Here is a 72,089-nt window from a genome sequence, read left to right as displayed (position 1 = left end):
GATAGAAATGTAGGGAATCGATCTATACCTATTGGAAGCCTAATCATTGTCGTTGTTGGCCAAGAATTTGGTCTGAAAGTGGTTGGATGGCCACAGTTTTACTTTTTCAAAAAACTGGGGAAAGCCTCCCTTTCGTCCCTATAGTCTCCAAACCCTACCAAAATGAGTGCAAAACCCTAAGATCGTCCATAAACATCGAAAAGGAAGGGAAATAGAGTGTTCCTGAGGCATACCTTGGTCGAAGTCGACGAGAACTCGTCGAAAAAGATGATGAACAATGGCAATGGCCACTGTGCAGTGTAAGCTCCATGTCTGGGTTTGATGTTCACGGTCTGAGCTTAACAAAGATGAGGAATAACAAGGTGTGGTAGGGGTTTGATGGTTTGGCTCGCCGAAGCCGATGAGTGATAGTGGTGTAATGCACAGTGATTGGAGCATATTTATGCGACTTAGCTAACTTGTTTTCTTGCATTTTAATAGTTAGTTTGTGTTTATCATAGTGATTTAAGCTATTTTCGTGTGTTTGTAGATCTAATTGGCAAAGTTGGCAAGAAAGTGCATTTTGAAACATTTTAGAGCAATTTTGGGCTGGATTGGATTGCATGCATGTGGAGCACAAGGAATGGACGTTTTTGAAGATCAAGTGAAGCTAGGAACGTGCTAAAGAGATGGAGAAATCAATTCAAGTCTTGGAAGATTAGTAATCAGCTGCAAGGGGACCTAAATCCTTTATAGAATGCCTATCCCTTCTCTTATACATGTGTCATACCAACCTTTCTAGAAGCCCTAGAAAAGTGGCACCCCAAATCCTTCTAGAAGTCCCAATTTCTGCCACAAAACATTTTCTTTTTAGAAGCCTAAAAGAGTGCTGCACCCCTTCCCTTCTAGAAACCCTAAAATCTTCCAGAAACCCTAGTTATTTTCTCCCTTGGATTGGGCTAAGCCTTGTGCCGCAAACCCTAAGCCTTTTCCTCCATAAATTCTGCCAAACCCTAGTCTATAAATATATGTTTTTAGTCATAATTTTGATGACCACCCCCCATATAATTCTAAAACACATTCAGCCACACCATTGGAGAAAAAGAAGCTTTGTCGTGGCAGGAGGACCTTGCATCGCAAGTCACCTGCAACCATTGGAGTTTTAAGAGTTCATTCTTCCCTCATTTCGTTTCCATGTTTATTTTACTTTGCTTTTCAATTATTATGAACATGAGGAACTAATTCCTTTTTAGTTGGAGGTGAATTCGAAGCCATGGACATATGTTTAATATGAATTGATTACTTTCAATTATTGTTTCGTAAAAAATGAATGTGATTTACTTATTTGCGTTATTGAGAACTTATTCTTGTGTGTTGATTGAGGATGCATACTTAGTTAGCATGTAGGGATTTGATACTAAATTATAAGGGAATTTCACCTAATCGTTATGAACTTATAATTAAAAGTAGTAGAGATTGCTAGTCATAATCGTGTTAAGTAAATTCTTGCCAAGAATATCATGTAGTTCATAGTTACAATAGCCTTGTCAATGCTTATGATTTTCATGGAACTTAATAATCTTTGAATGTATCTCTATCATGTTGTTCATATAGGGAACTTGAGAAGAATAATTTGGTTGCGATGCGTTGTCCATTCAATTCAATGAATTTAGGGAAATCTGAAAGTTAATTAGTGCATTCACAATTAATTTGGGGCATTGTCATTCATGGTTTAAAGAAACAATACTGGAAATCGATTTATGTTGCATATGTTTCATGTGTGGAGAATGATCTTTTGGCTAAGTTTTTACCATTCAAGTCACCCAGTTTCATGCCTAGTTTACTTTGTTTTGCAATCTGTTTAGTTTTGTTGATGCACAAAATCAGTGAAGACTTTGGTTGGAGTATAAGGTAAGCAATCAGACTTCTAAGCAATCAGACTGCCAAGCAAGCAACCTGGATCGGAGGTTCGACTTCGACTTCCGGTTGATTGTTCTCTTTCTCCTTGTGTCGTAAACAGCAACAAGGATAATGAGAAGCAAATGGAGAAGAGATGATATGAGATACTTTTGCTTTTGAAAAAGTAACTTTCCACAGGCTTATTCTTGAACTGGGCTGGAGGGTTTTCTAGTTTCCTCAAGAGTATAAGGCCGACTCAAGAATTTGAGGGTCCAAACAAGTCCATCAAATCTAGAGTACGTTCGACCCTGATGATATGAGATACTTTTGCTGTTGACAAAGTAGTGGATGTATCGGCACGTGTTCTGTTACGCTTGTCTCCACATGCTTCCTTGTATCATTCTCACTTGCCATACATGTTCCTCAGGCAGATGTGGTATCTTCTCTAGAAGCATAAGATGTTGAAGATGAGTACTCGAGAGCAATGCCAGGTAAGTAATTAGGCAAGGGGTTCCAAGCAGTCAGTTCCTGACTGGAAGCTTGATTCCAAGTGCTGACTGATTGCTCTCTTTCTTCTTGTCTTGCAGGTAAAAACAAGGTCAAAGGAAAAGACAGGGAAAAAGCATGATATGGGATACTCTTGCTTTTAACCCTGATGATATAAAATACTCTTTCTCTGGTGTGGCTTGTTTGCAGAGGTATTATCAGGAGGAAAAGAAGCTGAGTATTTCGAGAGACTCTGCTGAGAGTGCCCTTTCGGATGTGAAGAAAAGTTGAGCATTTTTTTTTATTTGCAGGTCTGCCTGGCTGTGGAGGATGGAGGTCGACATATATAGGAGTTTCCCTAACAACAAGTAGTAGTGTTATTCCTTTACCCTTCTTGGTCATAACAATATAGTGGGAGCTGCAAGCTTCACGTGTTTTAACTTTGTTAGAGCACTTTGAAAAAGTTGTCTGTGGTATTTGGAAAGCTGATGTTGCGTGTGAAGATTGCAGACAAGCTTTATCCAAGGAAATTTGGCTCTCGAAGTTTGGAAAGCGATGCCTCTTCAGTTTTCGAACAAGCAATCTTGTCGATGATCTGACTTTCGAGATTCAGAGAACGGTACCTCTTCGATTTTTGAGAAAACAATCATGTTGGGAGTCTAACTCTTGAGATTCGAAGAGCAGTGTCTCTTCGATTTTTGAGAAAGTAATCTTGTTGGGAGTCTGGCTCTCGAGATTCAGAGGGCGGTGCCTCTTCGATTTTTGAGCATATAATCCTGTTGGAAGTCTGGCTCTCGAGATTCGGAGAGCGGTGCCTCTTCGATTTTTAAGAAAGCAATCATGTTGGGAGTCTGACTCTTGAAATTCAGAGAGCTGTGTCTCTTCAATTTTTGAGAAAGTAATCATGTTGGGAGTCTGGCTCTCGAGATTCGAAGGGCAGTGCCTCTTCCATTTTTGAGCATGTAATCCTGTTAGGAGTTTGGCTCTCAAGATTCGGTGAGCGGTGCCTCTTCGATTTTTGAGCAAGCAATCTTGTTGGGAGTGTTTTCTCGAATGTGAGTAAAGGTTGGGCATTTTTGCCAGTTTGCCTTGCCACGGAGCACGGAGGTTGACATACATTAAGACTTTCTAGTTATCAAGCAGTGGTGCTGTTCCTTTACCCTTGTGGGTAATAGTAGGGTAGCTGGACCTTCAACATTTATGTGTCTAAACTTTGTCAAAGATCTTTGGTAAAGTTATTTTTGGTACCCAAGGAGCTAATGTTGGGTGTGGAAAGTGGTGCCTCTTCGCTTTTTGAACCAACGGCCCTGTTGCCATTTCTTTTATAAAGGCACTAATTGTGTGCAAGAAGTACATTCAAAGAGTTATTGCTTGTAGGAATTTTCCCCTTACTTCAGAGATTTATTGCACCTCATTTCTCCTTTATCATTTCTGAGAATGTCTGGCTCATCCGACCGTTGTTTTAACTTAAACTTTGGTGAAGAGGCAGCCATGCCTTCTCAAGACAACATATGACACCCATCCTTCTTATCCCCTACTGGTCATCTTACCGTTAGGGACTTTGTGATGAAGAATGATATGACCGCTACGGTGGTGGCCAGGAACCTTCTCACTCCCAAAGATAACAGACTACTTTCCAAACGGTCTGATGAGTTGGATGTTAAGGATTCTCTGGCTCTCAGTGTTCAGTGTGCAGGTTCTGTGTCTAATATGACCCAACTCCTATTTGATCGAACCCGCCAAGTTGAATCATTGGCGGCTGAAGTGATAAGTCTCAACCAAGATATCAGATGGCTCAAATATGAGAATAAACAGTTGCACATGCTCGCACATAACTATGCTACAAACATGAAGAGGAAGCTCGACTAGTTGCAGGAATCTGATGGTCAGATTTTACTTGATCATCAAAGGTTTGTGGGTTTGTTCCAAAGACATTTATTACCTTCATCTTCTGAGGCTGTACCGCATAATGAAACTCTAAATGATCAACCTTCGGTGTCTCCTCTTTCTGGGGCTCTGCCTAGTACTGAGGCTCCGAATAATCACCCTCTGGTGCCTCCTCTTTCTGAGGCTCTGCAGACTGCTGAGACTTCTCTTGAGCAACCTTTGTGAAGGCTCCCTCTTGTTTGTTTATTTTGATTCATGTATATGTACAAATTTGTAACTTATCGGAGATATCAATAAATAAGTTTTGCTTCATTTCAACGTATTGTGTTATATACACCAAGGCTTTCTTCACTAAGTTCTTTGAGTTTTTCCTTTTGTTGAAGCTTGTATGTTGAAACTTTGTGAGCAAGGTATTAAATATCGATGATATCGGAAATATCGGTAGTTCAAAAACACGGAAATATCGGGATATTATCGATATCGATAAAAATAATATGGAAACCACGGAAATTGTAAGAAAAACTTGGAAATTTTTATTGAAACTTTGCAGGATGTTTATTTAATCAATTATCTATTAGTTTATCACAAAAAATTGGAAGGAAATGCATTTCATGATGGATTTAACTGATTTAAGTTGATTATATAACGACCTGGCAAACATTGTGAGTGTAGAAAATATGTAGTAATTAATGAAAGAAGTTTAAACACTACTGATAAATTTAAACACTACTGACAATTTGCATATTGATATTTTCACGGAGACATAATTTAAACACTACTGACAATTTACAGTTTAACGTCAATTTTTATATTAATATTATAAAATATTATGTCAAAAACACGAAATGACATACTTCGTCGTTTCGTAAAATCTCAAATAATAATCACCTCATTCTCTCTTATAGTGGTCTCTTCCAAGTCCCCACTTCTTCACTCCAAAGTCCTTCCTCATTCCCACAACTTTTAATTATTTTTCGCTGTTTCTCTCTCTCTCCTCCCTGCTCGTCACTCTCTTCAGATCCCACTCTCTCTGCAAATCCCAAATTCCCGATCGCCCCTCTCTCTCTCTCTCTAAAATCCATTCCGTCAGGGAATCAAAATCCCATCTTTTTCATTCACATACAAAACCCACACACATATTTATAGATCTGCTGCTCCTCCTCCCATGGCTTCCACCGGGAATCAAAATCCGCCGCCACAGCAGCAACCGCTGCCCTCGGCCGCTGCTGTGTCGTTTCCCGCCGCTTCCACTCCCTCGTCCCCCAAGTCGAAAACGTTGTCGTCCGTGTCGACTGCTCCACCTCCTCGTCTTCGTCGTCCGACAAGTCTCGGACCCCCTAGATCGGAGTCTAGGGTCCTGTTTTACAGTCGGCCGGAGCTGTAGAAGCTCCGGCGTTCTTCTCAGAGTAGCAGTTCAAAAAATATTGCGATATTTTGACGAAAACCATTTGGATACCTATTTAAATATCCATTGCGCCAAAAGCCGATAATATCGGCGATATTATCGGCATTTTCTTCCTTGTTTGTGAGTGAAGCATGTAGGTTGAGGTAATGCTCCCTTAATTTCCCGAGTGAGGAAAACTTCTTGTTTGGAGACTTGAAAAATCCAAGTCACTGAGTGTTCGTGAGACTTCCGAGTATCAAGGTGCAATAGCATATGGTAGAAGTCCCCTAAATTTATGGTCGAGGGAGTTGACGAATAAGGCATTTCCTTTCTAAGTGGTAGCCCAAAACTCCTTCTTCATATATATTTGTGATGAAAATTGTTAGGCCCAAAGAAGAGAAGGAGTAGGCAATTTTTTTTTTCGATTTTTCGATTTTTCGAATTTTCGAAAAAAAAAATAATATATATATATATATATATATATATATATATATTTTTTTTTTTAAAAGCTTTGTAGGTGAAGCTTTGGTGTTGAAGCTTTGTAGGTTAAGCTTTGAGGTTGAAGCTTTGTTGGGTACCATGAATTGATTTTGCTTCACACTATCTTGATCAAGATAGTATGAAGCTTTTGAGAATTTGTAGTTGTCCTCCATTGATGAAGCTTTGTTGAATTTCCCTTTTTTTTGGGCAAATTAGAAATTTGAAAATGTGGGAGAGACAACATATACAAATTTTGCTTCCATACTGTTGAGCAAGAGATTGTGATGCAAGCCATACCTTGTAGTAGTCGAAGGTTTGGATGAACCATATAAATTGAATTTACTTCGAAGGTTTGGGAATTGTAGTTGCCCTCCATTGATAAAGCTTTTGTTGGCACCATAAATTAGTTTTGCTTCACACTATCTTGATCAAGAGTGTGTGAAGCTTTTGAGAATTGTGGTTGAACTCTTTTGATGAAGCTTTTGTTGGCACCATAAATTGGTGGCATGAAGGAGAGTATGGGTTATACATTTCATCACCTGGTTGGTGGCACAAAGATGAGTTCTTTCTTCACCTGGTTGGTGGCATGAATGGCAAGTTGCCAAATGATATTAGAGTACGGGTTATATATTTCATCACTTGGTTGGTGGCATGAAGATGAGTTCCTTCTTCACCTGGTTAGTGGCATAAGTGGCAAGTTGCCAAATGATATTAGAGTACTGGTTGAACATTTTATCACCTGGTTGGTGGCATGAATGAGAGTACGGGTTGTACATTTCATCACCTGGTTGGTGGCATGAAGATGAGTTACTTTTTCACATTTCATCACCTGGTTGGTGAGAATAAGGGCAAGGTGTCGAGACACATTGCAGCAAGTGTCAAAGACATAAAGTATGTTGAACCCTTTCTAAGCACAGTTGGCTTATGTATGGATGTGTTGGAATGTATGATGTTTATGTATGAATGTGTTGGAATGTATAATGTTTATGTTGATTGATATGAGTGATGCTTATGAATGTTTTGCTATGCATGAAGGGATCCATGCTTTTGATATGTGAATCATGTTGGTTGTAACACTTAGTATCACATACTTTGTGTCAACGTACGCATGTTGAAGCTCTGAGTTGGAGTATAAGGGTAGGTCAGCGTAGACCAAGTGTTCCAGTGCTAGGAATGCAAAAGACTCAGAAGAAGTTGTCTAAATTCCCTATTCTTTAAATATTTGTCGAATGGCTTGTGTGATAAAAGATCTCAAGCGGTTGAGAGTCAAAACATTTGTAATGTGTATACCTTCTTATAATAGCATTTCCTTCAGTACCTAGTCCTCCACTTTGAAAGAGTGAGGCTTGGCCCCATAGTTATAATAGTCGACGGTATGTTCACCCATGGTTGTCTTGATACGAACTCTTATCACTCTTGTTGTAATAGGCTTGCTGAGAGTAAAAATCATTCCTCTTACCAGGAGACAGATACGTTTGGTGACTTAGCGAGTAGCTAAATAAGGTAGGAGATTATACAATGGGTGTCTGAATGGCCAATATCTCCTCACTTGGTAGAACTTGACTTCCACTTCCCATTTATTGATAGGGGTTAACCATATGGGGGTTCCCTTGGTATGTCCTTGCTTCGGCGGAGGCGTGGTTGTAAGCATGTGCCATCACCTCAGAGTAAGTCTTCCAAGTGTTGGCATTAATCATGTACTTGAAAAAACAATCACGTAGACCTGTCATGAAGGCCTTGAGGGTGGTCTTGTCATATACCTCAGCGCAGCGAGAATACTCATGGCTGAAGCGACCGACATACTCTCATAGTGACTCGTCCGTCTTCTGGCGAATAGTGTACAAGTCATCTGCAGAATTCAAGTGATCGGTCTGAAAGATGTGTTAAGAGACAAATAGTTTCCTTAATTCCTCAAATTAGTCTACTGTCTCAGGTGGAAGACGGCAATACCAGTTTAGAGCTCCGCCAAAGAGGGTGGAGGGGTAGAGAAGACATCGCTCTTCGTCGATGTGCATTTGATATACCATGGTGGACTCAAAGAGGTTAAGGTGTTCAATTGGGCCCTCCCTTCCAGTATAGAGTTGTAAACTAAGCTTTTGTTTTATCTTCGCTTGAAGGGGGTGTCGAGGATCTTTCTTGTGAAAGGGCCAGGCCTGGGTTGGTTCCAGTCAGGTATCTCGGTTTGACGTTCGGCCTTCAACTTGTTTACTTCATCAAAGAGCTGTAGAACAAGGGGGTCCTGAGTGGAGTCATGTACCACTGGAATTTTCTTTCGTAAGTCTCTATCGCCTTTTGGAAGTAGGAAAGTTTGAGCAAATGCGGGTGGTTTTTTCTTGGACTCGCCGTACTGACTTCTAGGGCGAGTCTGTCGGAATACCTCAAAGTCCCATGTACCTTCATGTTCCTCTAGGACCTGTCGTTCCTTCCCTAGATTGGCAGCTGGCCTAGGTCGTGGGAGGGGACCGAGTCTTTTAGAAACCCTTGGGTCTTTGATCTTTGAGCATATGTGGAGGGGATTATCTCGACATTGCTTTAAGAAGTCTCGGGAGTCACGATAAACGGTTTTCGATCATTCCAACCCTTCTGCAAGGAGGTGTCTTCCTCCACTTCTTCTACTTCGGGTCGAAGCATTTGAGTTGAGAGAAGTCTCATGTTGATCAATGTTTTGATGATTAGCTCGCTCCTCATCAGGGATACCCATGTCGAAGGGAGGTGACCCTCCGTGTTGGGGGGCACCCAGATGATGGTTAATGTCCACAGGGGCAACGAGCTCGCGTGTTTGAGTACGCCTAGTTTCGTGGAGCGTCTCAAAGGGCTTCTCATACTGCTCCTGGAGGACCTCATTCTTCATTGCTATCTTGTTGTTCTGAGCTTCTAACTCATCGAATTTAGCTTGAAGAGCAACCCTATTTCTTCCTTCTTTTGTTGCTTCGCACTAGGTACAAGAGGGGTGTCATTCTGTGTGTTGTGGTTTCATTCGCTCCCCATGTTGGAGAGGGATGCCTGGTCAAAAGAAAGTGTATGAATGGTGGAAACCAGCTTGGCAAAGCTGAAGAGAGTGGGAATAAGTGTCGTTCCAACAGACGGCGCCAAATATTGATGCACAAAATCAGCGAATACTTTGGTACAACAGAAAGTGTTAAGTTTGTGACCTTCGCTAGATTGCTCTGGTCACTAGTGTCGATAAGTAAGTAAATGGATAGGGACAGGGAAACAAACACAAGATGTACGTGGTTCACCCAGATTGGCTACGTCGACGGAGTAGAGGAGTTCTCATTAATTGTGAAGGGTTTACATAAGTACATAGGTTCAAGCTCTCCTTTAGTGAGTACTAGTGAATGATTTAGTACAAATGACATTAGGAAATATTGTGAGAGAATGATCTCTATTTATAGAAGAGAGTTTCTAGTTTCATTCTGACATTGACACGTGTCGTGTTGTGATTGGCTTCTAATGTTGACACGTGTTGCCCTATGATTGGCTTCTGATGTTGACACATGTCGTGCTGTGATTGGCCTCCTGGTTGGAGGGAAACTTTTCTGGGTCCTTGACGGTATAACGTTGACCTGTGCTCAGTAGTTTCAGGATTGGTCAAGTATGGTACAAACAAGTTTAATTAATTTCGTCCAAATCAATCCCTCTTCTAATTAAGTGTCTTAGATTAGTTAGAAAAGTGTTTAAATCTATCAAATTTAGTGTTTTGAGTCTTACTAGTCTTAAATTCGTCCAAATAACTCCCTAGAGTCTGTTTTGAGTCTTTTTAACTTAGTTTTGCAGTTTTGAGTGTTTTACGTCAATTTTCAGTCTATAGTGTCTAGTTTTGTGTTTTTGAGTCTAGTTGAGTGTTTCTAAGTCTAGTTTGGTATTTTTGAGTCATATTTGTGTAGATTAACAGCCCTAGTCAATCCCTGGTCTAGAATGATCCCTACTTGCTTAATACTACAATTACATGTTTAATAAGGTTTAATTTGAGGGTTAGAAATTTTCACATCACATAGCTACGCTGGTTTTTACAGAGGGTGAGAAAGTTTGAGATGGGGAAGCGTGGAGCAATGGTAGAGAAGGAAAACATGGTGAAGGTGTCGGCTCGCCGTCCTGGTGAATGGTGGCTCGCCCCACGGGTGATCAATGTTGCAGGCAGATGAAAGAGCTAAGGGAGAAAAAGGAGTCAAGATAGGAGAGAGAGATGAGAGGGTTAGAGAGAAAAAGGTGAGTTCGCAACCAGAGAGTGGAGGAAATGAGGTAAGGGAGATTTGAAAAAAAATGAGATAGTCCCGAGAGATAAGGAGACATGAGATAGAGATGGAGGAGTGGGGCGTGGGCCCTACATGGTATATAGCCCATGGCCAAAAAGACAAAATCAAATTATCTCCCGTAAACGTGAAATTACTAAAACACCATTTACGATCGTAGTTTCGTAAAATTGTAACCGTAGCTCCGATTTCGATTCCGCTTGCGCCTACGTGTTCTTAGTGACGAGCACTACAAGGATACGCTAAAGAATTTTTCATACATCTCACAATATGTTGGTCAACGAAAGTCAACATCTTCGCCTCTAAGGGCATTTTCATCAATTCACTATTTTAAAATTAATAAAATTGTAAACTTAGGGACGGGTTGTCCCATTTTGAATGTACCAAGAAACAAAATGTATAGAAATCCAAATGTAGCATAAAATCAAATGTACCAATATTATAGATAAACAAACGTACCAATATAATCAAATGTACCTCTAATAAAATTGTAAAAAAAAATGCTTAATCAAATTCTTAAAAGGAACAAATGTTTAATCAACGAAATTGAAAAACGAGACGCCTATATCAAAACATCCATATATGAAAAGGGTAGTGCTTTTCACACATTCATTTTTACTTTTCACACGACCCTCTCAATTTCCGACCGTCGATCAAATGAATTGAATAATATAAATGGACAAAAATGAACAAAGGTGTGTAGGGGTAAAAAGAAGTGTGTGAACCTCACTACCCTATGAACATCACTACACTTTGACCACATAACTTTTACCTTTTTTTTTCTGTTAATCTCAATTTACAGTTTTCAACCGTCGATAGAATGAATTAAAGAATATACATGGATAAAAATTAACAAGGGTGTGTATGGGTAAAAAATGTGTGTGAATAGTATTACTATGAAAGTTGCAAATTACTTCTAGTTACCTATAAAAAAATTACAATTTGACCACATAATTTTTAGGGAAGTGTTATTGGCACTCCAAAATCTCATTCAACACTTTTTACAAGTGTATTTTTCTTTCCTAATATAGAAAGTTTGAAGTGTAGAATGAGATTTTTGGAGTGCTAATAACAGTTCCCAAATTTTATCCTTTTTTTTTTGTTAATCTCAGTTACTACCTTAAAGTTTCTTAATTTTCATTTCATACATAAAGTTTTTTTTTGTCCCAGTCTAACACCTAAAAAGAGTCATTATCCTGTGACACTTGCATACATCCGCTAAACTGTATGTTAAAACAGTCGTTAACCCGTAACGTGGAGCCCAGTGGACAATAACTGGACGCCACGTGTCAATCTAAGTCCATGTGGATATTAAACAAATTAACAAAAACAAAAATTGTTCCTCCTTAAAGCATCCAGTGAGGGTTCTATACGAAGCTGAAAAAGTGGTGGATATAACCTATTTTAGAGTTCCGGGTTCTATATGAAGCTAGAAAAGTAGTGGATTAGAGCTCCGAATCTTTGGGGCTTTATAAAAAAAACTAATGAAAGTGGCTTGAAAACTTTGAGTTTTAGCTATAAGGACAAAATAAAGAGTAAAGTTAATAGTACCCGAATTGACTCTTTGGAGCTTTTCGTTAAAGTTTCCTAAAAAAAATCTCTCTCAATGATGAGCCATTTCTTTCGAGCTCTATATAGGGCTATATTAACTTTTTTTGTGCTATAAATTTTTTTATGTGGTAATCTGATTTTATGCGATAAATTTATTTATGTGGTAATCTGATTTTATGCGATAAACTTTTTTGTGTTAACTTTTTTTAAGTTGATTTTTGGACGTGCTATCTTAAATATTTTTTAATGAACCTTCCAACCTAAAAAGTTAAAATTGTGATAAAGTTAGATTTCATCACTTATAAACTGTTCGTTTGTTTATATTCTCTTATCTCAATCTCATCTGTTGAAAGATAAAAACTCCAACTTCATCCCCTGAAATAATTTGATTTCACATACAACACAACAATTTACCTAGCATCAATTGATAAATTAGCGTTATACAATTTTGAAAAAAAAAAATTATTTGAAAATTTCACTTACTAATGCCCATGAATGTTAAATCAATTTGAAATTTTAATTCTTATGATATATAAAACAATCATTAATTAGCCAAATTGCAAGAAAAAATTGTGAAAAAAAAAGAATTAAAAAAAAAAGAATAAAGGAGAGTATACGAGTATTCGAAAGTGGAGGAAGATTGATAAAATTTTACTTACATGAGTTGCTATTTTTTTGTGAGACCCACTATTTTCTGGGGCTAGATGTATCCCAATTTTATGCTACCCAAGAAAGGAAGTTGCTAGCCCCAATGGTGGATCTATCTCTATTTTCTAACTTATTGAAGATGAAATTTCTCATTAAGGCTTCAAATGTAGTAGATTTATAGAGGCTTCAAATGTAGTAGCTTTAGGGATGCTCTTGGGAACCTTCATCACTGCCGCATCTCCCCATCCTCCTTTTTCAATTCAAAACCATTACTAGTGGTATACCGTACCGTACCACTACTATTAATATTATATCATTTATTTATTTATTTATAATTAGGTATTATTATCATTATATATGCACCTTATATTTTTTCCTAATCATTAATCCAATCATCTCACCCTCTTACCTCTACTTTCCGAATAAAAAAAAACCTAAGCCTTCTTGCGCTGCGACTCTTCATCTTTTCACTCATCTAACCACCGAGTTCATCTCTGTTGCTTCAGTTCTGACGACTCTCTCTCCGGAGTCTATCTCATCTTCTCCTTCATCAAATTGGGATGTCTTTCTCCCTGATTTCGTCTATCAAGTTAATTTTTGTACAATTTTAAAGAATGTAGAGATGGAATTTAGGAATCTTTGTTCTATTTTTTTTAAGGATATTGGGTTCTTTCAGCAATTCTTCAATCTATTTACTTCTTGTTTCTTAAATAAATCTCTATAAAATTTTCATAATTAAATATAGAAACCCAAAGGGAGTTGCCAAAACACGCTTGGGCCTTGAATTGGGTTGGAAAAACAAAATCAAATTTTGGCCCAAAAGAATGGCCCAAAACAAAGTGGTAATTACCATTACCATACCATGCCAACAGAACTATTTGGCATGCGAAATTTGGTATACTGAAAGTTTGACACGGTAATAATAATATATTTTGTCATACCATAAGTATGGTATGGTAATTGGTACATGGGTTTTGGTACGGTAATCGTACCAATACCACCCCTAGATGTATCCCAATTTTATGTTACCCAAAAAAGGAAGTTGCTAATCCCAATGGTGGATCTATCTCTATTTTCTGACTTATTAGAGATGAAATTTCTTATTAAGGCTTCAAATGTAGTAGCTTTATAGAGGCTTCAAATGTAGTAGCTTTAGGGAAGCTCTTGGGAACCTCCATCACTGCCGCATCTCCCCACCATTCTCTTTCAATTCAAACCACACGGGTAGGTCTCCACTGATTTAAAAAAAAAAACAACTCAAAAACAAAACAAATATTGTTGTAAAACAATGGGTATGTTTGCCCACATGTACATAGTAAAGGTTCACAAGTTAAATAGTGAAGTTTTTGTTTGTTTTCATAATGTTTGCTCTATAAATAGAGCATTACAGGTGATAAAAGGAAGAAGAGAGGAAGAAGAGAGGAAGAAGTGAGAAGCCACAAGGCTCACGACAGAGAAGGAGAAAAGAGAGAGGAGAATTATCTTTATAATCTTATTACTTCAGATTATAAATAAAAGCACTGTTGCTGCCCCGATGACGTACTCTAGTCACACTGACTGTAAAGGAACCTCGTAAATTTTGTGTTTGTTTATTTATTCCACTACAGACATCGTCGATTTTACAACACGTTATCAGCACGAGAAGCTCTCATGTCAGTGGAAAGCACAACGCCACAAATCATGTTCACTTCTGTTGCCTGGAATCTCACAGATAAGAAAATCTTTTTATTTCATCTTAAAATCTTTGTACTACTGATTTTCTTGAAGCAAATATATATTGTTGTATGACTGTATATCATCCTTTGCAGAAGAAAAAGAGTACAGACTCAAAATTCGTAGAGAATCTGACAGCCATGTAAACAGCTTCGGAACTCCAACTTGCGGACCTCGGATTGAAATATATTCTTCTTCAAAGTTGTTCGTCCACTCAGTATCTACAACATATCAAAATGTTAGAAAACTTTAACGGTGCGATTATCGCAGATGTCTAAAATACCAAACCAGTTTCTAATTTCCGCAGAAAACTGGACAGCCACCTTATGAGTACCACAACTTCATTTCTGTTGTTCAAATCGAAATTGTTTCTTCACAAAAGTTGTATGGTATCCTCTTATCCATATCATACTAAAATTTGAACTAAATCTAAGGGTTTGATCTTCTCATAAGTTGCAAACACTCTTGACTCCAAAACTTATGAGATCCGTTTCGACTTTTTCGAAACTCACCAGAGGAGGAACACCAATTGGAACTTATTGTTACTATTATTTATTGAGTAACCAAAATGACTTTAGAGTTGTGAAATGAAAATTAAAAAAAAAAAAAAGGAAGTGGCAGACTAAGAAAATGAAAAAGCAAAAGATGAGAACTTAATCATTGCATTTTCTGTTTTGATATATTTATGTGAATGATGTTGGATTAAAGCCCATGTCACAAGTTCTATTTATTTAAAGCAATTTATTTACAGTGGGTAGAATTATTATCCTTTGCTTTAAAGCTTTGATATTTATGATAATGATGCTGAATCAAAGCCCTTGTCACAAGTTTTATTTACTTTAAAGCAATTTATTTACTATGGACGGTTTTATCACCTACTGCTTTAAGTTTTGATTTATGTGAATGATGCTTAATTAAATCCCTTGTTACAAGCTTTATTTACTTAAATGAAATTTATTCATTATGGCTAGAATTACTGCCTATTGCTTTAATTTATTTATTGTACTTATCTTTTGTTACGATGAGTATATACAGGACCTGAAGTTCCTTAATCAGATCAGAATATGCAGTTTCTTGATCCTCAACATATAAAAATGATTGGACCTGAAGTTCCATCATGCATAAAGTTCGGGCATGGAGTCCCTTGATCCTCAAGATCGAGACATGAAGTTCCTTGATGAATATAGTAAGTTTGAAGTGCCGCAGTTGCTCAACTTAATTGTAATAAAGGACATAAGAGTCTCAGTCTACAGACTATTAAATAAGGACCAGAAGTTCCTCATGTCCATACTCAAAATGATTTAACAGAAGTATTTATTAAGAAAATGAAATTGATTACTCGCGTTTTGCTCATGAAAACGAAATTGCCAATTTTCTACATGGGGACATGTAAACTTTACATGATGCATTATTAATTCGGTTGAGACATGTTACCAACCATCAATACTTCTCAGTACAACTCGTGTTTGGGAACCAACCAAATATTATACATTTACGAGTTTTTTGTTGTGTTATGTTTGTGCCTATTACACTGCCACAACTTACTGAAATCAGGCATCATCGCCGATTGGGAATTGATGTTGAACATCATCTATTATTCAATATTTAGAACCTTTTACTGGGGATATGTTTACCGAATGGTTTGCATACTTTTTGATAAGACAATTTTCTCGCTGTTAGGGAGAGAAAATAACATTGTTCCAGAAGAACGATGAGAAAATATCATTCCAGAAGAATGATAAGAAAAGATTGTTCCAGAAGAACGAAGAATTTGCCTTATTTTAATTCACAAAGCAATCAACATGACAATGAAGTAAGATATTTGAATGATGCAACGATGTATCAATCAAATGCCAGATGCATTTAATGATGCAACGAAAATGATGAAATCACATATACTTGCTGCAAATATGCCTACAAGAATTGATGTCCTTGTTGGACAATATAGTGAGGTAGTAAATGATTATCGGTTACATGCCTGAAGCGTGGCAGACCTTTAGACTCAAAAGGTTTAGCCATTCAAAAGAAGAAGAATATGGCACTACTGAACTATTGCATTCCCGAAGCATAATTGTTGCATGCCAGAAGCATGACAGTCGCCGCATGGATACATGTCCTAGAAAGGACAATCTGCGGACATGGGAATGTTAATGTCTTATGCATGAAGCATGATAGACGTATAGGTTCCAATGACTTAACTCCGAGAAGTGGAGATTAAAATCCAAGCTCTATGACGCTCAAGAAGAGGTTATGGTCCGCATTTTCTAAATTACGACTATTTTGGAAGAGATAGTGTAATGCCTTTGAAGAGGCAATGGATATCCAAAAGAAATGAAAAGCTTTTATGCATGTGCATGCACATGAGAATATGGGATCACGGATTCATGATAACCAATGGTAATTTTGGTTTTTACAAGTAGCTATTAAATTCATCAATGAGCTATATTAATATTGAGTCACGTTCTTTTGTTCGTCGACAAAAGCAAAATTATTGGCCAAAAATGGAGAAAGGCAATTTCATTACAATTTTGTAAGAATGTGGAAAAATGAACCTATATACTTGAATACAATACAAATAGCCAAAAGATGTTGAATTAAGGAGGTTATATTGGGCATTTGTAATATAATGAAATATACTTACATGATATGACACAAGGTTACTAATTATACTATTGTAAACGAGTTCATATGAATGGATAATTATATACGAAGGGTTGTGAGTCACCCACATCATATCTCCATAAGTAAATCCCTCAAGTATACATGGGAGCAAATTGCTCTGTATAAATTCCAAAGGAAAATGTGTCATGAAGTGTAGAAAATCCCTGAAGAATTCAAATTGCTTGAAGTAAGCCCCCGAAGGGTAAGGCATGAAATATGTACTCAATACCAATAAATGGTATAAATTGCCTTAGTAAGTATTATCATTATGATATTGTTGCAACATACTAAAATCTCTTGCAAGAGTCAATGACATTAGATTAGAACTCCTGAAGAGTTGATGATATTAAATTGAGACTCTTGAAGAGTCAAGAAAGAATATAAAGTGTTCAGAGAAATATTGTCTCGAGCTGTATATCGAACAATCTACCAACACGAATCTTATCCATGATGTTTATGATATTAAAACAACCATATGGATTGAAGAGAAATATCATTTATCTTCGTGAGGGTAAAGATAAATTAATATTTGGTCCAGAAGTACCACATCTTAGTGAAATATATGCTTTATTGTATTTGACACTATACACTGAATGAAATAAAGCTTATCTATTAATATCTCCGAGAAAATACAGATATGTGCATACACATGAGTTAAAACAAACAAACAGGATGGAGCCTTCACAAAGGTTGCTCATGTGAAGCCTCAGTACTTGGAAATACCCGAGAAGGAAGAGGCACTGGAGATTGATCATGTGGTGCCCTAGTACTTGGCAAAACACTAGAAGGGGAAGACATCAATTGCATTCGGAATCTAGCAACGAACCTCTGGTGTTCACTTTAAATCCGACTTTCAGATTCCTGTAGCTGGTTGAGATTTCTTTTCATGCTCGTAGAGTAATTATTTGTAAGCACGTGTAACACTCTATTCTCGTGCTCTAGCCCTCTGATCTCTTATTTAAGACTTGCCACCTCAGCCATCAATGATTCAACTTGGCGAGTTTGAGCAAGTAGGCGTTAGCCCATATTGGAAATAGAGCCAGCACACTGAACATTGAGAGCTAATGAGTCTTGAACGACCGACTCATTAGACCGTTTTGAAATGATTCTGTTATCCTTTGGAGCGAGAAGATTCCAAACTACCATAGTAGCGGTTATATTATTCTTCATCATAGAGTCCCCAACCGTAAGAGGACCATTATAAGATAAGAAGGACGGCGCCATATGTTATCCTGACGCTGCTCGTCTGTATCACTCCTAAGACTCAAATCTAAGCAAATATTAGATGGACAAGTCATTTTCAAAAATGATGAAGGAAAAATGAGGTCAAATAAAATATCAAAAGTGCAAGAAGAGGAAAAATTCTACAGGCAGCAACTTTCTGAGCATACTCTTAAACACAATTGATGTCTATATAAAATAAGAGGCAACAGAGCCACTCATTTAGAGATCAAAGAGGCACCGCTCTCCGAATTTCAAAAGCCAGTTTTTCCTGAATAAAGTTCATTGACATTTTTCAGATGCAATCTCAGCTTTTTCGGATATCGTGTGCAACTTTGTCAAAGATCTCTGATAAAGTTGAAAACGCGTAAATCTTACTGTTCTAATTACACTACAGTTGCTGACAAGAGTAAAGGCATAACACCACTACGTGCTATTGAAAAATCTCTATATATGTCAACCTCTATTCTCTATAACAAGGCAGACTTGCAAGAATACCTAACTCTTCCTCATCTCCGAGACTGCATCTTCAACAAAGCATCTTGAAATACTCAGTTTTTTTCCTCTTCGAGAATACCTCTTCAAATCAAATCACACCAAAGCAAAAGTATCTCATATCATCAGAGTCGAAAGCAAGAGTATCTCATATCATACTTTATTCTTGTCCTTTCCTTTGTCCTTATTCTTACCTGCAAAGACAATGATAAAAAAAATAATATGTCGGAACCTCCACTCAAACTTCCGCTGCCACACATGGATAAGTCACCAAGAAGTGATGAACCATTCAAATGCAAGGGATGCATTCCACTCTTGCATCAGTGGACAAATCCTAGAAGAGAAGATGCCACACATGCATGGGGGAAATCCAGGGAAAATACCATTTATGCAATGAGAACAAGTAAGGCAAGTGAAAATAATACATTGAAGCATGTGGAGACAAGCGCAACAAACACGTGCTGATTCATCCTCGACAAAGACGAAGATCACTTTCCACGTGAAGCTCCTCATGGTCCAATTTCATTCAAGATCAAGCCTAGAAGGTCCTTGAAGAAATCACAAGTTTGATTCAAGATCAAGTGTCCACCACCCTTTAATTAAATTTAGCTCCAGATAAAAGGACTAAATTCAGACATTTAGCGGAAGTCTAGCATAAGGCCCTCCAGCCTAGTTCAAGAACAAGTCTGTGGAAAGTTAACAACAAGTAACATACCTCTTTCGACAACTCTCCTCGCTAAGGGACTGAAGCATAATGATCAATGATTAGCCTAAAGAATTTGAAATCAGGGGAGATACTCATCAGGGGGAGCATCAAAAAACAGATTAAGGTTTTAACAAGTTAATTGATGTTGATACGTGGGCATCCAAGTGGGAGTGTTGTAAAACAATGGGTATGTTTGCCCACATGTATATAGTAAAGGTTCACAAGTTAAATAGTGAAGTTTTTGTTTGCTTTCATAATGTTTGCTCTATAAATAGAGCATTATAGGTGATAAAAGGAAGAAGAGAAGAAGAAGTGAGAAGCCACAAGGCTCATGGTAGAGAGGGAGAAAAGAGAGAGGATAGTTATCTTTGTAATCTTATTACTTTAGATTATAAATAAAAGCACTGCTGCTGTCTCGATGATGTACTCCAGTCACACTGACTGTAGAGAAACCTCGTAAATTTTGTGTCTTGTTTATTTATGGGGCTTTTAGATCCAGGTCAAAAAACATAGAGTGTTTTTAGGAGTGACTCCAGTTATCTAATTATATGTTTTTATTTCTTTTATACTTCTTTTATATTTTCTAAAAATATTAAAAATCAATTAAAATATTTTAATATTATGCATTTTTCAACTCCAAAACATCTAATTAATATCTTATAAACAAAAAAAATTAATATCTAACATAAATCTATCTGCAAAACATTCTACCCTAACTCAAGTAGCAAATATATGAATGTATATTATACCTATAAGTGAGATATGAAACCTAACTAAAAGGTAGAAAAAAGCATAATATACCTACAAGCAAAACACTTTAATCTATGACAGGTTGACTATGAAAAAGAATATGTCATATAGGTAGATAAATACAATTAACCTGTGATATAGGTTGATTATAAAAATGGACACTTTGGATGCGGTCCCTAGTTATCAATATTCTTTGATTGAAACCTTGTTAGTTTTTAGTTTTTTATTGAGGTCTCTGACATTAATGTAATAATGTAAGTTACTATATTTTTTAATTAAAAATTAAAAATTGAAATTTGTAATTGTTTATATTAATGAGATTTTAAATAAAACCCATAATTTATGGGATTAAAAATAATAAAATATAAATTATACTCTCTATTATATTGTGTGTGTGTGTGTGTGTGTGTGTACATATATGTATGGGTACATTAACCAAAATTAACAAAAAAGTTATTGTACCAAAACATGGATACATTCTCAAATCAACAAAAAAGAATGCACCCATATAAGTTTAAACATGGATTAAAAAATTTGAATGGATTTTATATTAAAAAAAGGGTACATTTTACATATAATAAATTGATATATTTGAGAATGGGTACATTTAAGATTAAAAAAATTGAAAAATTATATGAATGGGTACATTTAAGATATAAAAATTGAGAATTCTTTTATATATAAAAAAAAACTAATAGGTACAAACTTAATTTAATTTAATTTTTTATTATTTTGGAAATGTTTGAATTGAAAATTAATTAGAAGTTTAATAGAGGTGTGAGTATTAAATCCTAAATTAATTACCAATTTTTATATTAAAAAATTATATAATAAACATGTAAATTCATTGTCACATTAATGTTAGGGACTTAAATCAAAATTTGAGAACTAATAAGGTCTTAGTCAATGAACAGTAAAAACTAAAGACCGGATACTAGTTTTTCCTTATAAAAATTAAAAAAAAATCTATAAATGGGTTTAAGCAGAAGGAAGAACAAGAAATAACAAAAAAAATAAATAAAAAGAAATAATTAAAAAGATAATTAGGAAGAATATGATTTTTACAATAAGTTTTTTCTTTTAAGAGATAATTATTTATAATAAAATAATTAAATTTAAAGAATTCGACTTATTTTAATAAATTGAACTATTCATATTATTGGCTTAAAAATTGAAGTTATATCAAGTTTTCCTTTTATTTATTCCATTGCACATCGTCGATTTTACAATAAATCCAAAACAAAAATTACAAAAAAAAAAATTGAAGGAATCGAACTTACAAGCATATGCTTTCTCGAGGGTTTCGAAATGAAATTGGGTCTTCAGGGTGGTTTAGGAGTGAGGTGCTTAAACAAAAAACACCCATGAAAAAAAGCTGTAAAGGTTTTAGGTGTTTGGTAAACTGAAAAAAAAAGGTTTATTTTGGAAGCTGCTCTGAGAATAAGCTGAAATCAAAAGAAAAAGCTGAAGCTGCTATTTGCAGCTTTGGAAAACTAACTTTTTTTCAAAGCACACAGAGCTACGGTGCTCATTTAATGAAAAAACCCACTATCAGACTACTTTTTTTTTTTCCAAAATCACTTTTACAAAAAGGTTTACCAAACACGCTACTGATTTATTTTACAGCCGCTTATTCTCACAGCAGTTTTTTTTCAAAGCCCATCAATTCCAAACCAGCCGTTCATCTGCCGCTTGGGCTTGCTCGGCCCCTCACTGGAATTGTCAAATTATATATTCCCTTCGATTCTCGCGGAGCAATCTTCCCGTTGAACCCTACATACACCAAGAACACAACAATGAGTGCGTAGTAAACCACCAATCCAAGTATCAAACACTGCAGTGAGCTCAATCCGGTGCCAATTCACCACAAGAATCCACACAAGGGCCCCAATTACCAAAAACACGAAAATCAGAAGCAAAATTTTGTAAGCCAAAGGAAGAACGTCGCTGCAGGTCGAGCTGAGAGTGTAGGCGACGAACCAGTACGCGTTGAAGAAAATTGGGAAAATGATGAAGGGGAGGAAGACATAGACGACTTGCTTGGGTCCATGTCAAATCTTTGATCAGAGAGGACGAGTAAGCAGAGAAAGTGTGTTCGACCCAGTTTGGGAGACGGGTCAAAGTTTCGTTTTTGACGCATGAGTAGGGATGGGCAAAATACCCATGGGTATGGGTAACTACGGTTACCCACCCATTTAAAGTTAATGGTTATGGTTATGGGTAACCGTTTAGACAAATAAACGGTTATGGGTATAACCGTTTATCCATGAAATTTAAATGGCCGGTTATGAGTATTATCCGTGGTTATAACGGGTATCCATCGGTTATGGGTAATATTCATGGTTATAACGGGTATCCATTTACCCATTTAATTTAATATATGTAAAATTAAAAAAAAAATTTAAAAACCCTCAGAAATTAAATTACAACTCTGTCACTCTCTCTCTCTCTCCGTCCCTCTCTCTCTCCGCCTCTCGACTTCGTAACTCTCTCTCTCCGTCGCTCTCTCTCTGCGCCTCTCTCTCTCTCCGCCTCTCGACTTTGTCACTCTCTCTTACTCCGTCGCTCTCTCTCTACATCGTTCTCGCTCTGAGGCAGTTGCTGAAGAGCCTCTGCAGCAATTCGCCTTGGAATTATTCAGTGTTTTGGAAGCTCAAGCACCAGAGTGATTTGTAAGCTTCTTTCCTTTTCCTCGGTTTTTGCTATGAATTATACTCTTGTTGAAAATTTTAATCTGTTTATCCGTCCTTAGAATTCGGAAAGTAATTAATTAGTTAGTAATTTAGGGTTTGAGATTTAGGGTTTGTGAAATTTAAATGACTAAGAACTTTTTGCTGTAATGTGAGATATAGGGTTTTTGGATTTGTGAGTTGTAATTCGAAATTAGGATCTGGGTCTTTGCAATTTCGGGATTTCTGATGTTGGTTTTCATATTTAAGTGAAAGGGAGATTGATAAATTTTAATGTGTTTGTGTACTATTTGAAGAAACTGGAGATTGATAAATTAGAAATTATTTTTTTTGTGTTTCCTTTGTGGTTTTTAGGTTTGGGTTTTATGTTTATCGAGTTAATGTAGCATTGTGGAGGGAACTTGGAAATTGGACTTCCATCCAGCTGGAATACGTTAGATATTTGATCTCTTATTCCTATTTGGTTGAATGAACCTTATGGGAACATTCTTATTGTCAGGTAAAAGTTTGCTGAACCGATGTGTGTTTCTGTAAAACCTGTGTTCACAGTAAACTTGTTCAGTTTGCTGTTTTCTTCCCTAGCTCATTATTGATGAAGGTCTTAACTCTTAACCTCTGGTTGGTTATTTTCTCAATACATAATGATATAACTAGTTTGATTGAAGCTTAGACATGTTGAAGCTTGAAGAACATTGAGAAAACATTATTTCTATTGGCATTCTAGGATTCAATGCCGACCTTACTAAGGCTTTGTTGTTGTTGTGGTATGAGCTTTTCTTTTGCAATTATCATACATATGAATAGTAAGAACGAGCTTTTTTTGTTGAAACTAGAATGCGTATGAAACAAAATAGGTCTATGAATGGTAGCAAATATTATACATTGATGAAAATAGAGGGAACAAACTTGTGAAAGAAATGAAGGTTGGGCAATCAATGTAAGTTCTTGTTGTGTGAAGTTTCTGTGTGCAGAGATATTACTGTTGAGTGAATACTTGCATATTATTATAAACTTAACACACTACGTAATCGTTGAGGCTGCTGCTTCTAAGAGAATGGATGTGTCTTTTGTGTTTGTGTGCATGTAGATGTGGCCCAATCGTAAAGAGTTTTTGCATTTATCATTGGTGCTAGTGAGCGGGTTCTTAGCTATGATATCACTGCAGATTACAGAGAAAAAGTTTATAGGTTATCCACTCCAGAAGTTCCATTCCTCAGTAGGTTCAAATTGCTTTGTCATTATTGTGGGTTCAGTTTAAATTTTTGCTATGTCATGATCCAGAACAAGAATAGAGAAGAGTGGGGGTGGATGGAGAAAAGGAAACATTCAGAGAGCAATTTCTGAGCAGTTTAAATTTTTGCTTGTAATGTTTAAGCTTTTCGTGGACACAGTCCCAATATTAGTTCCCATGTACTGTTGTAGAGATGTCCTTATTATGTTCAGACCGAGTGTGTTATGATTTTTTGCTCTTGGCATCCAAAATGTCGAATCAATTGATACCCTGTTTTTCTTTTATATTCTGAACTTGTATTTAACTGTTTCAACTAGTTCCAAGATGGAGACTCAAAGCGAGAACCAAGATATTGAACCAATTAATCTTGATCAAGAATTGGACCTAAGTGAATCAAGCTTTGATGACACTGGTAGGAAGAGAAAAAGAACCTCAGTTGTCTGGCAGCATTTTGAGGAAAAAAGTTTTTGTGGGGAGGTGAAGGCTGTCTGTAACCATTGTAAAGCTAGGCTAGCATCGGGCTCCACTGTTGGTACTTCATCTTTACTTTCACATGTTAGAACATGTCCTCTTTTGGTGACACTCATTCAATTTATGCATACTAATTCAATTATACATTTCTTTTGTAGGCCTCTTTTGGTGACAACGAGTCGATGATACTTTGTGATTGAACGTGTTCGAAACACAGATTTCAATTAGATGAAATTATATGAAATAATAGAGGGTTAACTCAGTTTTGTGATGAATTAGATGAAATTTGGTTGGTTTCGTATGGTTGTTTTTTGTTATCAGAAACACAGATTTATGAGCTGTTGCTATATGGTCTGTTGCTTTAAAAATCATTCGGGAATTCAGAAATAAAAAAGCTCTACTTTTACTCTTCCTTTAGGCTCAATTTTCTCAAGTTCCTGAACTTCCATAATTTACTGGTTGCTATTCAGAATAAAAAAAAACAGATTGGTTGCTATACAGAAAAATATCGTTCGTAAACTATTATTTCAATTATTGGAATTATATGCGGACTTAAATGATTAAAATAGGGAAATGTATGCTAAAATGTACTTATAACGGTGTTTAATTGTCAGAAAATAAAAATTATGACAAATTTTTCTTTTGTAATTTTCAAATTGTTAAAAAAAATAATGTAGACGGGTGAAAAAAATAGGTAAATGGGTAAAAAAGGATAAACGGGCGAAAAAATAGGTAAACGAGTAAATGGTTATGGTTATGGTTAAATGGGTAAATGGTTATGGGTAAATGGGTACACGGTTATGGGTATGGATAACCGTTTATAAACGGTTATGGTTATGGGTATAACCATTTATGTAATTACTCAACGGGTAAACGGTTATGCGGGTATGAACATAAACGGTTATGGATAAAATAACCGCGGTTACCCGCCCGCATAACCATTGCCCATCCCTACGCATGAGGATGAGTCGGAGTTGTAGGCGGAGGAGATGGCAGAGTAATTTTGGTTGCGGTGGACGACTACAAAGATTCTGATGGCGAAGGTAGCCAGGACGAAGAGGAGGAAGAGGATTAGAAAGAGGTCTTTGAAATGGCGGGGGGCCGTAGCTGTAGGAGATATGGAGGTACTGGTCAGGTCGGAATCGGATACCGGTGGGTCGGTGTAAGATGGACGAGGGGACGGCGGCGGTGCGTGTCTTCGATTGGGGGTTTGGATCATGATTTTTGTTCTGATTTTCTCCTTCCGACGCCTCTTCCATTGAAATCGAGACCAAGATCTGGGATTTGCGGGCAGTCGAAAACGGAGGGGAAGAGAATATTTTTTATTATTTATTAATTATTTTAAAATTTTAATATTAATACATGACGCAACGAGTTCCACGTCATAGACTGTTTTTACAGACAACTTATGAAATTGTTTCAGAATTATGAATTTTATGTAAAAAATTTAAAAATTATTATTAGTACTTCAAAATTTTCATTTTACGTTTCTCATAAGCAAGGAACAAAATGCCGACAATATCGGCGATATATAGCCGATATTATCGGTTTTTCGCCGGACCGATATTTTAATAGGTATCCAAGGGGTTTTCGTCAAAATATCGTGATATTATCTCGAAATTTTAGAACTGTGCAAGTCGGAGACGAACGTCGGAGCTTCTACAGCTCCGGCCGACTGTAAAACAGCCCCCTAGACTCCGATCTAGGTATGAAAATGAAATAGAAGACGAGAGGAACGTTTTTATAACGTCCGTTTGCCGTGAAATGGTCGGAGGTGTTCGAAAAGTTCGTTGACACGCACGGCCTCGCCGAAGATGGGTGTGCCTATTCCCGAGCCAATTTCATCCCAAAAACCTTGCAAAAACACGAGATAGAACTTCAATTTCACATCTAAGCTTCGATCTAGAACAGAAAAAGAAAAACCCGAAGCTTACCTAACCGGAGAAATTGAAGGAAGTCGACGGATCAGGTGCGATGGTGTGCGTGTGGGTCTCGGTGCAGAGAGAAAGGAGAAGTGTATGTGGGTCTCGGTGCAGAGAGAAAGGAGAATGAGGAGCAGAAGGCTGTGGTGTGTGTGTGGGTCTCAGTGCAGAGAGAAATGAAAGGTGTATGTGGTCTCGGTGCAGAGAGAAAAGAAAGGGAGGAGCAGAAGGCCGTGGTGTGTGTGTGGGAGAAGGGAGAAGAGAGATCGAGAGATCTCTGTGTGTGTGTGTGTGAGAAGGGAGAAAAGAGATCGAGAGATCTCTGTGTGTGTATGTGGGAGTGGAGAATGGAGAGAATAGAGAAGGATCGAGAGAGAGAGACAGAGGTCTCTGTGTGTCTGCGTGTGTGATGTTTGTGTGCGTGTGTTGTGTGCGTGTGTGGTTGCGTGCGTTGTGTGTGTGTGTGGGGTTCCTCCTGTCAGGAGGACACATGACTCACTCAGGATTCCTGACAACTTTTACAATTATTTTGACAATTTCAGACCACTTTTACAATTATAACTTGCACAATTTCAAACCATGGATGGTGGTTTCATTCAAAACCGTGTGCTACTATGATATTCTTTCAAGAGATGGAGTATCAGAGCCATTCAGAGCATTTTCGTTTCTTCTTCTTCCCTTACCCCTTTCAAAGCCATTTCAGATCCATTCCAGAGCTTGAACACAAAGGGTTCCATATTTAAAGTAAGTTTACAAACTTATATTTATATTATTGTAATTTATACAACAACAAAAAAATTTGTGTGGACTCGTATGTTAATTTTTTAAAGTAATTAATACTTGCATGTTAGTTTTTGTAAGTAATTAAGTAATGTTAACAATTACATGTTAATTTTTTTAAGTAATTAAGTAATGTTGTATAATTATTCCCTAGGATAATTTTAATATGTTTAATGTTATTTATTATTTTATTAATATTAGGTTTTATTATCAAATTGGATTATTATTCATTAATATTAGGTTTTTTTTATTATCAAATTGGATTATTATTCATTAAATTGGATTATTATCAAATTGGATTATTCATTAAATTGGATTATTATTAAATTGGATTATTATCAAATTGGATTATTATTCATCACTATGTTTTATATTAGGATTATTTTTTTATCAAATTGGATTATTATTCATTAATATTAGATTTTATTATTCCATATTATTTTTATAATTACTTAAATTTTTACAATCATTTCTTTAATTCGTATTTAATTCTTCTGTATAATAACTTTATTATTTAGGTTCTCTTATATAATCGTCATCACTACTATATTTTTTGGCTAAAAAATAATTGTCTAATTTTCTTGAAAAATAAATATAGGTACGTTTAAGATGTCGAGTGGAGTTACTAAACGTGATCCAGCTTGGGAACATGGAGACCTAATAGACGGAAACAAACATGGCACAATTTGCAAATATTGTGGTCGGGTAATGAAGAGTGGCGGAGTGACACGACTTAAGTACCATCTTAGTGGATTAGATCCAGCAAAAAATGTGCAACGATGCAATAATGTCCCCCCAGAAGTGAAGGCATTCATCAACACATTATTAAAAAATAAAAAACAGCAAAAGGAAAAGATAACACATGGAATGGAAAATATTCGAGCTGGGCTACGGGGAGAAGTCTATGGCCAAGCGGTTGACAGTGATGATGATGACGATGAGGACGAATGTGATGATGACATGGGACCTAAAGAACGATGCAGTTTGAAACAAGCATTACGTACCTCCAAATAGTCAGCATGGGAAAGAGAACACCTTTATAAAATTCTTAATAGAGCACAAGGTTCCGGGACAAGTGGTGGTGCACAAATGAGACGGGAAGGCAGTCTTAGAGAATCACAACCAATACCACCAATAGCCCCAAGTTTATATAAGTCATCCAAAGCATGTCAAAAGAGTGTTTGAAGTTATTTCACTGGAGGTAATGTGAATGAGGGAATGGGGCGTCTAATTAGCAAGTTTTTTATCTATGAAAATGTCCTTGCTGAGAAAGCATCATCACATCATTTCAAAAATATGGTAGTGGGATGTCAACAGGCCAGTGTTGGAGTACAACCTCCCACTCCCTATGAGATAAGAAACAAATATTTGGATATGGAGTATAAAGACATTGGCGAGTATGTTAACAAGTTGAGGTCAAAGTGGGAAATTAATGGTTGCACAATCATGTGTGACGGATGGACCGGCCTGACCAGATTGTCTATCATAAACTTGATGGTATACTCCAAGGGAAAGACAATTTTTTTGAAGTATGTTGATGCTTCAGACCATATAAAGAACTACAAGTATATTTACAAATTATTGAGGGATGTAATCATGGAGGTGGGAGAGCATAATATTGTCCAAGTCGTGACCGACAACGGTTCTGCATTTGTCAAAGCTGGAAAAAAGTTAATGAAGCATCATAATGTGTTTTGGACATCATGTGCAGCACATTGTATTGATCTCATGTTTGAGGCAATGAGGGAGAGAGAGAATGTTGCTACTGTGGTAAAAAGAGCTAGAACGATTACAAATTATATTTACAATCACGGTTGGTTGTTGGCAAAGATGCGTGAATTTTGCAAAGGAGAAATTATTCATCCAGCTACCACTCGATTCGCCACCAACTATATTGCATTAGACAGCCTACTTAAGAAGAAAGCAGGGTTGAAGCAACTATTCACTAGTGACGATTGGGCGAACCACAATTTCAGCCGCTCAAATGCAGGTCATATGGTGGAAAGTATAGTGCTTGATCATGTTTTTTGGACTCAATCAGAACATGTGTGCCAAGTGTTTGAACCTCTTTACAAAGTTTTACGGATCGTTGACACAGAAGTGTATCCTACTATGTGGGCAATATATGAGTTGATGCGTGTAGTGAAGGATGAATTGGAAAGAAAACATGGTGCAAGGTGGGTCATAAAGATAATTGAAGACCGATGGTAGTTTATAATAGAAAACATGGTGCTCGAACAAAAATGTCTCCTAGTGAGTGTAAACATATTTCACGATAAGTTTATAATAGAATTTGTTGGAGTTATTAGGCTTATCAACATTGCTTTTCATTGTAGCTGAATGGTGGATCATGTATGGGACCGATGCACAAACTGTGAGAAAGTTAACAATCAAAGTATTATCACAAACAGCTTCCTCATCTACTTGTGAAAGAAATTGGAGCACATTTGCACTTATACACACAAAGCAAAGAAATAGGTTGGCTCATAGTAGGTTGGAAAAATTAGTTTATTGCTACTACAACATGAAGCTTCAAATTCGAGATAAGGAAGCAGAAATAGATCATGTCGACCGTGGTGACCCACTAGATGTGTTTGATATTATTGCTGAAGATGATGATACAGAGGGTAACCAACTTTATCAATGGATTGGACCTCTTCATTTAGATGATGATGAAGGCAACCCAGCTCCCAGAGTTACTGAAGAAGCACGTAATGAAGGGATAAATGTAGAAAGAGTATTAGCGGAAGAGGTGGGATCTAGCAGCGCTGACTCTTTGGAAGAACTTTTGCGCCCAAGACCAAGAAACACTGGAATTCCACCTTCTTCCAATCCTACACAACCACAACATCGTGCTGATACTAATGATAACTCTTGTACAAGATTAGGAGGAGACTCACCTACCACTGGAGGTGGGAATGATGAAGAATATAGTGGAGCTAGAGGTAGTAGTGTTGGATATGAAAACTATGTTGAACCACCTTCCGGATTTATGAGCCCCTTCACTGGTGAGGCAAACTTCACGCATGCAACACATGATGAGGACCATGGCAGTAGGCGGGCAGGACCAGGAATTGGTGCCATAGGGAAGGACTATACTCGTAGAGAAAGAGGCAAGGGGATTTTGTCAAGTCAAAAAGATGACTCGTTATTTATAACTTCGGACTCTGTTGGATTGGGAAGTAGTAACTATGGTTATGCTCATAACCAACCATTTCCCTACCCTTCATATCCGATTCCTGTTGGGATGGAATCGAGTGACTCATGGAAACAATTCGAGACTCAATCTTCAAATGATTTTGCTTATGGACAAGGTCAACCAATCTCGGATCCATATGGGTGGCATGTTAACAATTACATGTAAAACTATTTTGGGGATTTATCATTTGATAACTACTCTTCACAATACACTCACTCTACACATAGAGATGATGAAGATAGTGAAAAATTTGAACTTCATAGGAACTCTATGTGGTACTAAGTCACTCATGTATCTTACCATGCAATGTATAAAGTGTAAAATATTGTACTAAATCATTATATATAAATTATTATGGTGTGTTTAAACTTTTTTCATAAATTACTACATATTTTCTACACTCACAATGTTTGCCAACTCGCTATATAATCAACTTGATAATGTTAAATCCATCATGCAATGCATTTCCTTCCAATTTTTTGTGATAAACTAATAGATAATTGACTAAATAAACATCCTGCAAAGTTTCAATAAAAATTTCCAAGTTTTTCTTACAATTTCCGTGGTTTCCATATTATTTTTATCGATATCGATATTATCTTGATATTTCCATTGATATTTCCGTGTTTTCGGACTACCGATATTTCCGATATTATCGATATTTAATACCTTACTCATAAGCATATTTGTTCTTCTTCTAATTATAGAAATTTTGAAATGCCAAATAAAATTTTAAGAATGCTAATAATAATTCTAAAAAACTTAATGTATCAAACATTAAAAACCAAAAACTTCAGCTAATAAATTGAAATTAACTCTTTTTTATATTTGATAGACACATTACTTTTAAGACAACATGAAAGGGCAATTCAGTCATTACAACAAAAAGTTTTGCACGATCTCAGTGGTATTAGGTTGAAAATTTGACAGGGTTTGAGGGCTGATTAAGTAAATTCAATCGGGAAAACCATTGTGATATCTGCAACGGCAGCTCAAATTCCACCAACAGTCCAACTCCAACTTCAACACTTTCAGAAAAATTCCTAGTCACCTGAGAAGAAAGAGAAAAAATAAAAATAAGAAAAAAGAATTACAACAACCACATTAAAGATAAACTCCCAAAAGGAAAAAGGGTTTGAAGGTATCCCTATCATCTTTCCCTTTCTATATTAATTTATTAAATCTGACATCAGCTGAAAATTATATATTTGCAATTTTTTTTTTTGTCTCTGTATTTTTCGTTTGGTAAAATTATAGCTCTTTCTGCACATTCCTTTTTGTATTTATGAACTTCCATGTTCTGTACCAATAATTGATTGCTTTTCTCTTCTGGGTTTGATTTGCTTCAGAGCTGAAACGTAGCAGAAGAAGTTGCCATTTGCGAATCTGGCATTATTATTCAGTGTTTGGGTGAGATTTTGCTTTTCAGCAGCATGTCTCAGACCAACTGGGAAGCTGATAAAATGTAAGTTTTGGGCTGTAAATTGTAAAGTTCTTCATTTTCTGCCCTAGTTCCCTATCTGGGTTTCTGTCTTTTTCTATTTTACTGGCCTCGTTGTTTTCTGGGTCGATTCAGGTTCTGGGTTTCTGGGATTTTCTGGGGTTTGTTAGTTTTTGCAGAGCTTGGATTAAAGTTGGGTTCTTTATCCTGTTTTCTTTTGTTTTGTATGTTAATTTCAATTAGTGTGTGGATTCTAGGGTTTGTTTGTTATAACGGGTATGAATTTGGGCCATCTTTTACTTCACTTTTTACAGCAGAAATTGGGTTTCTGGACTGAGCCTTGTCTATTACATCACTTAGCTCTCTATAATTTCTGTTATTCTTAGTAATATTTGGGTTTTTGTTAACCAAAATATAGTCTTTCACTGTTTTTCTCTGTGAAGTTTCGATTTTTCTCCTTCGACTCGTGTGACTGATAATGTTTGTGATTAACAGGCTGGATGTGTATATCCATGATTATTTAGTGAAGAGGGATTTAAAAGCTTCTGCACAAGCTTTCCAAGCTGAAGGAAAAGTATCCTCAGATCCGGTTGGTAAGCACACAAATTTTGACCTAAGGGGCACAAAAACCTTGTAATGGAAATTATATTTCTTACTACTTTTTAAATGAGTTTTTTTTTTCCTTTGCTGAACTTGCATTTTGATTTTTCTTTTGGCTATAAGTTCCGTTCTCGTTTTTTTATTAATATTTTTGAGAAATGGGTTTACAGCTATTGATGCACCAGGAGGTTTCCTGTTTGAATGGTGGTCGGTTTTCTGGGATATATTCATTGCTAGGACTAATGAGAAGCATTCAGAGGTTGCTGCATCGTACATTGAGGTTTGAGATTGCTTTATTATGTATTAGCTTGGTATATACTGTAGGCCATATATCATTTGAAATGAGAGTTTTAAGAGAGAAGAAATGGGTGTGTTTTGTGTAGCTGATAGTTCCCAGCCTTAAATAGAATAGTTAATGTTGAGCTTGTTTCATGCTTTATGTTTTCTTCACAAGCCAATTTGATGGAATGCACTTCTACTCTCATGTCAGGGGAGTCTCATTCTTATTTTTTTTTCACAGAACTAAATGGAGATCCTATGCTGGAGTAGATTTTGAGTTTTTTATTCTTGCTTGTTCTTTCTCTAGTTTATATGTGAATTGTTATATCCTCAGTTACATCATTCTCCAAATCTGCTGCAGTCAATCCCTTACATGTTTTACTCTGACTCTTCTTTTGATAAAAGTTTACTCCGATTCTTGTGACCATTGTTTATATAATAACATTCAGTTTTCCCCCTGGATTTCTGATCTATGTCGTTTTCCTTTATAGTTTGAATCACTGAAAAAGTTGTATTGACTTATTTGCTTCTGATTTTCCATCTGCTTTATGTTCTATCATATATTCATGAAGACATCTTATTCCTTCGTTATAATTTTGGCAAACAATTATTAGAACTCAAAGGTTCTAGGTATGCTACAATGTACAAGTATTCAGCCCATCACCAAACTTTATGTTAACATTTTGTTTGATGGTCGTAAGGCTTAAACCCCTGATGGTTGTATGTGAGCTGAAAATATGCTGGCCTGTACAATTTCAGATGAGTGTTGGAGCTTTTGATTGTTTTGCATTCTTGAGTAACAAGTACTTTGTATCTTTGAACCACTTTTTCAAATTTCTAATTGCGTTATGGGTTGTTTTGTTGAGCTTATAATTACAGTATTGGCCTGGAGAAGGGTGCTTTTTCTTTTTGTTTTGGTGCGTTTTCACTGAACCTCATGTGTAGGCCAAGGTGAATATCTGTTGGTCTTCAACACTAATGACATGACATCGGTAGAGCCTCTTAATTTGACTGTAATGCCTAAGTTGGATGAATACACTCAACCTCATGCTTGATAGTAACTAATAAGCACGATCTTTTTCAGCGGAGGCATCAAATAGTCGTGAGGAATACTGTTTGTTTGTCTACTATAGCTACGTGTATATTTCTACAAAAGTTACTTATAGTGAATTAGCCATATTAATTTGATGTCTTTGTGGTTCCTGTGATATGGACCGATAATCACAAGCTTTACAAGGGTATTTCTTATAGTTCTTATAAACAAGGTAGTGCCTTTTGGAAGCTCATGACATGTTCAAACTGCAGACTCAGTTGATTAAAGCAAGGGAGCAGCAACAGCAGCAGCAGCAACAACAACAACAACAGCAACATTCCCAGCAACCGCAAAACTCACAACAACAGCAGCAGCAGCTGCAAATGCAGCAACTCATGTTGCAAAGGCATGTTCAGCAGCAGCAGCAGCAACAACAACAACAACAGCAGCAGCAGCAGCAGCAACAGCAACAGCAACAGCAGCAACCACAGCAGCAACAGCAACCGCCACAGTCGCATCAGAGAAGAGATGGGGCACATCTCCACAATGGACCTACAAATGGGCTTGTTGGAAATGATCCTCTCATGCGACAAAATCCTGGAACAGCAAATGCCATGGCTTCAAAGATGTATGAGGAAAGATTAAAACTTCCTCTTCAGAGAGATTCTATGGATGATGCATCTATGAAGGTAGGTGAATTATCCTAATTATTTTGAATAGAATGACCTTAACAGTTTTCTGACCATATTAGGAACAATCTGCAGCAGAGATTTGGTGATAATGTGGGCCAGATTTTGGATCAAAATCATGCTTCAATATTGAAGTCAGCCGCAGCAACCGGCCAGCCTTCAGGGTGCGTTTCTCTAAGACTATATTTTTCAACTATTCTTATTTGCTTGTTTAGCCTCTGGATACATTGAGAAATGATATGGACTTGTTTATGCTAAGCAATTTTTCTTCTAATTTACTAAATGCACAGAAATTTAGGGCTAGCAGAAAACAGTTTCATATTGATGATAGGAAAATTGGGATTGCTCTGATATTGTATTTTTAGGATTTAGAGTAAAGTGCGACCCCGGTCGCCCTGCATATATCTCGGAAAACTGTAAAATGTTAGTTCGTATGCTGTGCCCGCATAACTACTCATTCATTCAGGGTTTTGGATGTGGAAGCTGTTACTTAATCCTGTTATCAACATTATATATAAAACAGTGAGCTCTTTTTTGCAGGCAAGTTTTGCACGGTACAGCTGGTGGGATGACTCAACAAGTCCAAGCTCGAAATCAGCAATTGCCAGGGTCTACACCGGTATGCTTAGTTTTATGTGGAATTCCATTACATGTCTTTTGAATCATGTTTATCTGTTCTGACTTGTATATGGAATCAGGACATAAAGACTGAAATCAATCCAGTATTGAATCCCAGAGCTGCATGTCCTGAGGGATCATTGATAGGAATTCCTGGTATTCTTGTTTTGTCTGTTTCAATGTTTGATTGACCATGTCTCACTCTTTTGAAATATTGTTTGCATATTGGTCTGCTTCTATTTTTATATTGGAAGCCTGCTATTCCAAATTAATTGTGAGTTAGTAACTTAGTAATTATAGAGTTAAATTTTTTTGTAAGTTTTGATGATATTTTATGATGATGCTTGAACCTTACATGTAAGATTCTTTGATTTCAGGATCAAATCAGGGTGGAAACAACTTGACTTTAAAAGGATGGCCGCTCACTGTAAGTTTTTGATGGCTGGATACTTTTTTTGCTTCTTAGCCTTTGTTAGAGAATTCTAATGTCTATCTGGACCATTTCTTTTCTTGAGTTTCTGATCTTGTATTAAAACAATGGTAGTAGTTGTGCTAAATGAATCAGAATTACATTGTTTCTGAATTTGGAAACTCTATTAGTTTGTTTGTTGTCCGTCTCTGAAGTTTAGAATCTCAAAGTGACCAATGTTCGTTTAAAATTAAAATCTCTATCATTTGTTTCATTGCATTTCTGAAGATTGGAGTATCACTCATCAATACTCTACAACTGTTTTTCTCCTTGTTAGGGTTTGGAGCAGCTTCGCTCTGGACTTCTTCAGCAACAGAAACCTTTCATACAAGCTCCCCAGCCCTTTCATCAGCTTCAGATGTTGACACCACAACACCAGCAACTTATGCTTGCTCAGCAAAATATGACATCACCGTCTGCTGCCAGTGATGAAAGTAGACGACTAAGAATGCTAATGAGTCGCAGTCTTGGGAAGGATGGCCTAACAAATTCTGTTGGTGACGTGGTACCAAATATGGGATCACCTCTTCAAGCTGGTGGCCCTATTTTGCCTCGTGGAGACACAGATATGCTGATTAAGGTGCTCCAATCTCTGTCCATTTCACTTGTAGTTGTTAATCTCTGTTCATTTCACTTGTAGTTGTTATGGTGGCAGTGTTTACCCCATCTGTACTTCAACATATTATCAAACAGTTCATTCTCTTTGGCTTCTGAGACTGTTTGTTTGTTTGTAGGTAAAAATGGCTCAACTACAGCAGCAACAAAACAGCAATCCCCAACAGCAGCAACAACAGCTTCAACAACTTCAACAGCATGGTCTTTCTAATCAGCAGTCGCAAAATTCAAATCTCAATCCCCATCAGCAAGATAAAATGGGGGGTGCTGGCAGCATCACTATGGATGGTAGCATGTCAAACTCTTTTCGAGGAAATGATCAGGTCTGTCCTTTTATGGTTATTTCTTGTGAACTTTTCTTGGTCAATTAACTCAGGCTTGTAATGCTTATAAAATTACAACCTTGTAGAGTAGTTATTTTTCAACTTTTTATTTACATGTTCTTTAGTGAAGCTCCTGATACAGTTTTGCCTATGCAATTTAAGGTTTCAAAAAACCAGGCAGGAAGAAAGAGAAAGCAGCCAGTGTCATCTTCAGGGCCTGCCAATAGCACAGGTACAGCAAACACAGCTGGGCCTTCCCCGAGTTCAGCCCCTTCAACTCCCTCGACTCACACTCCTGGAGATGTAATCTCAATGCCTGCCTTGCCCCATAGTGGTAGCTCCTCCAAGCCTCTGATGATGTTTGGCGCTGATGGTACTGGTACTCTTACTTCACCAGCACATCAGTTGGTGAGTGACTTCTTCATCTTCTTGTATTAGAAGGAATCGGCAATTCCTTGCACGGATTCTCATTGGGATTCCATTTTGGCAGTGGGATGATAAAGATCTTGAATTGCAGGCTGATATGGACCGATTTGTAGAGGATGGGTCTCTTGATGATAATGTCGAGTCTTTTTTATCCCCTGATGATGTGGATCATAGAGATGCTGTTGGTCGATGTATGGATGTCAGCAAAGGTGCGGTGGATGTCATGTTGAATAAATTCTTCGTTTTACATTTCCTGAACGTAGTATCTGCCAGTATTTTCTTAACTGCGATGCAATTCTTTCTTATTTTCTCAAATGTTAGGTAGATATATACATTCATAAAAACCAGGATGGTGCAAGTCATAGGTATTGAATTACATGTCTCAATCAATGATCTTTGTCATTTTACTTTTATCAATTTTTATCTCACATATATTAACTACCACGTGTTTTTGGTAATTGTGTTGTCCACAAACTCACAAACATTGTCAATACTCGTTCTTCTTATCTTCGTAAGCATTCAATAGAGAGAATGTAGATGTAACTTATCATAGGAAGTAAATAGCATACGGTCAACTAATCAAAGATTTTTCAACCTGTTTTTCTGCAACGTTACTATTCAATTACATCTTTTTAGCTGTGTACTTGGTTTTAGGGAATTGCATTTCTAAGTGTTATTTGGTTCATCATAGTTATTTATTTTTTATTTATTTTCTTTTTGAAATAATTAAAATAAGTAAACCTGGTTATTTGTAGATATTATTGTTTACTTTAAGAGCTCATAATTTGAATTTGACTGCAGGGTTCGCATTTACGGAAGTAAACTCTATTAGAGCAAGCGCAAGCAAGGTTACAAGCTGTCACTTCTCATCAGATGGAAAGTTTCTTGCTAGTGGGGGCCATGATAAGAAGGTGAGGGAATGAATGTTCAAATTGCCAATAACTTCTGTGGGAGGATTAAGAACTGCTGCTACATATTGGCTAATTGATTCTTCCAGAACATTTACATGTGAAATCTTTTGTTTAGTTTAATTCTTAAAAGCTTTAACGTTTATTTTTTTGTGATGCTTGCTCTTATTTAGTGTGTTCTTGATATTGTGTATTATGCAGGCTGTTTTATGGTACACAGATACATTAAAGCCAAAAAGTACGCTAGAAGAACATTCAGCTTTGATAACTGATGTTCGTTTTAGTCCGAGCATGCCACGTCTTGCAACATCTTCATTCGACAAGACTGTCAGGGTGTGGGATGCTGACAATGTTAGTTGAAAATTCTTCTGTCCTATTCATCTACTTAGCTTATACTCTGATTTTAACCTATTGATTCGAGATTTGAAGATTGAGTTACTTCTAGTTTGATTTCTGTCATATATTCTGTAATCTTTGCCGTTATAAGTTTATGTATATGCTGTAATAATCTTTTTCATTGCTTGGGTGCTGAGTTGGTGGCTCTATTCTTAAAAGGATGATTTATCTTTTTGTTTTTCTTCCGTGACATGCTGTGGATGTGCTGTATTAAGCCTTCTCTATGTTTTTAATCTGCAGCCTGGTTATTCTCTCCGTACCTTTATGGGACATTCGGCCTCTGTTATGTCATTAGATTTCCACCCAAATAAAGATGACCTCATCTGTTCTTGTGACAGTGATGGTCAGATACGCTACTGGAGCATTAACAATGGCAGCTGCTCGAGCGTGTTCAAGGTAGAATCTTGTCTTCTGGGATGCAGGAAGTAGATGGGGGTGGGGTAGTGGTGGTTTTCATATTATTTACGTTTTGTTAAATTCTTGTATGCTTGAATGTATTAGGGTGGTACAGCACAAATGAGATTTCAACCCCGTCTTGGAAGATTGCTTGCTGCAGCCGCTGAGAATGTTGTGTCTATACTGGATGTCGAGACTCAGACTTGTCGACATTCATTACAGGTCAGTCTAACATACTGTCTCACCAATTTTTTTCATAATTGTGATTGAAATTGATTATTTTATTTTTATATGCATTGTCAACTGCATTAATTGGAATTCGAATTTGAATGCAGGGGCATACTAAGCCTATCCATTCTGTGTGTTGGGATCCTTCTGGTGAGTTCCTTGCATCTGTCAGCGAGGACTCTGTAAGAGTTTGGACACTTGGAGCTGGAGGCGAAGGGGAATGCGTTCATGAGTTGAGCTGCAACGGAAATAAATTTCATTCATGCGTTTTCCATCCTACATATACTTCACTGCTGGTCATTGGCTGTTATCAGGCAAGTCAATTCTGCATTATTATGCTTATGTAATGTTCGTTACATCTTTTCCTGCAAATCACTATTCTCTTAAACCGTTCATTGGCTGTTATCAGGCAAGTCAAGTCTGCATTATTATGCTTATGTAATGTTCGTTACATCTTTTCCTGCAAACCACTATTCTCTTAAACCGTTAGGATGAGCGTTCCCATTTTACATCCTGGAAAAAAGATCCTTACTGATAATTTTAGCTGAGCAAATATTTACAGTCATTGGAGTTATGGAACATGACGGAGAACAAGACGATGACTCTATCAGCACACGAAGGACTTATTGCTGCATTGTCTGTGTCAACCGGTACTGGTTTGGTTGCTTCGGCTAGTCACGACAAGTTTGTCAAGCTCTGGAAATGAAATGGTCGTTACTCTGATTAACTGAACTTCACAGAGTAGGATTAGGTTTCTGCCAGTATTGGTCCAACGCTTGTAGTTTGTCTCTTGGTTTGCTGGATTCATCGTCTTTCGCTTTTAATGGATCTCGAACTGCCTCCCCATGACCCCCGGAAACTGACCTTGTAATATTATTGTTGTATTTGTACGCCTATTACTACAGTTAAAACTCTGAGATCTCTTACATGCTTCATGGAGCTCTTGTAACGTTTTTCGAACAGTATAATAGAAAATTTTATCATTCTCATTGTGTTTCAATCTTAAAAGGGTTTATCATAAAATGGTTTTTGAAATTGATCCACACCATCAAGATGATTTCTGAAATTGAAAATCTATCAAAGTAGTTCTCGAAAATGTGTTGCATATCAATGTCAATTTGTTACAATTCTATTAAAAATTCTGGTAGGTGTTGATGTGACAGATCAATAAATGTAGTTCTAGAAATAGGTGCTTCTGATCAATATGATCATTTCGTTACAATTATGTCAAAAATTCTGTTATGTTTTGATTTGACATATTCATGGGTCCCACAAGTTTGTTTTATCTTATCACAACCCACACTCCTCTACCTTCATCTATGGCATCCTTTGTCATCTATTCTCCAAAAAATAAAAGAAAAAAAAATCCTCAAGATATCCATCTTTACATCATTTGACACCCTTCACCAAATTGAACCAGAATTGAGACTATATTTGGTGATGGCTTGGATTGGCAGCGACTTCTGTGACATCTCTATTAACATTTGGGCAATCGACATCCTCACAACCTTAATCTTGAAGAGCTAGTTGGACGTTTCCTGATTATCTTGGTGATGCTAAGAACTGCAAGATCTGTCAATCTTTTTAATTAATTAAGAAATTATTAAGCCCACATTGGCACATAACAAAATTTTTGACAGAATTGTGATAGAATGACGATGTTGATATGCGACATCTATTGTCAAGGACTATGTTGATTGATTTTGAATTTCAAAGACAATTTGTGATAAAAACCCATAAATCTTTTATCTGCTACATCAACATATAACTTATTTTTGACAGAATTGTGACAAAAGACCATTATAACACCTACTTTCACAGACTATTGATCGATTTTCAATTTCCAATTTCAAGGTCAATTTTCAGAGACCATTTGTATGAAAAAGACTTATGGAGCCCATTTATATTCCACATATGGGCTTATCGAACGAAAACAAGTGACATAATTAAAGGGTGGAGCTATCCACACATTTCATTTTACCTCTCATACACCCTTTTCAATTTACAGCCGCTTGATCGAATGAACTGAAAAAGATCCAAGAACATAATTAATAAGAGATGTGTGAGAGGTGAACATAGGTGTGTTGATAGCACCACCCTAATTAAATGGGGGTGTGTACGTAGAGAAAAAGGGAAAGATTATCATGTCCCGTGTCATTTTGTTTCAGCCAAGTCTCTTTGAGATAATAATTCTTTTGTCATCAAGATCCAGTTTCGCAGTTCAAATATAGAACATAAGGGTTTACATGCTTGAAACGAAGAAATTATTTGATGTAATGGTAATTTCACATGGGATGTTGGTAATTGTAATTTCATCGCCAGTTACGGATAAAACTGAAACAAGCTTGGATGGCTTCTGTAAAGTTCAACATAGACAACCGCAATTTATTTCCACATTTTGTCAGGATAATTTTGGAATATTATAGATCAAAAGTTTTGATTGAGTGAATTTAACTATAAATTGAGCCGTGCAAGTGGGGAAGTGTCTTGGTGATTAGAATTTTTTTCTTTAATTCACTGTATTTTGTGTTCAAATTCTTCCCCCTTCTTTAGTTTAGATCATAAATATTGCTTATAATTAAAAATAAATAAAAAATTTTAGTCTCAACAAAAGCACCCTTATTAAGCATTTAAAAAATGGAAAGGGATCATCTCTGGATCCCTTCTACCTAATTCTCCTCATCAAACAATCCAGACCCTTGAAATTTGATCCAACGGTTAAAGTTATTATAACTTTTAATGTAGGCCAGTATTTTTAGCTGTTGGATCAAATTTCAAGGGTCCGGATTGTTTAATGAGGATGATTAGTTGGAAGGAATCTGGAGAGGATCTATTTCCTTGAAAAATAATGTCAAGTGGACTTCGGCGTCAACTCCACCAGCAAACATGAAATTATTAGAAAGTGGAAAGATGATAAAGGAAAGGCTAAATAGCCAAAATGGTCCCTGAGATATGCATAGCTCATCACTTTGGTTCCTAACATTTCAAATCAATAAAAGTGATCCCTGAAATTGTCCACCATCCATCATTTTGGTCATTCCGTTAAAAACTCTGTTAAGTGTCACGGAGCTCTTGGCCGGAAGTTTGGGCAATTTTCAAAGCTTCGTAACTCAATCGTTTCTTAACCAAATTCGACCCATAATATATCAAAATGAAGATAGGAAAGTGTAGAATAAGATTATACCTATTTGGAAGCCCAATGGCTGCCATAGATGGCCGGAAAATAGCCTCAAAGTTGACTGGTCCGAGGAAAAACTGGAAAACTTGCCGGAAATTGGGTAAACTTTAAACGTTCATAATTTCTTCAATACTCAACGAAATCAAGTGATTCAAAAACAAAAATCAAACTTTTCAATGATTCGAAGATAATTATATCTTTTTAGAGGGCTAAATCACAATGGTTTTCCCGAAAAACGGCTCGAAAGTGGCCAACTCGAGATCAAGACAACCACTTTTGAGCTATTTTTTTTTTGCCAAAGCACGATGCGTTAGCCATTGAAAAAGATACCATTCTCTTCATCTCGTCGAAAAGTATGATTTTAGTTTTTAAATCACTTGATTTCGTTGAGTATTGAAGAACTTATGAATGTTTAAATTTACCCAGTTTCCAACAAGTTTTCCAGTTTTCTTTCGGACCAGTCAACTTTGAGACTATTTTCCGGCTATCTCCGGCAGCTATTGGGCTTTGAAATAGATATAATTTTATTATACACTTTCCTATCTTCATTTTGATATATTCTGGGTCGAATTTGGTTAAGAAACGATTGAGTTACGAAGCTTTGAAAATTGTCCAAACTTCCGGCCAGGAGCTCCGGGACACTTAATGGAGTTTTTAATGGAATGACCAAAATGATGGATGGTGGACAATCTCAGGGACCACTTTTATCGATTTGAAATGTTAGGTATCAAAATGATGAGTTATGCAAATCTTAGGGACCATTTTGGCTATTTAGCTTAAAGGAAAAGAGTTGAGAAGAGAAGATAAAGATTTTTCTCCAAAGAGAACATCCACAACTCCTTAAGCCTCTGATGATGACTAGTGCTGGTGCTACTCTTTCACTATCAGTTCAATTGGTGAGTAATCTTTTCATCTCCTTGGTATCACAAGGAATTGATAATTTTGGTAATGGGATGTGTTCATACCATACTTAGGGCCTCCGTATTTAGATCTCGTACAAATACTTGGAGGACTTAAATATAATTATGTAATAAAGGAAAGGGCAAATGTGTAATAAGTGAGGAGCCCTTATTCTATAAAAGGACTCCTCACCCTCACAATTAGGGGAGGCCAATTCCTAGGTCTTCTCACCCTCAGAAGCTCTCTCTCACAATCCTATCAGAAATACCATAATTAGTGTGGACGTAGCCCAAACATTGGGGTGAACATGATACATCTTGTGTTATTTACTTTCTTGCAGATTCCGATTTTGTGCATCAACATTTGGCACCGTTTGTGGGAAACGACACGAAAAAGCTATGTCGGTTCTCTCTCAATTTTTCACCTCCGCCGTGGATCTGCAAAACCCAAGAGACTACCAAAACTCTCTCTGCCTTTCTCTTACTTCTGATCTTTTTCACCTCTTCAAAAAAAAACACCACAAACTCTCTATCTCTCTATCTCTCTAAAAAATGGCTTCTACAGCCTCATTCTCTCCAAGCCCACAGGCTTAAATGTACAACTCCACATGGCGGAAACCGCCGAAGCTGAGCCACAAGTTCCTCTTCAGCTCAGCCTCCAACCGCCTATTCTTCAAGTCCTCGCTCTCTTCCTCCACTTCTTTCCCCCTCAGCCTCAAGTCCCCTCCCGAACCAATCCTCTCCCACCTGGTCCGAGAATTTGTCCAAGACAATCGCGTCGAAAATTTGATGAATTTACAGCTACCCATCAGAGAATTTCACTTGATTATGCCCTAGGAATCAGCGCCGAGGATTTTTATCCAGAACCCACCGTGGATTGCCGCACTCTTTCTGAAAGGCATGTATAAGAAGGCCAACCAGGATTTGAAATTGGAGTCGAAGGAAATCGACCGGCGGAAGTATAATTTGCTTCGGCAACAGCAGATAAAGGCGGAGACGGAGGCGTGAGAGAGAATGGTGGAGGAGTACAAGGATTTGGAGCGAGTAATGCGAGAGAAGAAGCTGGCTCTGAGCTTGCCATGCGTGAAGACCTTGTTTTTGGGGTGGTTTGAGCCGTTGAGGGAGGCGATTGCAAGGAAGCAGCAAGTGCAGCACATTGATTTGCTCCCGCCGGATAAGATGGCGCTGATTGTTATGCATAAGATGATGGGCTTGGTTATGGTGGGGAATCAAGATGGGTGTGTGCAGGTTATTCAAGCTGCTGTTCATATTGGGATGGCCATTGAGCAAGAGGAAATGAAAAGAAAGAGCAAAGGATGTCTGGAGAAAGCAAAAGCAAAAAATAAGATGCAATGGAAAGAGAAGAGAATAAAATCTGAGATTGGGATTTAACTGAGCACATGCATGACATCAACGCAAAGATAGAGATAGAGATAGAGATAGAGACAGAGACAGAGAGAGAGGTGCAGTGGAAAAGAAAACGCAGAAAGCAAAAGCAAGGAATAAACACCCCACCAGAATGATGAGATTTACTTTTCTTGTTTTTGATCGATGTAATTTATTTTTCTTATCTTTCGGAGACATCTGTATAAACTCCATCAGAGGGTAATAAAAAAAAAACGGCAAGCCCAAAATAAATGGGTTGGAATGTCATGTGGAGGGCGAAGGCCCATAAGCCCAAAATAGCATCAACCAGGTGACCAAAAGTACGCCCAATACTACAAAAAATTATTCGGCACCCTACCGCTATTATCGCCAACCAGGTGATCAAAAGTACGCCCAGTATTCCAAATTATTCAGCAGCCTACCGCTATTATCACTAACCAGGTGATCAAAAGTACGCCCAGTACTTCAAATTATATATGAGCATTACTCATATCAATCATACATAAACATTCATAAGTATTACTCATATCAATCATGCATAAACATTCATGAGCATCACTGATGTCAATCAACATAAACATTCATGAGCATCACTCATGTCAATCAGCTTCAAAAGCTCCATTTACAAAAGCTCTAGCTTCAAAAGCTTCATTTACAGAGCTCTAGCTTCAAAAGCTTAATTTATAGAGCTCCAGCTTCAAAAGCTTCACTTGCAAAGCTTCACCTACAAAGCTTCAATGTAGGGTATACAAATACCGCTTCCGAACAGCTGCCACTTCGGCCCATACATGGATTGAATTTGAAGTCTCTAGCTAACAGCCTCTATTGACCAAAGACTTAGAGGACTACATTATGTACCATATATTGGGCCTCAACTGGGCCTCATGAAAAATACTTGGGGGACTTAGCCCATTATTCATGTACTGAGGAGCGAGCCCTTATTCTATAAAAAGGACTCCCTCACCATCATTAGAGAGCATCAACTCTAGCCCATTATTCATGTATTGAGGAACGAGCCCTTATTCTATAAAAAGGACTCTCTCGCCATCATTAGAGAGCATCGCCGCCTATTGAGCAACCGACTCACCACGAGCATCAACTCTAAACCATCACTTATGTATTGAAGAGCGAGCCCTTATTCTATAAAAGGGATTCCCTCACCTCCAACGGCACAAGCCAAGCCAACCAAGGCAACATAAGCCACAAGTCGAGCAACCTCGCAACATGTGATAGTTGAACATCATTTCGCTCTGAGCACCGCCTCATATCAAGTATCAGTTCAAGACGACATCTAGTTACTTGTGCATCAACAGGATGATAAATATGTTCGATTGTAGACGGATATGGATCAATTTGTAGACGATGCAAAAAATGCAGAAGATGATGAACTTCTTGATGATGCACAATGTACAGATACATTAGTGACTTTGTTATCTAGTTGTCCTTGAAATATGGGGTATAATTATGTTTCCCTTTTTCTTTTTCTTTTTCTTTTTATTTTCTATGGACCCGTTTAATAACAATTTTTTATTTTTTATTTTGTGCGCTAGCGATAGAGGATGTATGCGGTAGCAAAATGGATGCATGAAACAAAAAACTCGAATTGAAAACAATTTAAAATTGTTTAAGAGTTTTTGGTTTTCATTTTTGTGTACCGTTCCATATACATTTCTTCCACATTCCAACCCACCATGCATCCTTCCTCCACCGTTCTTCATCTCCTTTCTCCCGTGTATTCCCTTTCTATCTCTAACAAAGAGAACTAAAAGCTAAAAACTGAAAAATGAAATGGTTACTAAACTGACTCCAAATGAAACATGGATAGTGAGACTTAGCTAGGGTTCACATTTACGGAAATAAACTATGCTAGAGCAAGAGCAACTGCAAGCAAGGTTGTGAGTTGCCAACTCTCAATTTTACCATAAAGACGGTCATTTCCTTTTTGTATCTTTTTCCTTATAGTCTGATACTAATTCAAAGTACTTATACTTTCACATAGTTGAAGTCATCGAACCCAGTTTCCTGAACTTCCCAATGAGATTAGCAACCTTGTCTTCATGTTCTTAGAACCCTAGGCTGAGAATGTTCTTTTCTCAGCCACAGTCGCTCGGTCTAGAAGTCAAAAGCACAATTTACATCACCACTACATTCATCTTACTCACTCGATTAACCTCTGTGGCGAGTTGGCACATCTGCGTCAATCACAAGAAGGACATAGTTGGCTCTTAGTTACTCGGCCTATACGTCATCTTAGGATTTGTAGTTTTTAGGATCACTTAGGGTTAATCGTCTTTTACACGTGTTGGACTCTTCAACTCCATCTTGTCCATGTGCTTATCAACGATGGTGCTTCTGGTCTATTGATTACCCTTTCTTTCCGTTCGTCTTTCTCTCCCCATTCTCAGCTTTTGCTTATTCTAGAACCTTGGGTGTTTTTTCTCCTCTTTCACACGGCCGTTGTTCATGTTGCCCGTCGTTGTCGGGTTTTTCTCGCCGATTAACTACGGCGGTTTTCTTGCTTCACATCGCTCTTACCCATGGTCGTTTTCTTCCTGGAAAATTTTCCATCTTCTGCTTTTCCTTCTATTTATGGACTCTGTAATTTTTGTTGTGGTTGTCGATCTGGGTTAAATTAGAATCCTTTTTTTGCCTATGCGATCTAAAGTTCTTTGGTGAGTTATTTGGTTTTCTTGCCACATGGGATTTTAATTTTGTTTTTTTTGTTTTTTCCGTGGTTCTGACATGTTTTGATTTTTGACTTCAGGAAGAGAGGATACAATCAAACGTTTACTGGTGAGTTTTCTATTTTTCTGATTGTGTGTGATTTAATTTTTTTTCAAGCTTTGGGTGTACTTTTCTGATCTGCTTTGATTTTTAGTTGCAGCAGAAGTTGTTACTCGAATTTTCCAGTTTTTCTCTGCGGCTTTCCAAACTCTTTATCATCAAGGTATATAAATTTTTTTCTTTTTCCTGAATCTTTGACTGAAGGTAAGCGAATTTGGTATTTTGGATTATGTTAGAGTTGAAATAGGTTTGATTTCAATAACTTTTGGGATTATTGAATTTGTATTCTCTGTTTGGTTTTCTGGTTATTGAGTTTGGATAGGAATTTGAATTTGATTCACAAATTTCTGATAAACCCCAACAAGAAATTTAGGACTGTGTATTAGGGTTTTTTTTCTTCTGTGTTTTGGGATTGTCATCCTTTGTGTTTTGGAATGGCCATGAACATTCTCCGGGAAAAGTAAGGCAATCAGCAATTCACATTTAAAATTTGCATTTTCTTTGCCCTGTCTAATGCAAATATATTTATGCTAATTCATTGGTTTTTTATTTTTTCAAATTTGCAGTATTATTTTGAGGGACGAATATGATTTGGTCAAGTTCATCAAGATGGTGCAACAAGCAAGCCTATTTGTTAATCTCCAGATTGGCCCTTATGTTTGCGCTGAAAGGAACTTCGGGTAATTATTTTTGTTAAGAATATTTTGTGATTTTTTTTTATCTTATGTAAATATGGTTATATTCATTACTCTGTGTTTTGTTCTGTTTCTGAAACAGGGGATTCCCAGTTTGGCTGAAATATGTCTCCGGAATCGTTTTTCGAAGGACAATGAGCCTTTCAAGGTAGGATATGATAAATCTTCCGTTTACTCCAATACAATTTAATTTTTTTAATACATAATTTTGAAGCTAAATTTAATTTCTAATTATTTGTTATGATGAAGGCAGAGAAGCTGTTTCAAACTCAAGGAGGTCCTATAATTCTTTCTCAGGTTAGAAAACTGGTCGAGTTTTTAAGTTTTTCTATGAAATATTGTTAGAATCGCTTTTCGCTGATAGAAAAAGCTTTTAGCCATTTTATAAGCAATCTTAAACATGTCGCCAGTCTTTTAACTTAATAGTCTGTTTGTTACTAACTTTTTCCATCTTCATTCAATCATGTAGAAAGATGATTATAATTTAGTTGCTCCAAAGATAAAACATGGATTTGTTTATGAGATTTCACATTTCTATACGGGCGAAGTAAAACATCGCACAAAATTGTCCTACTAGCCGCTCATTTGTTCTTCAATAGCAGAGCAGAACAATTTCCAAGGAGTTGTCAGATTTTCATCAACAGATTCTATGATCTCAGTTTTATTTTCTCGGTTCCCAACTATTGTCTCTCATTGATAAGAACAACATTCTCACAGGTAATAATTTACATATCCCTGACAAAGACCCATTTATTGACAACATGTGCTTATCAACATTTTTTAAACATTTAAAAGAAATTTTACTAAGCTAATTGTCAAATTGCAAGATATTTTGAAATACGTTACTACAGTACAACCTTTGGAAAAAAAAAATGGTTGCCAATGAAAGGTTTGAGACCAAAAGTTAAATTTGTATTGAAAATATGAGGTACAAAGTATAATAAAGCATTTATAAAAGGATGATTACCCTTTTTTGCATTTTTTAAGGTTTATAATTCTTTTCCTATATCTATGCATTTATCTCCCTCAGTTCACAATTTAGCAGAATGAGAGTATATTTCTGCTTACAATAAGATGTGAATTCTAACCTTTATTCATACGTGCAGGCTAAGAATTGTGGTAGAAGAGTTTATTGTGGTTAGCTTAGAGGAAAATGTGAGGTTAGCAATTTGAAGAGTCTACTTTCTCCTCGTATGTTTGCTTTAACATGTGTAAGTTGTAATTATTATTTTTCTCTTCATGGCATACTTAAAATTTGTAGATCAGCATATATTTGTTTTTGACATTTCTTATTAAATGTATTTGAAGACTAACTGAAGAAAGTATCCAATTTTTTAGCAATTAAAAAAAAATCACCTCAATACTTACAGTTTTATTCCAATTTGTAAGCAAGGGGGGAAAAAACTCTGAAGTTTCAATGAAGAGAGTCGGAAGTTCTGAATAGTATGTTTGTGTAAATAGGATTGTAAATATGGATGTACATATATATGCAAATAGAGATGTAAACATTGTTGTTAACATTGTTCTTAAATCTGCAGCCTGTTTCATTTTGAACCTCTATGGGACATTCTGCTCCTGTCCTGTCAGTATATTTTCTCCCAAACAATGATGAACACATCTGTTCGTGTGATGCGGGTAGTGAGATACGGTACTGGAGAATTACAGTGGCTTTTGTTCAAGAGTGTTTAAGGTAAAATCTTGTGTACAGAAGTTGATTGGGGTGAGGTAGTGGGGGTTTTTTAGATTGTTCACAGTTTGGTATTATTCTTTAATAATTTGTGAACATATTAGGGTGGTAATAGGCAGGTGAGATTTGAACCCCGTCTAGGAAGATTTCTTGCCACAGCTTTAGAGTATGTTGTACATGTGGAGACCACCCTGTCGGCATTCTTTACAGATCAATTTTACATTTTCTTTCACCATATATTCGGTGTGATCATTCTAACAGTTGTGCTATCATTAACATTGTTTGCGCACGCAACATTATCTTTTGAGTTCTCTATATGCAACATTGATGAGCCTTTGGGTCATTACAAGTCCTGCAAATGCTATTGGACGTTGAGACGCTTGTTTCTCTGCAAAACTGTAATTCTTGTAGCCTAGGTTTATGTATTTTAGCAACTTCCTAACAGCATTTGTTATATGTAGGGGCACACTAAGCCTATTTATTCTGTGTGCTGGGATCCTTCTGTTAGGTTCCTCTCATCCGTCAGTGATGATTCTGTTAGAGTTTGGGCACTTGGAGCATGAAGCGAAGGTGAATGCGTTCATGAATTGAAGCTGCAACGGAAAAAAAATTCATTCTTGCGTTTTCCATCCTATATATACTTCACTGCTGGTCATTGGCTGTTTCCAGGCAGGTCAATTCTACTCTATTTGTGCTTATGTAATGTTTGTTACATTATTTGCTTGGAGACCACTACTCTCTTAAGTCGTTCGGATGTTTGTTCCCATTTTACGTACCAGAGAAACAATCCTTTACTGGTACTAGTGTTGCTGCATGATATCATATTTGATATTATTTGGGGAAAAGAATTGCAGACACTGGAGTTATGGAACATGACGGAGAACAAGAGGATGACTCTACCATCACATGAAGGACATTTTCTTCTTTGGCTGTGTCAAGTGTTACAAGCTTCGGCTAGTCACGATAAGTTGTCAAGATCTGGAAGTGAAATGATTGTTACTCTAAAATTTGGTTAATTTGGAGCCTTGAACCAGACACTCGCCGAGCAAGAGTTTTGATCATCGAATAGCCTATGACATTCAATTTCGGCCATTGATCCATGTTCTTTGTGATACATGCTTTCTTTGTAATTGAATTTGATTTAGAAGGAGAATATAAATCCAAAGTCTTCCATGGTTATAGTGGAGAGTATCCAGTTGCTCCCTTGTATGAGAACCTTGGCCTTGAAGATGCCTCCAACTTTTAATTGTTGGAAGGTTCATAGAACTACTCTGGTCTAATAAATTTTCAATAACAAATTTCTTATATATCCCGAGAAATATTTTGTTGCTAGACAAAGAATTATGTAGTCAGACTGTGAATTTGAAACATACATTATGATAATAATTATCCTAATCATCGGTTTACATTCAAAGTTTGACAATTTAAGCATCATACGTTGCCATACAGAGAAGGCACTCTCAGCTCTCTACAGTTTGTATTTGTATCTGCCATTACCTTTTAGCAACCATGCAGATGGTGAATGTGATAAATTTGGAAAGCGAAGAGGTTTTTGGTCCTGAAACATACCTTTAGGATGTGTATGTTGCACTGGACTATCTCGGACTAGATTAGTTTCAGGGATTAAACTGGATTGGCTTAGAATAGACTAAGGTATACTAACTTAGTGAAGTTTGGTGTAAGATCGGACTATAGAGTAGGATAATAAAAATAATAAAAATTAATTCACTTTTTGCCACTTAGTACTAGGTCCAGTGGTATTTCTCTTCACTTGTAAGTGAGATGTCTTAGGTTTAATTATCGTTAAAGGAGAATTTGAACCACATTATTATTAGTTTATTGTGTAGCTTAGCCCACTCCTCCCATCCTCTTAGACCAACTCCAACCCTTGGAGTAAGTCTCAAAATTAACTGATTCAGAAAGAGGTATTGAAGCTCACCCTCCAGGCAAGGGCGTGCGGCACGCGCCAAGCCTAACATGTCTCCCAACCCCCGCATGCGGCCATGTTAGCCACTTGTTGGAAGGAAGAATGAGCCTAACGGCTCTTTTGCTTAATCCAAGGGCACAAATTCAAATGATCAAATTCAATGGTATAAAAAGTGATCTAATGATTCAAATTTAAATTCAACAGCTAAAATAATTTAAAAAATTATTTAACTCTATATTCAATCAAATTTAGTGATTTTTTAGTATTTATCTGAATCTAAATATTTTTAGGTTAAAATATTCATAAAATTAAATTAGGATATATACATATATATATATTTACTTAAAAGAAATTAGCCTAAATTTATTCTTTAATAACCTTGGGCTAAAAAATTTAACCAGAAGTGTTGGAGGAGAAAAACTGTTTATGGGTTAAAACCTAAATTTTCTGAGTTAAAAATTTTAGGTTTTACTCCAAGGATTAGAGATTGTCTCAGTGTAGATAATATTGTTTGTTTAAAGAAAAAAAAATTCACTTTCTATTTTTTTAATTTTTCGTTTTCTTTTCCATTTTCTAGAACTATTTCTCTCCTTATTTTTGTGGCCAAACTATCTCCCCTTCTTTTTCTTCCTCTCCAATCCCTTTCTCTTTTCCTGTCCAACTCCCTCTCCTCTCTCTCCCTCTTCACTTCCTCTCACAACTTCATAATCTACTGCAAATCTTCAAAATCAAAACACAGAGCAAGAAATGTAGTGAAAATTTAAGAGTTGGGAGCAGGGTGCATGTGTGATTGGCTTAAAGGTAGGAGATGGGGAAGGTCTGCGATCAGGAAGTTTTATGTTTTGTGTTTTTTGGGTTTAGTTTTCTGGATTCGAATTTTGGGGGGTGGATATGGTTTTGAAAAGTGGAATGACTGCATTTTTTTTCTTTTTTTTTTTTTTGTTTCAAATTTTGCAGGATCTAGGTTTGAAAATGGGAGGGGCGAAGTGGAACAAAGGTTGTTTGAGCAGCCCGCCCGATTTTGGGGGGTCTCTCTAGCAAATCGTTTAGTCGGGTTTAGTGTAAGCTAGTCTCATTAAAGCTAGTCCGTGTGTGCAACAAACATGTGATTACATTGACATTTAGTCCGATCCAAACCAGTTAAAGCTGGTGAGTCCAAACAAACACACCCTTAATGTACAAAAAATATCTAGCAACTCTCATCCATTAACTTTAAACCCAACAAATTGATCAATCCGCTTGCGTATGACACAAAAATCTTTGGCCATGCGCATGCGTACAAGGAAATTAAGAAAGTGGAACTTTTTACCGTGTGTTTAACTCATTTTGCTAAGCTTTGTTGCTAAGGTCAAATTAAATACGCTCCAAGCTCTCATGTTAATAAGAAAGATCCCATCCCAGCAGCCTAACAAGCGGATCTTAAAATCACCTTCAAAGACAAAGAACAACCTTTTGTTTTGTTTATAGTATGTATGCTAATGTATAATCTTTGTACCACAAAGTAATTAATCCTTCAAATCGGACCAGGTGGTCAGCAAAAGGGTTAAAAAATAGTTCAAATTGGAGGATATTTTTTCAACCAAAGTGAGTGACACCATAGTAGGCTTTGGTGTGTTTCGACATAGACTATGCCTCTATATTATGTCACAGTATGATATATAATTGCCATGAGTGGACTTTGGTCCACACAAACACCATCAAATTGCTTAGAAGAGAAAACATTAAGGAAAAGAAAGAAGGAAAAAAAAAAGTAAAAGAATAGCTTTGGCACCCAAGTGTAAAATATTTTGTCTAAATTAATGTTCTTTTTCTGCTTGTTCTTCTTTTGCATCATGTCAAAGATTCCTCGAAGATTGGTAAAGCTTTTGAATATATATTTATGAATATACTTTGGTAGGATGGCAAAGGGTTCTAAATATGGGGTGCAACCCTATCATGGCTATGAGTTTGTGACCGATGATCATGGTCCATACCACTTAACTATCCCCCAGTTTCCTTATGATCTAATGTGACAGCAGCAAAAGATTGCGTCGTGTGTTTTTTGGACCACTTAAATAAAGCCACAGTGCCATATTGCATGATTACCCATAAGACATAGCAAGATGCACAGAACATTTTCATATTGCACATGTTTTTGGCAACCAAATATAAATTAACAGCCCCTCTCTCGTTAAGGAGAAAAACTTATGTAGGGCTTTACTTGCCATTAGATTTTTTCGAGTTGTACTACAATCCAATGATCACATGACAAGTCTAAAATATAAAACTTTTATTACTTTTTTTTTATATTTAAAGCTCCCATAATTATTTTTTCTACTAATTAGTACACACCATGATATTAGTTTAATGATTATTATTTTTCTTCCACCAGTGTCTTTCCTTTCTTCATAAATTTTCTCTATCGTCTTCCTTCCATTATTTTTCTTTCACCAGTGTCTTTCCTTTCTACTAATTAATACACACCTGATTAGGTTACAATTCACTTAGATAAAAAATGAGAAAACTTTAATTTTGCATTTTATTTTTTCAATACATTGTAAGAAACTTGTTCAATACTTAGATAAACACACATTATATGCTTATTTCCCATGTTTTCATTATGTTCCAATACTTCATAATATATGTGTCATTCTATTTTGTAGTTTATGATGAAACTATATATATTTTAAGTATAAGCAGACACTTATTTATACGAAATATAATAGACTTACTTAAATCCGCCTAGGCCCCGCCTAGCCGTATGGATGATAGGCCCCAACCTGCCGCCCAACTAGAGTCTAGCATCTTTTAGAACCTTATGTTAGAGTGTTAAACAGAAATTCCAGGCCAATAGCATCCCACAAAAAGGAGACACCATGCAAGGCAGTGTGTGAAGCAATAAGTAGCAAGATTGCCACCCTATGGGACGAACAAGGAGAAATTTTTAGTTGTGACGGGAACACAAGTGGTACACCACGTGTTTTAATAGGAATGGTGAGAAATTTTATTTTTTAAGTTATTAATTTTTTAGCACACATATCACACCATTTGTTTAATGACAAGTGGTGTATATTCGTGTACCGATCACATTGAAAAATCTCTCACAAACAATAACTTCACACCAATCCCCACCCCCAATCTCCATTCGAGGCCAATAGCATCCCACAAAAAAGAGACACCATGCAAGGCAGCGTGTGATGCAATCGCATAAGCAGCAAGATTGCCACCCTGCAGACTTCACCCCAAATCCCATCCAACCCCCCCTTCTTTCTCTCTCTCTCTCTCTCACAAATGCGAAGCAAGGGACCAAATTCCAGAGTAACAACCAGCGTTGCTGAAAAGCAAGGCGCCATGGATTGCAGCAGCCTCCGCTATCACTTCATTATCGAAAACCAAACAACCCTCACCTCCCGCCATCTGCAATAGCCTGCCGAATCCCTTGCCACCTGTTAACGTTCGATTGAGTTAATTTGAAGGAGAGAAGAGAAGATGAAGTTTCAGAGAAAGCAGGGAGAGAAGAATGTGGTGGTTTCTTCCTTCTGCAAAGACACAGAGGAATGATTTCTCATTAATTGCCACACCACTCACACACAATGTGCAAAGAGAGATATAGCTTTACAACAAAAAAACTGAGCTGGATCAAAATATTCAAAAACAGATCTTAGCCACTCATTTAGCCAATAGCTAAGATCTTCACACGTGGCACTCATGGCCTTTACATCTATATACCTTCTCACTTAGTATTTAATCTAAGTGCATACACATATTAACATCACAACTTATTTCTAATCAGCTATAGACTTATAATTCAACACTCCCCTTTAAGTCTAAAGCTGATTTCACTCCAAGTTTGCTTCTGAGAAGATTAAATCGATCTTTGGTGAGAGGCTTTGTGAAGATATCTGCCAATTGTTCTTCTGTGGGACAATAGATCAGATCAATGATGCCTTCTTGTAATGCATCTTTGATAAAATGATACCTCCTGTCAATGTGTTTAGTTTTCTGATGAAACACAGGATTCTTGGTGATTGCAATTGCAGTAGTGTTGTCACAATGCATTGGGGTTGCTTCAGTTTGTAACTCACCAAAATCTTCAAGAACAAACCAAAGCCAAATAGCTTGAGCAGTTGCCTCAGAAGCACTGATATACTCTGCTTCTGCAGTAGAGAGTGCTACACAATTTTGCTTCACAGAGGCCCATGAGAACACTCCACTGCCAAAAGAAAATCTATAACCAGAAGTGCTTTTGCTGTCATTAACAGATCCTCCCCAATCACTATCATAGAATTCGATTAACATTGCATTCTTTCCTTTTACATACTCCAGACCATAATCTAATGTTCCCTTGATGTATCTAAGCACTCTTTTGGTTGTTCCAAAGTGTTTGTTTGAAGGACAGTGCATGAATCGGGCTAGAAGACTTGCGGCATACATTATATCTGGCCGAGTGGCTATGAGATACAACAAACTTCCCACAATTCTTCGATACTGTTCCTCACTTGCTAAACCACTGCCATCATCTTTGCATAACTTCTCTGATGAAACAAGAGGTGTGAACACAGATTTACATTCACTCAAACCAAACTTATCCAACAAGGAGGCTGCATACTTTCTTTGGTGGATAAATATGCTTGTGTGAGTTTGAATGACTCCCATACCACGAAAATGGTGAAGAAGTCCCAAATCTGTCATTTCATATCTTATCATCATGTCCTCCTTGAACTCCTTCAACATCTCATTGCTATTTCCAGTATACACTATGTCATCCACATAGATTGAAACAATTAGAATTTCTCCTCCCCTTGCCTTGATGTAAAGAGTAGCTTCACTTTGACTTTTCACAAATCCACAGTGAGCAAAATAGGTATCAATTTCACTATACCAGGCCCTTGGTGCCTGTTTTAGACCATACAAAGCTTTATGAAGCTTGTACACCTTGTCTTCACTCCTCTTAATCACAAGCCCATCTAGTTGTTCTACATAAACCTCTTCTTCAAGTACTCCATTTAGAAAAGTAGATTTCACATCTAGTTGGTATAGTTTCCAACTCTTCTGAGCTGCCAAAGCAATTAGAGTCCGAATTGTATCAAGTCTAGCTACAGGTGCAAACGTTTCATTATAATCAACACCTGGTTTCTGCATACCCCTTGGCTACTAGCCTTACCTTATTCTTTTGCATTGTCCCATCAAGATTAAGCTTGGTCTTGAACACCCACTTAACCCCAATTATAGGTTTATCACTTGGTCTGTTCACTAGCTGTCATGTTGCATTCTTCTCAATCATTGACAATTCATCTTTCATAGCCTTCATCCATGATTCATCTTTAGCTGCCTCTTCAAAGTTTTTAGGTTCCATAATGCAGAGATTGCATTATGCTAGAACATCATCCAGATTCTTCCATCTCAATGGAGTGTGATCAAAGGCTTGAGTCTTTCTCATGTTACTACTCACATCACTTACTGATTCATGGGAAGATACCAAACTTGGTGTTAAACATAGTCACGACCTTCTGGAGTTTTCTCTGTTGAAATACTTTTAGGCATCTCAAATAACTCATCATGACTCAACACAGTTACATAATTGTCAGAGGCGTTCTTCCACTCCCAAGCTGCATTCTCATCAAACACTACATCTCTTGAGAGTATAAGCTTTTCATTAAGAGGGTCATACACTCTGTACCTCTTTTCACAGGTTGCATAACCTACAAATATGCCCTTAACACTCTTTGCATCTAGTTTTTGTCTCAACTCACTTGGTGTGTGTACATAACATAAACAACCAAAGATTCTAAGGTGTACAATTCTAGGTTTTTGACCACTGAATGCTTTAAATGAAGTTACATCTCCAAGAGCTCTTGTAGGACACCTATTCAATATGTAGACAGCTGTGAGTACATATTCTGCCCACAAATAGTAAGGTAATCTTTTGTCATGAAGCATAGCTTTTGCCAATTCAACTACAGCCATGTTCTTCCTTTCTACCACTCCATTCTGTTGTGGAGTATAAGCCATAGAAAGCTGTCTTTGAATCCCTGCATCTTCACACATTTTGTTAAACTCACTGGATGTGAATTCACCCCCTCTGTCACTTCCCAGACATTTTACTTTAAAACCACTTTATAACTCCACCATGGATTTGAATTGTCTAAAATAGATCAAAGCATCTGACTTGTATTTCAGAAAACAAACCCACATCATTCTTATGCAGTCATCTACAAGAAGCATAAAGTATTTGTTACCCGCAAGAGAGTCATTTTGCATAGGACCACAAAGATCTACATGTATCAGCTCTAGAGGTTTGCTTGTTCTCCATGCCTGATTCTTTGGAAACCACTCTCTATGCTGCTTCCCAAACTGACAACCTTCACATACTTCATCCACTTCTTCTAAAACTGGCAGTCCATGCACCATTTCTTTGTTCTTAAGCTGTTGAAGACCTCTAAAATGCAGATGGCCTAGTCTCTTGTGCCATACCCAAGTAGACTTAGAAATACTTGCTCTCAGTACAACCTGATCATTTGGTACCAGTGTTAAAGGATAACACTTATTCTTTTTCATTTCAACTTTGAGTACCAGACAATCCAGAGAAGGTCCATTAAAGATGCTACACATTTTCCCCCCAAACACCAGGTAGTAACCGTGTTTATCCATCTGACCCACACTTAGCAAGTTTTCCTTCAACCCAGGTAAGTACATTACTTCTTTGACATATTTTCTGCCTTTGCTTGTGTCTATCACAAGTGTATCAAAACCTGCCACATTCATGAGTTCTCCTGTGGGCATTTGAACTTTGCCAACCACATTTGTTTTCATGTCTATTAATAATTTTTAATCCCCTGTCATATGGTTGCTACAACTACTGTCAACATACCATTCTCCATTCACCTTTGATTCAGTGATTGTATTATTTGCATAAAATAGATTCCTTGTCACCTCTACTTGATTAGCACTGTTTGCCTTTTGTACTGATTTGCCTACTGTACACTCTCTAGCCTAGTGTCCAAATTTTTCACAGTTGTAACATTTAGGCTTCCCCTTATATCTACATTCCCCAAAGTGAAACTTAGAACATACCCTGCACTGTGGTTTTGTACCTATCTGACCCATTGACTATGCATTATGTGCAGAATTAGCAGGAAATTTCTGCTGAAACTTGAGTTTTGGATCCCATTTATTACCCTTATGATTCCAATTCTTCTGGAACTGAGATGAACCAGATTGAACTCCACCCCTATTTTGCTCATTTGGACTCACTGAGAAAGATGAGAATGCTTTCCCAGTAGTATCAATAGTATGCAGATCAAACCGTTGTTCTTGACTCTTTAAGATTGCAACTACTTCCTGCAATTCTACAGTCTCTAAACTCTTTGTATTTTCTATAACAAAAAAAAAAATAGAATCATAAGGTTTACTGAGACTAATCAGAACCTTCTGCACAAGTCTCTCATTTGAAAGAGATTCACCAAATGTTCTCATCTGATTAATTAGTTCATTCAACCTTGTAAGATAGCTAGATAAAGACTCATCATCTCGCATCCTATCATATTCAAATTCTCTTCTAAGATTCTGCAATTTCACAGATCGTACCTGATCACCACCATGATATTCTCCGTACAACAAATCCCATGCCATCTTAGTTGACTCGACATTGGCGATTCGTGGGAAGATTTGATCCGAGACTGCATTCTGGATGATTCCTAGAGCCTTCGCATCCTTCATGAACACAACAGTCATTTCTTCATCAACTGCATCGTCCGATGACCCTTTAGCTTCATTCTTCTTCTTCGAGTCAGGGGTTGTAATCCTTTTCTTCACCAGATTCCATAACCCAAGCGATTTGAAGATCGTTACCATCTTAATCCTCCAGAACTCATAGTTCTCACTGAAGAAAATTGGAGTTCTCACCTCCAAGCTTCCAGATCCAGACATCTTGCTCCGACTGTTGATTTTTTCCTCAAATAGAACTCCGGTGACCTCCACCGAGCTTTGACTTAGCTTAGTGATTTCACAGCTTCACGCCCAGACTCAGTTGATCGAAACCAGCTCTGAGGCCATGTTAATGTTTGATTGAGTTAATTTGAAGGAGAGAAGAGAAGATGAAGTTTCAGAGAAAACAGGAAGAGAAGAACGTGGTGGTTTCTTCCTTCTGCAAAGACACAGAGGAATGATTTCTCATTAATTGCCACACCACTCACACACAACGTGCAAAGAGAGATATAACTTTACAACAAAAAAACTGAGCTGGATCAAAACATTCAAAAACAGATCTCAGCCACTCATTTAGCCAATAGCTAAGATCATCACACATGACACTCATGAGCTTTACATCTATATACCTTCTCACTTAGTATTTAATCTAAGTGCATACACATATTAACATCACAACTTATTTCTAATCAGCTATAGACTTATAATTCAACACCACCCACACCTAAATCCGCGAACCTACGTCTTTGACTCCATGCTCCATATTATGTCAGTTCACGTAAATCCTAATTAATAAACGTGTTATCATATAAATGTACAATGAATTTATTAATTTACTGGACGTCTTGATGATCCCTGAACAATTTGCACATGTGCAGCTACGTGAAACCCTAATTACCTTTGTGGGCTACACATTACTTTTGTCTAAAGAAGGGATTCTAATTGCACTGTCTAATTGAACAGTGTTTTGTGATGGATTTTGAGTTATTTACAAAATTGCCACCGCCTCTTCACTTCAGATTGGAAATTTTGATTTATTTACGAAATTGCCACCATTTTTCCCATGCACGTGTCAGCCATCGTAGAAAGGGTGTTCCATCGGTCTCATCATAGTATCAGAGTGGGTTGAGGGCATGCAGAGTGGGTTGAGGTCATGCAGAGTGACAGAGGGTGGGTCTAGGTTTATCTCCCTTCATCTTCTTCTTCTCCATCGAAACCCTGATTTTCCCCATCCGATCTGTCCTATTTCTCAACACACCCACCTCCCCTCTCAAGTCTCTAGCTTTAGCTGGCCACAACTCGACCAAACTAACCCAAACCCTCAAATTGGCAGCCCACCCGTACCTGTCACCAGTCTTAACACACAAATTTAACCCTCTTTTGACAATTGTAGTACAAGTATAAGTAGGGATCATTCTGGATCGGGGATTAGGAGGGCTTGCTAATAACCTCTAAATTGACTCAAAAACATAAAACTAAACTTAAAAACACTTAACAAGACTCACAAGACTTAAAGCAAACTTAAAATACTCAAAACAGCTTAAAACAACTAAATAAACTTAAACTAGACACTTGGAATGACTTTGGACGAAAATTGACTTTTACTTGAATCAAAACATTTAAAAACACAAACTAAAACAGATTTGAAACAGTTTGAAACAAGAAACTAAAATGGGGGTTTTGATTTGGATGAAGTTGTACCAAACAAACAAGTATGAAAAACTAGACAGATTGTAATACGAATGTGAGAAATAAAATGATGGATGGGATAGCTTGAGGCTTTTTCTCCACACATGATATGTATGCAAACAACTCGATTTCCAGTTACTACTTCATTGAATTATGAATGACAATGCTCCAAATTAACCGTGACATCACTAGTTAACTCTCAGATTTTCCTTGTTTTATTGGATTGGATGACATCATTCGACAACCCAAAACATTCTTCTAAAGTTCCTTACATGACATCATAATAAAGATACAATCAAAGATCATTACGTTTAATGAAAATCAAAAGCATTGACAAAACACTTGAAACTATGACATCATGTCACTCATGCTAGGAATTGAACTTAACGCGATCGTTTATAAGCGACCTTCACTACATGTGAATATAAGTTTGTAACGATTATGCGAAACTTCCTTATATTCTAGCAATGGATTTATGCATGCCAATTAAGTGTCGACCCTTAATTAACAAATACAAATAAGTTATCAATCAAATAGTTAAGCCAATTGCATTCACGATTCAAGAGATCATAACTGGAATTTATCAAATTATATTGCACACATAATCATGGCTTTGAAATCACCCCTAGCCAAGAGGGGTTTAGCCACTTATATTTACAACAAAACGAAAGGAAATGAATTTAAACATTAGAAACAAAAGAAAGAAAACACCTAAACGCTCCAACGATCCAAGTTGGACAGCAAGCACGTCCAAGCACTTTCCTTCCCTTCCTTTGCTACGGCACAAGGTGTTGGTGAGTGTTTGAAGGTTTGTTTGTATGGAGGAATGGATGTGAAAATGAATGGATGTGTTTGGATGAAGGTTGTGTTGAAATGGGAGTGAATGATCTAACAAAGTATGAACTAAATTTATGTTACACACACTTCCTTTTATAGAGGAAGTGCATGGCAATGGAGGGGAACATGGAGTGGTGTAGCAATTGAGTGCAATGATTCAATGTAATGATGCATGAATCTGAAATGATGGAGGGAACAAGAAATGGTGTAGCAATTGAGTGCAATGATTTAATGTAATGATGCATGAAATCTGAAATGATGGAGGGAACAAGGAATGGTGTAGCAATTGAGTGCAATGAGTGGTGTTTGAAATGATTCAAAGGTGAAAGTGAAGTGATGATGCAAAGCATGGGGGTAAAATGGAGTGGTGTTGCAGCTAGGGAACATGAATGATTGTGCACATGGTAGAGAAAGGAAAAGGAGGTGGAATGATGCAACAAATGAGTCAATGGAGGGAACATGGATGATGATGCACGGCATAGGAATCCAAATGGAGTGTAATGGTGGTGCACGGCAATGATGGAAAGGTGAATGATGGAGTGACACCCTTTTGTGGCTGAGCTCTTTGTCCTTTTTACATTAATTCTTCTTTCTCTTTAACACATTCCTAGCCTCTTTAGTCTTCAATTTCGTCCATCTACCTTGCTCCATGCATGTGCTATTCATTCCAAGCCCAAAACTGCTCCAAAATGTACCAAAAATGCATCTTATTGCTTCATAAGGCCTATGGACCTATAAACACACGAAAATAGCTTAAAATACATAATTAACTAAGAAATAACAACATAAATGCATGAGAACAAGCTAACTCAGTCGCATAAATATACTCCTATCAAATTCCCCCACACTTAGCTTTTGCTAGTCCTCGAGCAAAACAAAACAAACGAAACAAACAAAACACAACCTAGACCTTCCAACATTTGCCTCAGGGATTTTTAATGAAACATGACATGTTAAAAATCATCATTCCCACAGATTTTGGTCATCTTTACACTTGAGCACATACTTAATCACAGTCACCACTTACTAGTTCACAATTAACCAATTAAAACGATGTTTTGAATGTAGTAACATGCCTTAGAGAATTTGCTCAATTTCTTACAAGATACTCTCTATTTTCACACACATTTTCTGACTACACACCCTACACTAGTATATGTGAGAAGATTAATGTAAACACGAAAGACTAGGACTCACATATGTTATAACAAAGAAAGCAATTTTCTGGAGTTATTAAGCATGTTTGGATATGATCTCATGAATGGAATGCTACTACTTAGATGTGAGAACCAGTGACACCATATGCTCATACCAATTTCGAACTCCACAAATTGAAACACATAACACTCAAGATTGAAGTCAAGGGTTGTAACAGGGCTTGGGGGCAATGGCTAATAAAGAAAGGATAGGAATAACAAACGTTCTTAAAGCGATAGCAAGCAAAGCAATGAAATAGACACTTGGAATTCACTTTAGAATGTAGAATCAACTTTTAAATACAAAGGGAAGATTCATGCAACACTTAGGGCCGAATTCAATGTTTTGGACCCTTTTTTAACAAACTTTTTTCTTTACACTCTTTTTTTTTTCTTTCTTTTCTACCCGTGCCTTATTAAGGACTTGGGCACACACAAGAATCACTTCCCCCACACTTGCTTTCTGCAATACATTGATAAAAAAGGAGTTCATTTTAAGTCATGCTTTACTATGCTTCAAGAACAAGGGTATGGATGGTCCTAAAACTAAGCTAGGTAAGGATAGTGTGGATTAACAAAGAACATAGGCTTAACAAGGCTCAACGGGGTTAAACTTAAACACATAATGAAATAGGGGCACGGCAATTTGGTTTTGGTGGTCACTACACAACTTCATCTTGAATATGTGTTATGCAAATCAATGGCATGCTTTGAATGAAATAGGCATGAGTTCTAGCATTTGGAATTAAATGATGAAACGCCTCCTAAGTAGCAACCAAGTAAAGAATAATGAGATCATGCAACGACTTTAGAAAACAATGATGCACAGATTATTAACTCTCCAAATAAACGTTTAGGCTCAAGTCTCACAAGGTTGTAGCGTTCATTTGAGTTCCTTCCTTCAAGCATGTTACAAAAACTGATTTTTCCTTTATGATTGCATGTGAATTCATAAATTATAACCACAACCAAGCATACACCAAAGAGTAAATCAAATTTTCATCCATGTTTATAACTCTTTTTAACAGTCATGAAATTAAAAACCAAATCCTCATCATTGTGTTGGAAGGTACCCTAAGACACAAATAAACACACAAAAACAACTCTTTTTGGGTTTTTCAAAACAATTTTTCAAATTTTTATTAGATTTTCGGATTTTTATGTCAAAACACACTAAAACACTCCAAAACAGCTTAAAAACACTTAAAAACAGCAAGGAACAATACTAGAAGTAATGAGTGATAAACTCCTACGAATTTCATGCAAAACAATGGTTACCCCCTCACACTTAAATCAAACATTGTCCTCAATGTTTCAAGCATAAACTCACACAAAAACAAGCAAACAAACAAACAACGAATAAACATGACAAGTATAGCAAAGTAAAAACCAGAAAGAGTAGAGTTTAAGAACGCAAATATGGTTTTGGAGATAGGTGATCTTGTTGACTTTCCACAGCTTTAATCTTGAACTGGTTTGGAATTCTGAGTGAGGAATATTAGAGTTCCTTGGTTGTGTAGTTTGCATTTTTCTCTGCTTGTTTCTTCTGCACGGCAGGCAGGCACGAGGTAGAGGTGATGGTCTGTTTCTTTCTTCAATCTTTCCATGTGCCGACCATTTGCTTTCTTTCTCCTTGTCCCTAGCTGAGGATGAATTAGCACATTGTCTCCACATGCTTCGAGGTATCATTTTCACTTCCCTTATCTGTTCCCCAGGCAGATGTGGTAGACGAAGAGGAAGCATAAGATGTTGAAGTTGAGTACTCGAGAGCAAGGCTAGGTAAGCAATCAGGAAGGGGTTCCAGGCAGTCGGTTCCAGATCGGAAAATTGATACCAAGTGTTGGCTGATTGCTCTCTTTCTCCTTGTCCCGTAAATGAAAACAATGACAAGGAGAAAGACAGAGAGAAAGCATGATATGAAATACTTTTGCTTTCAACCTTCATGATATGAAATACTTTTACTTTGGATGAGTTGTTTGCAGAGGTACCCCAAGGAATAAGGAACACTGAGTGACTCGAGAGGCTTCGTTGGGAAGGCATTCTCGGAGATGAAGAAAGGTTATGTATGTCTTCCTTGCAATGGAGGGTGAAGGTTGACATTTATAGGAATTAATAACCGGTACTATTCTTTCACTATTGTCGGTAACCGTTGGATGATTTAACAACTTCATGTGCCTTCTACTTCACAAGAAATCTTCGACAGATTTCCTATAATTTTCGCAAGGCTGAGTGTGCATATGACAGGCACTGACACGTCTGGAAAAGCAGATGCCTCTTCGATATCTGGAATCGACGCTTCGACAAACTGCCAGTGATTTTCGTAAAGCTGAGTGTGCATGTGACAGATGCTGACACGTCTAGAAAAGCAAGTGCCTCTTCGATATCTAGAATCGGCATTTTGACAAACTGCCCGTGATTTCCGCAAAGCTAAGTGTTCATGTGACAGATGCTGACACGTCTGGAAAAGTAGATGCCTCTCCGATTTCTGAGCTTACCTCTTCGAGTTCTGAGCTCGCCTCTTCGAGTTCTGAGCTCCGTCGAGTGCAGAGGTTGCATATGACAAGTGCGAACAAATATGGAAAAGAAGATTGGCCCGTGGTTTCTGAGCAAGCCCAGCTTTTGAGAAAGCTAGCACCTTTTCGATTTTTTAATTGGCCTATTCGATTTCTGAGCTCGCCTCTTCGATCTCTGAAATCCTGTCGAGTGCTGGTTTTTATAGAGGCGCGCAGTACGTTTCAAAGCATACTTGAATTTCTGCCTGTAGAAACTCCCTTCTTGCACTTCTATGATCTTGACTTGTCCGACCTCTTCTTTCTTCAACACCTTTGAAAATGTTTGGCCCTTCCGACCGTCATTTTGACTTGAACCTTGGTGAAGAGGCAGTCATGCCTTCTCCAGACAACATATGGCGCCCATCCTTCATATCCCATATTGGTCCTCTTACCGTTGGGGATTCGGTAATGAAGAATGATATGACCGCTGCGGTGGTGGCCCAGAACCTTGTCACTCCCAAAGATAACAAACTGCTTTCCAAACAGTCTGATGAGTTGGCTGTTAAGGATTCTCTGGCTCTCAGTGTGCAGTGTGCAGGTTCTGTGTCTAATATGGCCCAACGCCTATTTGCTTGAACCCGTCAAGTTAAATCATTGGCGGCTGAAGTGATGAGTCTCAAACAGGAGATTAGAGGGCTCAAGCATGAGAATAAACAGTTGCACAGGCTCGCACATAACTATGCTACAAACATGAAGATGAAGATTGACCAGATGCAGGAATCTGATGGTCAGATTTTACTTGATCATCAGAGGTTTGTGGGTTTGTTCCAACAGCATTTGCCTTCGTCTTCTGGGGCTGTACCGCGTAATGAAGCTCCAAATGATCAACCTCCAATGCCTCCTCCTTCTGGGGCTTCGCCGACTTCTAAGGCTCCGTCAACTACTGAGACTTCTCCTAAGCAGCCTTTGTGAAGGCTTCCTTTTGTACATTCTGCTTAATGTTCCTTTTTTTTTCGTGAAAATGAATGTACAAATACCTTGCATATCTGTCAATGTTTCAAAAATAAACTCACACCAAAAACAATTAAACAAGCAACAAATACAAATGACAATCATGGAAAAATAAAATGCAGAAAAGGGAAGGTTTTTAGAAACGCAAAACTGATTGTGGAGCGATTCAAAAATCTTCCTCATTTTTTAATACATGGGTTGCCTCCCAAGAAGCGTTTGCTTTAACGTCTTCCAGTCGGACGAAACTTCCTTCTAAGCTTGGATAGGGCCCATAGCATGGAATTGATCCTTGAATGGAAGGTGATACTTGACGTGATCCGGCAATGGTTTAAATTCTAGTGTAGGTGCCTGAATCATTAAAATCAGCAAGTTAGTATAAAATAAAAGCGAAGTTGGAGAAGATGGCTTACTTGCTTGCTCTGACACAAATTCAATTACGAACACCACATCTTTGAAGGTTGCAGGGATAAGGGATTTGGCCAGATTTGGTGTTTTGAGAGTTATGACTTGTCATGTGTCATAAAATCCAACTTCTTTAGGATTTTTCATCTTAAGTGTATCTTCTTTGATGAATTCTAGACATTCCCCATCCACTTCTTGCTCTTGATTCTTTGGAAAGGTTTCGAAGATGCCTTTCTCACCCTTTTCTTCCTTGGATTGCTTGATCCTACAAGGAATAAGGACATTTAGTGAAACAGGGTCAAGACGAATTGAATTTAGGCTTACCTTGGTTGTAGTGGACGACATAGAGGGCATATAGGGCTGCAGCAAGGGTGGTTCTTCCCTTGCCGTGGCTTTGTTATTTTCCTCTTCTTCGAGCATCAGCTGTTCGTCCATGTTCTGGCTTGGTTTGGATGTCTTGGGTTCACCTCCAACCTCCATAGCACTTCCCAAAGAGATAGCATCATGGATTTCAAAATCTTCCTTCAAATTTTCAATAGTTAAGTTGGAAAGTTCACTTTGCTCTTGAATTTGTGCTGTGAACTCCATAATCTCTCCAAGTTGATTTTTCAATTTGCTCATCTCCTTAGCTTGATTAAGCATTATTTCATTTTGATTTTGCTGCCCCTGCACCAAAGAGGTTAGTAATTAAAAAATTTGATCACTATCCGTGGACATACTTGAATTTGATTGGAATTGTTGTAGGGGAAGCTGTTGTGGCTGCATAGGTGTTAAATAAAACTCATCAAATTGCTGCCAATATCCATCTTGTTGAGCCTCATTAGTTTGATTTTGTGAGCCCTGCACCAAAGAATTTATTTCATCAAAAATTCGATCATAATCTATTGATGAACCTGAGTTTGATTGAGCATATTGTATATGAGGTTGTGATGGCTGCATAGGTCTTGAATGGAACTCCTCTTCTTACTGCCAATATCCATCTTGTTGGAATTGTTGAGGTTTTATGTAATATGAATAATCTCTCCAATTCGAATTGTAAGCGTTGGAAAACATGTTGTCCCATGATTGGCTATGGCCTTGATAACCCCAAGCTTCATTCGCAGCGAATTGAGAATATTGCTGAAATGATGCGTGAAATCTGAAATGATGGAGGGAACAAGGAATGGTGTAGCAATTGAGTGCAATGAGTGGTGTTTGAAATGATTCAAAGGTGAAAGTGAAGTGATGATGCAAAGCATGGGGGTAAAATGAAGTGGTGTTGCAGCTAGGGAACATGAATGATTGTGTACATGGTAGAGAAAGGAAAGGGAGGTGGAATGATGCAACAAATGAGTCAATGGAGGGAACATGAATGATGATGCACGGCATAGGAATCCAAAGGGAGTGCAATGGTGGTGCACGACAATGATGAAAAAGTCAATGGTGGAGTGTCACCTCTTTGTGGCTGAGCTCTTTGTCCTTTTTACATTAATTCTTCTTTCTCTTTAACACATTCCTAGCCTCTTTAGTCTTCAATTTCATCCATCCACCTTGCTCCATGCATGTGCTATTCATTCCAAGCCCAAAACTGCTCCAAAATGTACCAAAATGCATCTTATTGCTTCATAAGGCCTATGGACCTACAAACACATGAAAATGGCTTAAAATACATAATTAACTAAGAAATAACAACATAAATGCATGAGAACAAGCTAACTCAGTCGCATAAATATGCTCCTATCAACCAGCCATCCTCATCATCATTGCTTACTCCACCGATCCACCGTCCCTTCACCGCCTCTGCACCCAAACCAACATCCAAATGAACTATCTTGCTTTGTTTTTGGAATTCATTTTTAAATTTGATATCTTTTTTGTAGACGCTGGAAAGAGGTGGCATGAAAATTTCTCTTCTAGGAGTTATGGAGGAGTTGGGGAGGAAGAACAAAGTTTTCATCAGAGATTCAAAGCTGCTTCGCTTTCTTTCTCAATTGTTTCATCAAGGAAGAAGATGGTCAGTTAGTTCTCTATTTTTCAAAAAAAAAAAAAATCATCATTTGAAGAATTTTTGGGAAAGTTTTGAGATTTTGAGCTTATGAATTCATATTTTGCAAAAACCAAATGAACCCAAGATCTGAATTTTGAAATCTTTAGGACCTGTAGAAGAGGAATAGGACATTGAGATTATTTTGGTCCAACTAGGTGTCATGCCCCTGCCGAGTTGAAAGCGTTTGAGGATCATGGCGTAGCGTCAGAGCACGTAGAAGAATCTTACATAGCCGCTTTCTTAGCTTGTTGGCTTTGTAAATTTGTTTTCCCCAAAGACGACGTTAACTTTATCCGCCCTGGAGTCTTCAAAGTGGCTATCAAGATGGCTACAGGTGAATCTTTTAGCCTTGCTATTCCAGTTTTAGCCAATATTTATGATGGCTTGAGTGTTGTTTCGAACTCGATGAGCACCGAAGATCATGCTGCAGTACTTCCCTACCAATATATGTACGGTTGGTTGGGTGAGTATTTTGGCAATCATTTTTCTTTGTCGACTTTAGACAAGTCGGGGTCTTTTTCAACAACTTTAGTCAACCTGGGGCCTTTGATAACAAAGTACTTTAGCGTGCTTTCTGCAAATAGCCTTGATGATTTGCAGGCGTGAGCGTTGTTTAGCAGCTGGGATGGTTTGAGGATGGACCATCTGGCGAAAGTTGGCTCGACGTGAAGATGTCTCATGGATCACCTTCGTTTCTCAGACTTGTCTTATCTCACAAGTCTTTACTAGGGGTACGTTTCTTTGCGACAAGGAGACCGATGTATTGTTCAGCCATATAGTCCTCACCGTTTCAGCAGGCAGTTTGGTTTTGTCTAACATGTGTTAGGCAAGCTGAAGAAAAATGCATAGGTTGAATTCTTGCAAGCCGTGTATATGCATTGGGAGTCTTGTACCCGTGCATGCACAAATACTTTTATCACTCTGCCTGCCAAAGGCAAGTTCAAGAGCAAGCCAGCAATCCATGTCTACATAGGTTGATGGTCAAAGGTACACCATGAAGACTTGGGGACGCCATGTGGCACCAATTCTTCTCGTTCATAAGAAGAAGAAGAAGAAAGTGTTTAGGCCTCGTCAGTTTGATGGCCGTGTGTCATTTAAGAAAGATGTATGTATTTCCTTATTTCTTATGATTTCTTATTCTTTCATTGGTTTAGCTTTTTTTTTCTAACACTTTTCTTTGTCTTCTTTAGGCTAGGCCCTTTCGTTCTTTTGACTTGGCAAACATGGGCCTTCATTCTTTTACAAAGATGCTATTTGGAGGCAATCTACCTACAGATGAGGAGATTGGGGATCCGCACGGTGCAGAGCTTGGTATGAATCTGCCAAGTTGCCCAAGTTTGCCGTGTGTAGGTGTAGGTATGCAAGAGCCTGTCATGCGTCCCGTACCTTTACCAGCTAGCTTCGAGATCTCTCTTAGAGGGCCAGACCTTAGTGGCATTGAGTGGCTTATCCATCGCATCAACCTTCGTGCGGCCATGGATATCAAGAGCCATATTGAGAAGAGGATTTCAAAGTGCCCATTGGAGGACCTTGCATTGCTCAATGAGGATTTGTCGAAGTTTGTTTCTGCGATTGACAACCTTAACGTTGATTCCTCACTCTTGAGAGTCAAGATTTCCAAACTTATGGCCGCCTCAACTGAGTATTCTTCCTTGCATGCTATTTCCTATAAGAAGTTGAATCTAGAGGTTAGAGATAAGCAACTTGTGGCAATAGACTTATCAATTGCCCAGGTTCGTCTTCACAGCAAGTTGCTTCAGAAAGTTATCAAGTCATAGGGACTTCTTTAGCTTCCGTTTAGGTGTGTCTAGAAGCGTTGGAGCATGAGCAATAGCAGTTCGCAATTGAAGCATCACGACTTTAAGGTGTTCTCTCGGAGCAGGAAGCTATATTTTCTCAGTATCAAGATGAGATTTCACGCCTATAGCAAGAGAAAGACGCGGCCGTGGAAGTGCCCACTTTGTCCCCCACTGATGTGGAGACTTTGAAGACTTCAGAAGGCTTGCTTGAAAATCGTCGCCATAGTTTTAGGGACATAACTTTCAAGTAATGTCTTCCATTTTTGTACTTTAAGCCTTCTTTGTTTTTGCTCATTCTGCAATAAGGCTTTGTAGCCCAATTCTTCCTTTAAAGAAATAAAGTATTCACATTTTGAATTTGCTCTTTATTCTTCAAAGTGTTTATGTTTTTGTTGATGATGTGACTGTCCTTGAAGTTTTTGAAGTTTCAAATTGCCTACATACCCTCGGTTGAGGAGGGATCAAGTCATGACGTAATGATGGATTTTTTTATTTTATTTTATTTTTTATGGTGATTTTGATGGTAATTTTTCTTTTTGTTTTGCCGTACACAGTTTATGCTTTTGGGGACCAAGAGCGTTGGGTGTCATCTTTTAAGCTCGTGCGAACAAAGAGCATTGTGTCGTATGCAGTTTAGGCTCATGAAGGTGAGGAGCATTGTGTCGTGTGTAGTTTAGGCTCATGCAGGCGAAGAGCATTGCTTGTTTGGTTTAGGGGTAGTAATGCTTCAAGAATCTGCCATTGATGGGGCTGATCTTTAAGCTGTCTTCCTCCATGATTAAGTAAATGTTGTTGGTGTATGCCTCTTCTATTACGTAAGGTCCATCCCACTTTGATGTGAACTTACTTTTTGTCTTGTGAGTTATGATGACAAGCATTCGTAATGCCAAGACAAGATCTCTAGTTTGGAAAGACCTTGGGCGGACCTTCATGTTGAATGCCTTAGATAGCTATGCTTGGTAGCATTCCAAGTATTGTTGAGCTTTGAGCCTTCTTTCGTGAAGTGCTTTTCACTCTTGAAGTCATAGCTTTGCATTTTCCTCTGTAGTCAAGCCTCATTGTATAGCCATCCTTAGTGAGGGGATTTGACTTTCGAGTGGCAGAACAACTTCCACGCCATATACGAGAGAAAAAGGCGTGGCTTAGGGAGGAGTTGTATGTGTCATCCTATATACTCAATGTGCTTCGCTTATTCTTTCGTGTTAGTCTCTTTTTGTTCAGTCGATTACCTTCTTCAAGAGGTTGCACAACATTTTGTTAAATGTTTCCGCGAGACTGTTGGCCGGAGCATGATACATGGAAGACTTGTGCTGCTCGAATTTGTATTTCTCGCAGAGCTTATCCATGAGTCGGTTAGAGAACTGTTTTTCGTTGTCAGTGATGATATAGCGAGGCACACTATATCGGTGGATGATATGCTCCTTGATGAAACAGACAATAATTTCCTTTTTGACTTCCCTTAGGGGTACGACTTCAGCCCACTTTGAGAAGTGATCTGTTGTAACTAAGATGTAAGATTCTCCTACAGATTACTTTGGTGTGATTGGTTCTACGACGTCCAATCCTCA

General features: G+C 37.4%; 2 protein-coding genes, 1 long non-coding RNA gene and 1 pseudogene across 10 annotated transcripts; 3 read left to right on the top strand and 1 right to left on the bottom strand.

The window, feature by feature from the left end:
* Positions 1-21,742: 21,742 nt before the first annotated feature.
* LOC126631232 (uncharacterized) lies at positions 21,743-25,793 on the bottom strand. Its single transcript, XM_050301403.1, has 3 exons — positions 25,470-25,793; positions 22,094-22,258; positions 21,743-21,886 (listed from the first exon to the last, which is right to left on the bottom strand). The coding sequence occupies exons 1-3, from the start codon at positions 25,762-25,764 to the stop codon at positions 21,795-21,797; spliced, it is 552 nt and encodes a 183-aa protein (XP_050157360.1). The 5' UTR covers positions 25,765-25,793; the 3' UTR covers positions 21,743-21,794.
* On the top strand, positions 22,258-24,895 carry LOC126631233 (uncharacterized). 3 transcript variants are annotated; one of them, XR_007626325.1, is made up of 4 exons: positions 22,258-22,785; positions 23,158-23,302; positions 24,352-24,566; positions 24,664-24,895. It is a non-coding gene; the product is annotated as an uncharacterized LOC126631233 (long non-coding RNA). The 3 variants fall into 3 exon arrangements; XR_007626327.1 differs by lacking the exon at positions 23,158-23,302; XR_007626326.1 differs by lacking the exon at positions 22,258-22,785 and having other exon boundaries at positions 23,125-23,302.
* Positions 25,794-31,278: 5,485 nt separating the features above from the next.
* LOC126631784 (transcriptional corepressor LEUNIG-like) lies at positions 31,279-50,775 on the top strand. Of its 6 annotated transcripts, none has more exons than XM_050301925.1 (19): positions 31,279-31,547; positions 31,756-31,871; positions 32,343-32,440; positions 32,618-32,727; positions 34,032-34,448; positions 34,524-34,612; positions 34,989-35,067; positions 35,147-35,222; positions 35,444-35,493; positions 35,813-36,115; positions 36,270-36,473; positions 36,636-36,881; positions 36,964-37,108; positions 37,701-37,810; positions 38,009-38,158; positions 38,444-38,599; positions 38,705-38,821; positions 38,935-39,133; positions 50,303-50,775. In XM_050301925.1, coding segments are annotated over exons 2-19 (2,583 nt in total). In that variant the 5' UTR covers positions 31,279-31,547; positions 31,756-31,839; the 3' UTR covers positions 50,305-50,775. The 6 variants fall into 6 exon arrangements, with proteins under 6 accessions (XP_050157882.1, XP_050157877.1, XP_050157876.1 ...); XM_050301920.1 differs by lacking the exon at positions 50,303-50,775 and adding an exon at positions 39,390-39,816 and having other exon boundaries at positions 31,284-31,547; positions 34,527-34,612; positions 38,935-39,141; XM_050301919.1 differs by lacking the exon at positions 50,303-50,775 and adding an exon at positions 39,390-39,816 and having other exon boundaries at positions 31,285-31,547; positions 38,935-39,141.
* LOC126631786 (uncharacterized) lies at positions 46,602-49,287 on the top strand (annotated as a pseudogene).
* Positions 50,776-72,089: the final 21,314 nt, after the last annotated feature.

The sequence above is a fragment of the Malus sylvestris genome, chromosome 8, assembly GCF_916048215.2.
Source record: "Malus sylvestris chromosome 8, drMalSylv7.2, whole genome shotgun sequence".
Classification (NCBI taxonomy): Eukaryota; Viridiplantae; Streptophyta; class Magnoliopsida; order Rosales; family Rosaceae; genus Malus; species Malus sylvestris.
This window is presented reverse-complemented; position numbering and strand designations above follow the sequence as displayed.

Bases quoted from the DNA above. Each gene is read 5' to 3' on its own strand.
- LOC126631784 (XM_050301919.1), top strand. From the start codon at position 31,840: ATGTCTCAGACCAACTGGGAAGCTGATAAAAT. The intron at 35,223-35,443 runs GTATTCTTGTTT...CTTTGATTTCAG, and splicing joins ATCATTGATAGGAATTCCTG to GATCAAATCAGGGTGGAAAC. The intron at 36,116-36,269 runs GTGCTCCAATCT...GTTTGTTTGTAG, and splicing joins ACACAGATATGCTGATTAAG to GTAAAAATGGCTCAACTACA.
- LOC126631232 (XM_050301403.1), bottom strand. From the start codon at position 25,764: ATGGAAGAGGCGTCGGAAGGAGAAAATCAGAACAAAAATCATGATCCA. The intron at 22,259-25,469 runs TCCTCATGCGTA...TTTGCCCATCCC, and splicing joins CCGCCTACAACTCCGACTCA to TACTCATGCGTCAAAAACGA. The intron at 21,887-22,093 runs GTTCGTCGCCTA...TGGTGTATGTAG, and splicing joins ATTTTCTTCAACGCGTACTG to GGTTCAACGGGAAGATTGCT.